Source organism: Papaver somniferum, chromosome 4 (genome assembly GCF_003573695.1).
Source record: "Papaver somniferum cultivar HN1 chromosome 4, ASM357369v1, whole genome shotgun sequence".
Lineage (NCBI taxonomy): Eukaryota > Viridiplantae > Streptophyta > Magnoliopsida > Ranunculales > Papaveraceae > Papaver > Papaver somniferum.
This window is the reverse complement of record NC_039361.1, coordinates 152,345,554-152,417,642: the sequence shown is the minus strand read 5'-3', so window position 1 is coordinate 152,417,642 and position 72,089 is coordinate 152,345,554. Positions and strand designations below refer to the sequence as shown.

The 72,089-nt window shown below is 36.3% G+C and overlaps 3 protein-coding genes and 2 long non-coding RNA genes across 6 annotated transcripts; 2 read left to right on the top strand and 3 right to left on the bottom strand.

Moving 5' to 3' along the window:
• Positions 1 to 18,240: 18,240 nt before the first annotated feature.
• On the top strand, positions 18,241 to 19,670 carry LOC113274368. 2 transcript variants are annotated; one of them, XR_003322972.1, is made up of 3 exons: positions 18,241 to 18,628; positions 18,756 to 18,850; positions 19,588 to 19,670. It is a non-coding gene; the product is annotated as an uncharacterized LOC113274368 (long non-coding RNA). The 2 variants fall into 2 exon arrangements; XR_003322973.1 differs by having other exon boundaries at positions 19,596 to 19,668.
• Positions 19,671 to 20,274: 604 nt separating this feature from the next.
• On the top strand, positions 20,275 to 20,835 carry LOC113274367. The gene is made up of 2 exons (XR_003322971.1): positions 20,275 to 20,458; positions 20,556 to 20,835. It is a non-coding gene; the product is annotated as an uncharacterized LOC113274367 (long non-coding RNA).
• A 24,084-nt stretch (positions 20,836 to 44,919) lies between these two features.
• Positions 44,920 to 46,554, bottom strand: LOC113273304 (adoMet-dependent rRNA methyltransferase spb1-like). Its single transcript, XM_026523047.1, has 6 exons — positions 46,255 to 46,554; positions 45,986 to 46,036; positions 45,744 to 45,893; positions 45,642 to 45,646; positions 45,135 to 45,291; positions 44,920 to 45,024 (listed from the first exon to the last, which is right to left on the bottom strand). Exons 1-6 carry the CDS (start codon positions 46,552 to 46,554, stop codon positions 44,920 to 44,922), a joined length of 768 nt encoding a protein of 255 aa, XP_026378832.1.
• Positions 46,555 to 51,813: 5,259 nt separating this feature from the next.
• Positions 51,814 to 55,294, bottom strand: LOC113271602 (probable sphingolipid transporter spinster homolog 2). The gene has a single exon (XM_026521497.1). It carries the CDS (start codon positions 53,808 to 53,810, stop codon positions 52,176 to 52,178), a length of 1,635 nt encoding a protein of 544 aa, XP_026377282.1. The 5' UTR covers positions 53,811 to 55,294; the 3' UTR covers positions 51,814 to 52,175.
• Positions 55,295 to 55,430: 136 nt separating this feature from the next.
• On the bottom strand, positions 55,431 to 62,719 carry LOC113273303 (aspartic proteinase CDR1-like). Its single transcript, XM_026523046.1, has 6 exons — positions 62,420 to 62,719; positions 62,151 to 62,201; positions 61,780 to 61,811; positions 61,301 to 61,457; positions 61,128 to 61,189; positions 55,431 to 56,548 (listed from the first exon to the last, which is right to left on the bottom strand). The coding sequence occupies exons 1-6, from the start codon at positions 62,717 to 62,719 to the stop codon at positions 55,711 to 55,713; spliced, it is 1,440 nt and encodes a 479-aa protein (XP_026378831.1). The 3' UTR covers positions 55,431 to 55,710.
• Between the last annotated feature and the right edge of the window lie 9,370 nt (positions 62,720 to 72,089).

Here is a 72,089-nt window from a genome sequence, read left to right as displayed (position 1 = left end):
ATACTAAAACTGATGAAGGTATCTTCCTTGGCTATGCCTATGATAGTCGTGGTTTTCGAGTGTTTAATCTCAGAACCCAAGTTATGATGGAATCCACTAATGTTATTATCGATGATATTTTTAATTCTCATCATAATAATCATCCTTTTAAATTGCCACCAACTGAGACAATTGATAAATTCAAAGAAATTCCATAATCATCTAAAGTCATTCCAACTGTTACTGATCCTGACATTTCTAGTGACGAAAAGAAGAGCACTGATCAGGCTACTCCTGCTGTACAAGAACGTGTCCCTCCTCAACACCTCTGGGTTCAAAGGAATCATGATCCCAAAAGTATTATTGTAGGTATAGATTCTACTGCCAAGACAAGAGGACAACTTCAAAATATTTGCAATTTTTGTTGTTATCTTTCACAAGTAAAACCGAGAAATATTGATGAAGCTCTTAGCGATCCCTTTTGGGTGAATGCAACGCATGAAAATTTAAATAAATTTCAAAGACAAGACGTATGGGAACTAGTACTTATCCCTCCAATATTAATATCGTTGGCAGTAAATGGATATTCAAGAATAAATCTGATGAATTTGGCACAATTGTCAGAAATAAAGCCAGACTTGTCTCTCAAGGATATTCACAGATTGAAGGTATCAACTTTGACGAAACCTTTGCTCCTGTGGCACGCCTTGAGTCCATTCAGTTGATATTAGCTCATGCTTGTTTTCTTAAGGTTAAGATGTTTCAAATGGACATAAATCTGCGTTCCTAAACGGAAATTTAAAGGAAGAAGTCTATGTTGCTCAACCTAAGGGTTTTGAAAACCTTGATTTCCCAGATCATGTTCTTAAGCTTGAAAAGGCATTATATGGGTTAAAACAAGCACCTAGAGCCTGGTTCGAAAAAATTACTACTTCTCTTCTTAGAAAGGTTTTTCGAGAGGTGAAGCTGATAAAACCTTATTTACCAAATGAAGTGGGAAAGATGTTGCCATTGCTCAAGTCTATGTAGATGATATCATCTATGGTTCAACTTCTGAGAAACTTGTAAAAGATTTTCAAGTCTCGCTTGGGAAAGAATTTGAAATGAGCAATGTTGGTAAATTAAAGTTCTTCTTAGGATTACAAATTCAGCAACATAAGGATGGAATTTACTTATCTCAAGAAAAATATGCAAAGGATCTTGTCTCAAGGTTCGGTATGGATAAGTCAACTCCAAAGCTGACACCTATGCCCACTACTGGTAAACTACACAGAGATGAGAAATGAGTAAATGTGGATAAAAATGTATCGATCTATTATTGGTAGCCTTTTATATCTTACAGCTACTATACCTGATATTTCTTGTAGTGTTGGTTGTTGTGCTAGATTTCAGGCTAATCCAAAGGAATCTTATCTTGCAGCTGCAAAAAGGATCATACGACATGTGAATCACACGGTCGGGTACGGTTTGATACTGACACTGACCTTTCTTCTTATTCATATGTTGATTGTGCAGGATGTATAGAAGACAGAAAAAGTACATCAGGTGGTTTCTACTACGTAGGACTGAATCTTGTGGCCTGGCATAACAAGAAACAAAATTTGCAATCCATGTCCACATGTGAAGCATAATATATTGATGTCGGCTCATGTTGTACTAAACTTCTTTGGATGAAACAAATGTTGGTTGATTATGGAATTGATACTGGAATAATTAAGATCTTTTGTGATAACTCTAGCGCGATTCGAATCACTGAGAATCCCGTTGAGCACTCAAGAACAAAGCACATTGATATAAGGTACCATTTTATTCGAGATCTCTATGAAAATGGTATCATAAATATGGAATTTGTGCCTTCCGAACAACAATTGTATTATATTCTTACCAAACCATTAGACACTGCTACATTTGAACACTTGCATCATTCCATTGGTGTTGTTTTGGTTCATTAGTTGTTCCTAAAACTCTTGCCCCCGTGCTTATCTCGATCTTTTGGGCAATTGAGTTTGGAACTCCAGTAAGTGTTTACTTCAATTCTGCGTTTGTTTCAGTAGGTTGATTTTCTGTCAGGTTTCTTAGTGTAATAGTCCAAAGAAATCCTTCTTTGCTTGTGAAAGTAAGGTTTCTCTTGTTGTTCTTTCGGGAATGACATTTTATGGGGGAGAGTTCTTAATTGTGCTTAATTGTCAAATCTTTGTGGGGAGTGCGGCTGTGGAATATTATAGGGGTTATCTTGTATATTTATAAACTCCTTGACGAAAGCATTTAGCTTCGGATATATGATTGCATCTAAAAAGTTGATATCTGCTTGCTTTTGGTCATGAAATTACTCTATGGAAATTCATTAGGATCCTACTAGTTTTCGTACCTTTGCCAATTTTATTGACAAAAAGGGGGAGAATTAATGCGTAGTTCACACTACAAATACATATGGTTTTCAGATCATTATGTAAGGAGGAGTGATTTCAATGTGAGATGGAGTATTGACTAAGGGGGAGTGATACATATCACCATAATATTGTTGTAAAAGTTGAAAAAGCGGGGGTATAACAACCACACCCAATATTTCGATTAACAATCTGTATGGACTAAATCCAATATACTTTCTAGAGAATCAACTAGATAGTCAGACTCAATCTAGATAAAAGTACATCAAAGAGTTAATATCTCAATCTCTCGATTTGATCTATACTCAAGAAAATAAAAATCCGCGAGTCTTTATCAAATACTATAGATAACTTGGATGGTACCAAAGACCAATATCCAAGTATCAACCAATTTAAATCAACAACCAAAGGTCGGATACTTTAATTGATTGAAATAACGCACAATCTGTGATATTTCAATTATAAAGATAAACAATATAATGCAAAAATATAAATAACACAGACACCAGAATTTTGTTAACGAGGAAACCTCAAATGCAAAAAAACCACGGAACCTAGTCCAGATTGAACACACACTGTATTAAGCCGCTACAGACTCTAGCCTACTTCAAACTAACTTCGGTATGGACTGTAGTTGAACCCTAATCAATCTCACACTGATCCAAGGTACAGTGGCGCTCCTTACATCTCTGATCCCAACAGGATACTACGAACTTGATTCCCTTAGCTGATCTCATCCACAACTAAGAGTTGTTACGACCCAAAGTCGAAGACTTGATAAAAAAATCATTTTCACACATAAAATTCTATAGATTGAATAAATATGTCTTCCACAGAAATACCCAAGAGTTTTTGTTTCGTCTTTTGATAAATCAAGGTGAACAAGAACCAATTGATAACCCAGACTTATATTCCCGAAGAACAGCCTAGTATTATCAATCATTTCACAATAATCTTAATCGACGCGGCGAAAGAAGATATTGTGGAATCACAAACGATGAGACGAAGATGTTTGTGACTACTTCTATATCTTGCCTATCGGAGATATCAATCTCAAGCCAATATTTACGATTGTACTCGTACGATAGAAACAACAAGATCAGATCACACAACTACGAGAAAGTAGTATCGGTCTGTCTTCACAATCCCAATGAAGTCTTTAAGTCGTTAACCTAGTTTGAGAAAAGAAAACCAAAGTTTAAAGGAGAATCGACTTTAGCTTACAACTAGTATCACACGTAAGGTGTGCGGATTAGTTTTCCCAGTTGCTAGAGTTCTCCCTTATATAGTCTTTTAAATCAGGGTTTGCAATCAATGTTAGCTTAGTAATAAAGTATTCAATATTCATCGTTAGATGTAAACCTGATTAGATTCAAGCTAATATCTTTCAACCGTTGGATCGAAAACTTAGCTTGTTACACACAAATAAAATGCACGTTTCTAGGTTTGTGTAACCGTACCAAAAATGAACATTTATTGGTTCAACAATAGTTAACCAAATGGTTAGCCATATGAGCACTTTCATATCAACCATCTTCTTCTTCACCATAACTAGTTCAAATGACTCAAATGAACTAGTTAGAGAGTTGTTCAATTGCAAGGAAATCTTATGTACTACACAAGACATAATTGAATCCAAAACGATTTGATTCACTTGAATCGGTTCATGAACTTTATATCCATGGTTTGCAAATATCATTCCTTAGTTTATATAAACATTAGTTTGCAAACAATCGTTTTTAGATATAACCAACTCAAGTTCGCGGACTGGGTTCGCGGACTTAAGTTCCCGGAAGGAGTTATCAAACTCCAGAAGATTTTCTCGGGTCGAGAACTTCCGCCAGTTTGCTGGACAGGGTTTGCGGACTGAGTTCACGGCTCTTGTTCCGGTTCTCTTGATCAACAAAGTTCGTGAAATTCGGTTCAAGGAATAAGGACTTATACATATATGTGTTTCCACAACAATGCTTATATCCATCAATGGTTATATAATCTAAACTCTCATTTCAATCATTGAAACATTCTTAGAGAACGTTATATAGTTGTTATTCACAAACTATTTTTCGTCAAAGCAATTTTCAATGTGATTGAAACATAACATGACTTTCGTCACTAGGTAAAGATGAATTTTGGAAAAAGCGAAAGCTTACCAACACATATTTCGAGAAATAGATAGGCGAGATGAACTCGGCTCGAAATACCAAATGTGTATAATCAAAGTCTATATAGCAAATGACTTTCGACTCAAGATAGGAGATATATTAGATAGACTTTTGGGTGATAGATAAGTTCAAGTCTCCACATACCGTTTTGTCGATGAAGTTCCACCATTTCCTTGAGTAGTTCTTCGTCTTGTATGATGATCGCCATGGAGTTCTTGAGCTCAAATACACTTTCTATCCTAGTACGAGACTTAGATATAGTAGACTAGAAAGCAAGACTTATAGTTTTGATTAGTAACATTGACAAACATGCTTGAGATAGCAACGCATGCGAGTTCGACCGGGGAATGCTCTAACAATGTCCCCCTTTGTCAATTTTAGTGACAAAACTATCAATACATATGGAATACAAAAAAGATAAATAAAATTTTGAAGCTCCTATTCCACATGTCAAATCTTCAACATTACTCGAAATCTTCGCAACTTACAAATAGTCCAATAATCCTAAAGGTTGTAAGTTCATCATCATCGTTGTAGAAAATTCGTAGCTATAATAATGAGAAAAAAAAATCTCGATCATTGTTATAGAGTGTCATAGTATCATGTCTCCCGTTCGTTGAAAGCATGAAACCTCATACCGCAAAATCTCTGACTGATAATGTTGTCTCTTAGAGTATATGTAGATGTGTGGTATCTCAGCTGAGGCAACGGCACATCTCACGAATACTGAGGAATTTCAGTAATTATTTCTATATAGAATCGAAAGATTGGACGGCTCCTAGACAGCATGCCTTCTAGTATAAAGCAAAAATGTCTTCAGGATACAACAAAGTGTTCCCTGACTATATAAAGGAAATATGACGTTTCAACAAGCTCATGTTTCTCAATTCTCAGATAATTAATGCTCCTAGACAGCATGCCTGCTAGTATAGAGCCATCAGTTAATTATCTATAATCGTTAACTGAATATTCAACAATATTCTACGATTCTTCATAATATTTCATCACTTCAATTTGTGGTTCTTCCCAGCAGAACTACATGGGTTAGTGATAAATATTTAGTGTACGGGCATCTGAGCAGCTCTCGAGTAAACCCCTACCAAAATGGTGCAAGTGTACTCAGCAATAATGCACAAATGAGCACCTGAATGCGCAAACGAACATTCCAACAACACGAAGGAACGATGAACTTATGCAGAATAGAAATAATAATAATAATAAAAAATATTAGCAAAGGCACTAGGGGACCGAGTTCATTGGCCGGCCAGTCATGCCGTTACCAGTTCCACGCCCAAATTTATATTTTATCATATTTTATTATTTTTCTCTGATCTCATGAAAATCCCTTCATTTGAACAAATCTCCTTCGTCTCAAGGAAATTCCCAGTCTCATGGTGTTTACTCGTATCAAAGAAATAATAAAATTTAGGAAAGGTGTAGCGGGATAGGGCTCACTAGTCGGCCGGCCATGCTCTAGTCGTGGCCGATCCCACACCTCATGACTCCTTATTATTTTATTATTTCCCTCATCCCATGAAAATTCCCTGATTTCATGATATTTCCTTAAACTCATGAAATTATATAAATTAGGGAGAAGAACGCAAGGGACACGGCCTCACGGGCCGGCTGGCCATGCCCTAGCCGTGGTAGTCCCCACACGCCCTTGTCTTATTATTTTAATATTATTTGTTTCCTCATCTTATGGAAACTCCTTCACTTCAAGGAAATTCCCTAGTTTCAGCAAACTCCTTGGATTCATGAAATTTCGCACAAGTTCATGAAAAATAATATAAAATTAGGGAATCCCGTAGGATCGGGCCATAGCCGGCCGGTCATGCCCTAGCCGGTTCCACACGCCCTTTATTTTATTATTATTAAGTTTATGTTTTCCCTCATCTCATGGAAATTCCTTGATTTCAACAAATTCCTTGGTTTCAACAAACTTCTTGATATGATATTTCCCTAAAATCATCAAAATATTGTAAATTAGGAAAAAGTGCCTTGGGACCGGCTCCTTGGCCGGCCGGCCATGCCATGGCCTAGCCGGTCCCACTTCATGATTCCTTCATTATTTTATAATTTTATTTCTTCATCCCATGAAGTTTCACGGTTTCAGCAAAATCCCTGATTTCTTCATATTTTCTCAAAATGTTGCTCAAACGCACAACGGAAAATATCGAAACTCTCAGGACTGAGACAAGGGCATGTGTCCTAGACCGACCAAGTCCGTCCCCGAGGCTTGCAAATAGCCGGTCCCACATGTTTTCATAATTTTGACCTAATTTGCTCAATTGCTCATACTGGGTCCAAACTCTTCGCAAACAACTTGGAGTTTGCTGACCATCAGCTGGTCCCATGAACACCAAGGGACTGTCTCATGACTCCTTGGTCAGTCCCTCATCTCTCCATAATCAGGTTCTATTACCTGACGCTCGCACGAGCACTATCTGAAAAATCATTAAACCAGTATTTAATCATCCTTTCACCAACTGGTCTTCAAGAGACTTTGGCATTTTGTTCACTGGAGCATCTGGGCGCTACATGGTCGGTCCATCATCCCATGTAGCCGGTCCCTTCTCCATTTCATGAATGATTTTCAGTAAATCATCAATTTATCATCAATTCAGCAGTTGATCAAAATTAGGGTTTCGAATCCAGAGCTCTGCAAAAACATAATTCTGAGCAGATTCAAATACTAATAAATTTATGTTGATCCCGTGGTCAACATATTAATAATTATGCACAGCTCAGACACCAGCATTTTAAATTAGCATTTCCCTCAAATGAGCAACATTTTCTCAGACGAGCAATATTTGCTCAAACCATGAATATTGGTTCAACTATCAATATTCAATAATTCATCAAATGAGCAACATTTTCTCAGACGAGCAATATTTGTTCAAACCATGAATATTGGTTAAAATATCAATATTCAATGATTAACATTTGCTCAGACGAGCAATATTTGCTCACACCAAAGAATATTAGTTCGACCATTAATTTTCAAAAATTCATCAGAGAAGCATTTCCTCAGACTAGCAATATTTTCTCAGTCCATGAATAGTGGTTCGACTATCAATATTCAATAAGTCATCATATGAAGAATACTTGCTCAGTCCATGAATACTGACTATTAATGTTCAACAATTTATCAAACGAGCAACATTTGCTCACCTTAATAATCAACATAATATCTTCGTCTCAACAGACATGTTCAATTCATGAGTCTCATAACATTTGCAAATTATGTTCAACTCAGCAATACAAGGACTCATCGTCCCATAAAGTCAGCAACTGACTAACTAAATACACGTCTGCCTTGCAGACTCCACATTCAAGAGACATCAGTCGTGTCACATGGGGGGATATTAACTAGGGTTTTGGTCTGGCGGTCTACAACACGTGTGTTCATACACAGGATGAGAATGTGAGAAAGTCGTGCAATCAGTTGGAGGATTTAGCAAAGTAGTGGGTGGAAAGTTAACCAAGTCTCTGCACGATGAGCAACTGGGTTCAACACGATTTTCCACTTCCCCACTCTTTGACTTCAGCAACTGCCATACTTCATGAGATCATGGTGTTTTCAATTCAACAATATAAAAAAGTCTCTGGATCCTGATTGAAAATGACAAGAATTTCTCGACAAGTTCACACAGACAATCTTTCGTCTACACGAACTCATCGTCTGAGCAATCACTCTCAACTGAGTAAAATTCAATCATTCAGAACTTTCTTATGCAGAATACACAACACACCTACAATCTCGATCACCATTGATCTCACACATTTCTCATCTTCCCTCCTACAGATCAACCCATCCTCTGTTGAGACCGAATTAACTCTGGAACAGACATTGTCTTGGTTTAGGACGGAGTCCTACAGATTGATCTCTCGAACTTAAAGCACTCCCTTCTTGCAGTGCATCTGTGTGAGTTTGAGCATTTGCTCGGTTTAAGGAGTATCCTCCGCACGGTCATCTACTCAATTTCGTAAAAACCAGCAAATCGTTTTTCCCCATCTACAGATTGGAGACCACATTGGGAGGTTAATCTCTCGGTTGAAATCTCAAGATTTTATAATATGGTTGATCTTAGGTCACACACAATTGATCCTAACGGTGCTAGCACTAGCAACAATAACAATGAGAATATCCCGGAAACCATTACGGCCGCTAACACTGACGGTGGTAATGTTATTCCTACTCACGCTAACATGGAAGGTCATCCCATGTCCGGCCGATACCCTGAGGAAGTCAGGGGGTATCCACCACCTACCATGGCTGATCTCATCAAAGTGAAAGAGACTCTTGCAAATAATAAAACTGACATGGATGAAACATAGACGGAGATATTAAAGTATCTCAAGATCTCACTGACAAGATTTCAGAGAAGACTCAAGGAAAAGGGAAAAATAAGGAAACATCCTCAGATGTCGATCCTGAAGTAGTTCCAATTCATACAGTGGACGACAGCAAAGTCCGCAAGGCTGCAGACGATACATCATTGAAGAAATCGTCAAAATTTATTACTCGGGAAGATTTGGAACGCCTCCTAGAGAACCATGCAAAATATAAGACATCTCTTATCCGTCGTCACCAACCTCCATACCCTGCTGCTACGCAAAGGATTCCTCTTCCAAAAGGTTATATCTCTCTAACCTTCACCTTGTATGACGGAACTGGCAATTCTCGGGAACATTTTTCTCGATTCCTGGAAGCCTTGGGCGAACATGAACATAACCATATGGTTTGCTTCAAATAATTTTCAAAATCCTTGAAAGGCAGGGCATACACCTGGTAAAACAACATCGCATAAGAACTATCAACAATTGGGGAGACATGATTAACGCCTTCTACAGAAAGTACTTCTTTGTGTCAGAGCAAGTTACTCTCTCTGATCTTGGAAGGATTTTTCAGAAGAAAAAATAACATCCCAATGACTACGTGAAGAGATCAGAGTCTAGGCCCTGGACTGCCATGATCCAAACGTCACGGAACAACAATTAGTAGACTTGTGTATCAACGGCATGATCCCGGTCTATAGAGATTTATTGGAAAATCTGGTTTTACACACTTTCTTATAGATTCATGAAGCGGATAAGAGATTGGAAACTAATGCACCTTCTTTACTGGAAATAACAAAAACTACAAAGGCTGAGGAACCACGGGATGTTCGAGGTAGCACACGTCTGATCAATAAGCAGTACAATCTCCAACCTTCCAAAAACGGTGTCTCAGAAGGGAGAAAACAAAAAGCCGAACCACCGCGCAAGCATACCTCTGCTCCTTAAAAGGCACAAAGGAAGGATAAGAAAGATGCACAAGTCCCTGACCAGCGCACAGGGGCTCCCAATCAAGACGCGCCTGACTTTTTCCTTTCCATTGAAGAAGTGATCGATCTCCTGGATGCTTGGATCCAAGATGGTGCAATCAAGTTGCCATATGTCAAGAAAGAACCAAATGAAGAAGACATGGAAAGTTCTCACTACTGTCGCTTTCACAGGTTCGTCAATCATCCCACCAGTGACTGCAGAGTCTTGAAACGCATATTCAGGGAAAATGTTGAATCAAGAGAGCTCAACTTGGGGACTGAAGGAGTGCACAAAGACCCTCTACCAATCAGGATTTTCTCCATCTCTGAACAACCAGTGAAAGAAGCAGTCCAGTCATTCATCGAACATGTCTGTGAATTTCTTTATCTGTCTAAAGTACAAAGGGGAGACATGTTCAGGTCTTTGAACCATATAGTGTCTGGGAAACGACTGCTGATTCCAGAAGTATCCCCTGAACCTCCATCCACTGACAAAGAAGTGTATAACCGGGGACTGCTCACCACAGTGTACATCAAGGGAAATGAATTCAAAAGAGCATTTTTTGATGTTGGTACTGCCATCAACATCTTTCCTTTGAAAACTCTCAGAGATGCTGGCATCACTCGGCAAGAAGCTACTCATGCTCCCATGTCAATCAGGGATCACGAAGGGGCATTCAAAGATGCATACGTCCACATCACCCTTAAGATCAGGGAAAAATCAGTTTGCACTGAGGTCAAATTTTACATAATCCGGGAAGATCCATGATACGACATGATTCTTGGAAGACCTTGGATTCATGCTGGAAAAGTGACTCTGATGCCTTCATTGAAGAAAGCTTTAACTCAGAAGAAATAGAAGATATTCCGTCATTCGAACACCTGGAAGAAGTTAAAGCTATGGTGGAAATAGCACATAAACCTGGAGAAAGTGCACACTCTTTCATCAAAAGGTTTCGTACTCATGCAAGTCTAATTCCTCTTTATGCGCCTATACTACCAATGTTTAATTATGTTGCTATGGTTCGATGACTTCTTCCCATTAACAACTTAGCAATCACAAAAAGCTACGAGTGGATATCTTCACCTCAACAATATTACACCAAATGGTTGAGCACAGAGCCCCTTCAAATTGATAATTCTATCGAAAGGTTCATCGCTGAAGATATGGTAAGCATGACAGACAGTTCTCTGGATACTCCCCTTTGCATGACTGTCCATATGTACCACATCCTTGAAGTCACGCCGCACCAAGAATTACGAATCAGCAGAAGATATTCAAGGCGCAGACAACCAAGTCTAACAAATTTTGTGAAGGAGACCTGGTTCTCAAAGAAACTCAGCGCAACCTTCACTCTGCAAGAAACTCCAATTGGGAAGATCCATTTGTAGCTGCTAAGTCCATAACTGGATGATACTACAGATTGGTCAACATGGATGGCAGGACCCTTCCAGTAATCCACGAGAATTGGCTGAAGGCATTTGACGCCTGAAATTATTGGGTATTTGAAGTACTGGGCATTGAGCAACATTCATGACGACTGGGATTTGGCATTTAGGATTTTCTTCATTGTATTTCAATTTCTCCAAAACGTTTGCAATACTTGGATTCAGTATTTGAATTCAGCAATTATCAAAATTCAGTTCATTTTACTTAAAGAAAATCTCTATCAAATCCAAAAGAAAATCCTCACTCATCTACCAATCCAAAACCAATCAATGCCAGAACCAAAATAAAACCTCACATCTCTCAAAAGTTCAGAAGTTCAAGAGGTTATGAAAAGAATTCAAAGGAAGTCAGCAAAGAAAGACTTTTGCTCCCCGCATCCTTCAAGATTTGCAAAGCCGCCTTCTCCAGGTTCAGCGTCTCAGTCAGCTTAGCAATCTTCTCCTCCTTTTCCATCGCAGCACTGTTGGGAAAGGGTATGTTATTCTCAGATGAGTCCTTAATAGGATTTATTTTCTTACGAAGCCACTTCAATTTGAAGCCAAGTCTTTCAGAATTCTCCAAGTTGAACTCTTAATCAAAGAGTACATCTGGAGTCACAGTATTTTTGTCCCTAGAGCATATATCACTTACGACACGCAAGATAACACTTACTTGCATTGTTAAAGCATAAACGCGTCTGGGATCCCTGTGAACAATGATGTGACCAAACTTCTTCCATATTTTCTCATACAAGCCTGCATATCCAATGTGAACACTGAATCCACCAACTAGCTCATGATATGGGAGTGATGCATCAAATGGAGGATCAAAAGCAACCCCTGCATTTGGATATTCATGCACCACTATGCGGTTCTCAATTACTGGAGAAACTTCTACGGTCATGGCAACGGTTTCTTCTATTACTGGAGTGGAAACAATTGAAGTTTCCATGACTTCAGTGACAACTCTCTCATGGCCTTGAAGTGCAGGGATGGTTGTCTCTTCATCAAGGATGCTTGAATTATCCTTATTGGTTTCAGCATCCTCAACTTCGGTATTCGACACCTAATACGAAGATTACATGAGGTTAGAGAAGTCTAAACATGGAAGCCAAATGGGATCATAAACTACAGCATAAAAGAAGCATAACATCATCAAAATTCATCATTATGCATTCAAGGCGCGGAAAAATAGTGTAAAAGTCATAAAATACGTTTTAAGGTAAGCTCGTCTGAAGAGATTTTACTCTGACCAGTACAAGATGACTAACTGGGAGTAATGTACAAGGAATCTGAGGATGGGATATATACCATTCTCTTCGTATGTTTGTACTCTACAACATATCAAAACTTCATAACAATCTGATGAACTAGCAAGGAGATGTGCTCAAAACATTGGACAACATGCAGTCTGAAAAAGTTCTGAAAGTCTCCTGGAAGTTTACTGTTTCGCTGATTTAGACCTCTAAACTTGCTCAAAACTTAAAAATATTCTCAAGTAAAGCTTGGAAATTTTCTGGGCTTGAAGATGCATATGCTGAGTTTAAAAATCTGACTCCATATGAAGATTTTATGGTGTTTTCGCCGAAAGACTGAGTTCTGAATTTTTCGGTGACGTATTTCGGCAAAGCTTTTCATATAAGCACATGGGTTCTCGTTCATTCATTCATAATTCAAAAATTATATACTTTTATGTATAAAATTCGAAGGAAATACTTATTTGGGAGGTCTCTGAAACGTTCAAGGAATCGAAATTGCCCGTTTTGGCATCAAAAGGCTCATTACTTTCATTCAGATACGAACCTTGAGAATTTTCTTTATCTCTATTCTCTGAGGATGAACGGGCATCATCACTTCCCACTTCCACGATGACATTCTCCTAGACAATTTTCAATAATTAGTATTTTATCTACAAAGCATCATAATTTGTTATGCGAAAAAATACTTACTTCGGCCTCTTCTTCAACACTCGAGTCAGAAACCGTCTGCCCAGCAGCAGAAAATTGAAGACCGGCAATGTTGGATGGAGCAAAGTTCTGCAATGGAATAAAAAATATTGGTTTCACGATCCTAATTACAAGGAAGAAGAAGTCATAACAAAAGAGTATTGATAGCTCACCAAAGAAACCAGTAAGCGCTTCCTTCCACATGTGTGCGGTCCAAATGGGTCCTAAGTTGCTCAACCGATGGATTTCTCCTTCGAAAAGTCGAAACACACTGATCCATACCAATTTGCCGAGCTGCCCTGTCTATTTTATATTCCTCCACTAAAAGCTCTCCATATATTGCTGGTATCAAGTGGCCAAGAGTGCAACTCAACATAAAAGATATCTCGCCATCACTCAGGCCTGCACCAGATGCTAAAATCCTACTTTCTCCAATACTTAAGGTTGCTCGCTGGGAAATACAAGAAGGAAATGACACCCATGGGCGAAAATTGAATTCAGATTTATTTTTTAAAACATCAATGAGACGTGTCTTAAACCGAGGCTGCTTTGTAGACCAGCGCATAATCCTGGCATTATCTTTCTCATAGAAGACATGACGAATATCGGCACACGGTTATGGCAGGATAGTACGCGGGATAGGAGCGTAATTCTTGAAATGTTCCCACAACAAAGCTTGGAGAAACGTCGTATTGTCATAACACTCGATCTTCATGAAGCCATTCGATACACTGGAGTCTATAATCAGGAAATCCAAATTAGAATACAAAGAACCCAAGAAAAGACTACCTATCGGGAGATGATCACCTTGAGACATATTGATAGCAAAGGGAATCACAAATGGCTTCAACAAAGTTCCACTTTCCTCGAACACATCTCTGGATAGACATTAGCATAAGAAAGCAGCAATAGACAACGTATCATCAACAATACAATCAATAACTTCATCTCTTGGCTACAAACTCTTTAACCAGTAAGCATAACAATATTTGCCAGACACTTTGTTGATTCGCTCCATTTCTGTTGTCAAGATGTTAGAAATTGCTGTCTTTTCAGCTGAAAGACCTTCAGGAAGATTACCTGTGATTTGGAGATGCAACAAAGCCGCCACATCCTCTATGGTAACAGTACACTCTCCCATCTGCATATGAAGGTATGGGTTGAAATGCACCAACGATAAATAAGAGCCACTATGCCTCGCGCATCATGACAGATAAACAAGTATCCGTATGCTTGAATGGACCTTGTTATTTGTACCTGGTTCAACATAGCTCTGACATTAGGAAAACCCAGCATATGCCTCGCCCATCCAGAAAATTTCTTTAGAGGTCGCCGAGAAAGCTTAAACTCTATGATTGATGCAAGAAAAATTTCTCGTTCAAGGAAAAGTCGAATTATTGTCTTGGGAGTCACCAATTTCTTTTGAGTAACATTCCTGGGATTTATTAGAAGATGATATGCTGGGGACTTAAGACGTTTTTACGTCTCCTCCTGAACCTCAAAAAATGCATCATCCACGTTTGGAACGTTCTTGATCCCAGGAGTTTCTTCTTCATCAATGGAAGTCTCATCCATAAATGTATCATCCCTAGATGCGTCATCATATATGTGTAGATCATCCCTGGAGGCACCATTTTCTTTAGGAACAGACATCCTTGTGAGTGGTTGTAACATGCACACGATTTTTACTTCAGTCTATCATTCAGACAAGATGCAAACATCAACGGAATGAAGTAATTGGGAAAGTGCTCATGCAAACATCTACAAAATGGTAAACCTTAACTCTTACCTTTTTACAATTCCACTAACAGTAGTGATTGTGATACGAGAGCTAGCACTTCAAAACCTTGCTCGTTTCTTCGTATCTACAGAAAACGAAAAAAACTTTGAAACCCGATTTTTCATAAAATCATGAACATAATTTTCATAGTATAAACATCCACAATTGAACTATGGAACTTACACCAAGACAATGTGTCATAAAATAAATTGTCTAAGTTTAAAGGTTACTCAAAACCCATGTTTTAATTTTACGAAGCAATTATTAACGTGAATACTTCACGTAAAATTTTCAAAAAAAAATATTATTTACTCACGTAAATAAATACATGGTATTATATGTGTCACGGTTTCACAAAAATGTAATCCGTGAGCAGGTCACGATTTTATAAAAAATCACTTTCCTTCGTACGAGCATCTTTCCTCGGCCGGACGTTAGTTGCTCCGGTCGGACGGCGATTAACAGTTCCAGAAAAATTCTCTTGCTCCTCTGAACTCAGGCGCGAATATGATGAAGGGAGGAAGTGGTGGTGGTCGTGGGAAAGAAAACTAAAAAAAAAAGATTAATTCCCTTTTATATCAATTTTATTTCCAAAACCTAATTCCACAAGGATTTCCTTATTTGGGCCCGTCCCGTGAATCCTAAACCGACCAAGGTTCCACCATCAAATCAGCGGTTTTACACAAATTTATGCTCGTTGGATGACGCTCTATTATCCCACTGGATTTTCATTCAAGCCATGGTTTGCTCATTCAGTCAAAAATCCGGTAACGTCTTATCTTACGACTAAGTTCAATTTCTTATTTTTTCTGTAACTGGAAAACCACCATTCAATGCTGATTGAGGAACATGACTGTCCCTCACTAAGCATGGGACTTAATGTAGATGGTGGATTTTCAACAAGGGTTAAAATCGTAAAATCGTATTCTCAATGCTCCTAATCCAGCAATCAGCTGAGTATTGAGGCTCATGTCTCTCGTTGAAAGCATGAAAGCTCATGCCGCAAAATCTCTGACTGAATGCTGTCTCTCAGAGTATATGTAGATCTGTGGTCTCTCAGCTGAGGCAACGGCACATGTCATGAATACTGAGCAATTTCAGTAATTATTTCTATATAGAAACGAAAGATTGGACGGCTCCTAGACAACATGCCTGCTAGTATAGAGGAACAACGTCTTCAGGATACAACAAAGTGTTACCTGACTATATAAAGGAAATATGATGTTTCAACAAGCTCATGTTTCTCAATTCTCACATAATTAATGCTCCTAGACAGCATGCCTGCTAGTATAAAGCCATCAGTTAATTATATATAATCGTTAACTGAATATTCAACAATATTCTACGATTCTTCGTAATATTTCATCACTTTAATTTATGGTTCTTCCCAGCAGAATTCCATGGGTTAGTGATAAATATTCAATGTACGGGTATCTGAGGAGCTCTCGAGTAAATCCCTACCAAAATGGTGCAAGTGTACTCAACAATAATGCACAAACGAGCACCTGAATGCGCAAACGAGCATTCCAACAACACGAAGGAACGATGATCCTATGCAGAATAGGAATAAAAATAAAAATAAAAAAATATTAGCAAAGGCGCTAGGGGACTGGGCTCACTGGCCGGCCAGTCATGCCATGACCAGTACCACGCCCAAATTTATATTTTATCATATTTTATTACTTTTCTCTGATCTCATGAAAATCACTTTATTTGAACAAATCTCCTTCGTCTCAAGGAAACTCTCAGTCTCATGGTGTTCCTCGTATCAAAGAAATAATAAAATTTAGGAAAGGTGTCGCGGGATCGGGCCCACTAGCTGGCCGGCCATGCTGTAACCGTGGCCGGTCCCACACCTTATGACTCCTTATTATTTTATTATTTCCCTCATCCCATGACAATTCCCTGATTTCATTATATTTCCTTAAACTCATAAACTATATAAATTAGGGAGAAAAACGCACGGACACAGGCTCACGGGCCGGACGGCCATGCCCTAGCTGTGGCTGGCCCCACACGCCCTTGTCTAATTATTTTAATAGTAATGTTTCCTCATCTTATGGAAACTCCTTCATTTCAAGGAAATTCCCTAGTTTCAGCAAACTCCTTGGATTCATGAAATTTGGCTCAATTCATGAAAAATAATATAAAATTATGGAAACCCGTGGGACCGGGCCATAGCCGGCCGGTCATGCCCTAGCCGGTCCCACACGCCCCTTATTTGTTATTATTATTACTCCCTCCGTTCCATTTTAGATGATGTTTTAGGGTTATTTTATTGTTCCACAATACTTGAAGGTTTTCATATTTTTCCATAAAACTACCAACTACACCCTTACATTTTTCCTTGGAACTATAAATTTATTTTTAAATACACTAATAGAAATTAATGCTTGAAGACTTTTCTTAAGGGCATAGATGGAAAATCTTCATATCTCTCTCCATTTGTTAATCTGCGTGAAAACTCCAAAAACATCGTCTAAAATGGAACGGAGGGAGTATTATTTTTATGTTTCCCTCATCTCATGGAAACTCCTTGATTTCAACAAATTCCTTGGTTTCAACAAACTTCTTGATTTTATGATATTTCCCCAAAATCATCAAAATATTATAAATTAGAAAAAAAAGTGCCTTAGGACCGGATCCTTGGCCGGGCGGCCATGCCTTGGCCTATCCGGTCCCACACTTCATGATTCCTTCATTATTTTATAATTTTATTCCTTCATCTCATGAAGTTTCACGGTTTCAGCAAAATCCCTGATTTCTTCATATTTTCTGAAAATGTTGCTCAAACGCACACCGGAAAATATCGAAACTCTCAGGACTGAGACACGGATAATATGGTGACACGGGCATGTCTCCTTGACCGACCAAGTCCGGCCCTGAGGCTTGCAAATATCCGATCCCACATGTTTTAAAATTTTTGACCTAATTTGCTCAATTCCTCATACTAGGTCCAAACTCTTCGCAAACAGCTTGGAGTTTTCTCACACGACCATCATCGGGTCCCATGACCACCAAGGGACGGTCTCATGAATCCTTGGTTGGTTCCTCATCTCTCCATAATCAGGTTCTACTACCTGACGCTACACGAGCACTATCTGAAAAATGATTAAACCAGCATTTAGTCATCCTTGCACCAACTGGTCTTCAAGAGACTTTGGCATTTTATTCACTGGAGCATCTGGGCGCTACATGGTCGGTTCATCATCCCATGTAGAGCTGCACAAGACCCGGTCCAGACCCGGTGACCCGCTCCAAACCCATAATTCCCGGACCTGTACCGACCCAGACCCGGAGTAGCCAGTACAGGTACCGGTTCTGAATGTTGATACCCGGAACAGACCGGTACAGGTATTGGTTCTGGCCTATTCCCGATCTGTACCGGACCGAAATACCCGGTAAATTAGAGCCATTGATATTTTTTAGGATATTACATCCTAGCCATCCCTTGTAGGTTTAGTCTCATCTTCAAACATAGGGTATATCATTTTATTTTTTTTCGTTTTTCCCGATCTGAACTCCTCCTTCACTGAAGAGTCTGAAGAAGAGAACAAGAACAAGTGAACAACATGCACCATAGATCGTGAAATTTCTTTGTTCATACGTATCAATTTTCACCCCCCACAGATTCAAGGTTAGTCCTGGACTCCTGGCTTGAATCTCAATTTTTTTTCTCTTTTTTTTTCTCAATTTAGAAATTTGCTTTCCTTGTTTTTCTTCTGAATCTTCTTGGGTTCTTGTTTACTGATTCTTCTACAAAGTAAACAAAGATTCTTAATAAGCTTAACGAATAAGGTGACGCACTGACGCAGTGACGCTGATGCTGTTGTTTGAGTTCTGAAAGAAGTAGAAAAGGGTAAGATTATTTAGGTTTCTGAATTGATTGATTTCTTTCCTTGAAGTTGATTTGTGCTGATAGATTAAAGATGAGTCTTCTGTAAATTTTTAGTTAGAGTTTTGCATGAGGTTTAATTTTTGAGTTTGTAGAAAGTTAGGGTTTTCCCCTGTTTTTCCCAAAAACCCAAAAATTAGGGTTCGTATGAATAAGGGTGACTGTTTTGGAATCCACAGATGAAGAAGATGAATTGGTTAGGATTGAATTTGGGTTGATAGTTTAAGGTTCTGCATAGGAGAATTAGAAACTAGGGTTTTAGGTTGTATTTAAGAATTAATTGGATTGTTTTGGGAGGAAGATGAATTGGGTGTTGCTGTTGGTGTTCTTATGTAGAAATAGATCTAGTATTGGTAAATACAATTGATAAAGTTGTTCTGTTGATATGGATTTGGGTGGTGAATGATTTGGATTCAGTTGAAGGGGTTTGTATGAATTAGTCTTTGTAATTAGGTTTGGATAGAACTTAGGTTTGGATTGAACATATTAGCAAATATTACCATTCAAAATCAAAATATAGAATCATGAGAAATCAGTGTGTAGAACCTAATGTTTGTTTGGCGTTTGATCACTGACAGTAGACTTAATGTTGTAATGTTTCTCATATAGTTTCTTGTAAGATGCTTTGATTGAAAACCTTTCTCGTTTCTCTATCTTGTTGTCTTGTTAATTACCTGCACTGAATCACTGATATGTTGCAGCCTTGTAGGCCTTTGAGGTGCTAAATGGGGAAGCGCAAAGCACCAGATGATTCCAATGATGCTGATGGCATTGCTCCTGTTAGTGTAAGACCATAATAAACTTTTTTTTTTTTTTTTTCTTTCACTTTTGTCGAGAACATCAACTGGTGGCATTAATTTGTAGATGAGTTGGTGAAATCATGTCGTATTTTTTTTGATGTAAACAGTAATGTGATGTATTAAAATACCAAAAACACATGTGCATGGGTGTACTGTACAATATCCATATTCTTTTAGGGTCCACTTTGCTACATTATTATCATTGCAGAAATGTCAAAGATTATTCTTTTTGGGTCCACTGTGCTATGCGTGAATGCAGTATCATACGGCACAATGAAACATTGAGCATTAGAATTTCTCACACAAGAGAACTAAGGGTCATAATGCTTCCTAATCCCAGTGTTTCTTAACTGAATTGCTTACAATTATTGTTGACCAATGTCTGCTCCCTGAGTCATTGCAGAAATGTTTATTATTGCTTAATATTTATGACCAATGCCTATTTTATTACTGCTTATTTTTAATGTTTTATTATTGTTTAATATTTGTTAGATGACATTGAATCATTGACAGTTTAATGTTTAATGCACTTAGAACACCTGACCAATGTCTGCTATTACTGTTTAATGTTTGTTAGATGACTACTCCGTGTCTTCAGTGGCCTCTGAATCAGCTTTTAGCACCGGGAAGCGCGTGCTGACTCCATGGAGAGCTTCTATGTCTACAAGGACAGTCGAAGCATTGCTCTGTACACAAAGCTTTCTTCAAAAGCCCATTGCTCTTGATCTTCTATGTGACTATATACCTGATGATGCTGTTGAAGATGAGGCAGGTAATATATTAGGTTTTCTTCTATTTAATAGAACTTACTTTTCAAGTTTTCTTGTATTGCTTGCTTACTTGTTTTACTTTTTTGTTCCATGTTGCAGCCATATGGGATTCTCTGCTAAAAGAAGCTTGATGTAAACTCCGTGTCAGTGACTCAGTGCAGCCAGTGCCAATTGTTCGAGAAGTCCCCCATCCTTTGCAAGGATTTCTTTTCATTTCTTGTCGCAGACTTATGGAAATGTTGTTTTTAGTACTATGTTTTAATGTTGAACTTTGAACTTAAAGTGTGATACACTTATTATTCTGTGATGTTTTAAACCTTTGTTATTTTGAACTTTGTAATGTTGAACTTAGTCTTAGACTCTTAGTCTTAGGTTGTTACTTTACTGTGTGTGTTAAAATTCAGGTAAAAAACCGGTACCGGAGTGGAATCGGACCGGTCTTACCGGGACAGGTACAAGTCCAGGTCCAGGTACAGGTACAGGTCCTCAAATTGAAGAACCGGTCAACTCCGTGTACAGGTACCGGTTCCCACAAAAACCCGGTCCGAACCGGCCCATGTGCAGCTCTAATCCCATGTATCCGGTCACTTCTCCATTTCATGAATGATTTTAAGTAAATCATCAATTTATCATCAATTCAGCAGTTGATCAAAATTAGGATTTCGACTCCAGAGCTCTGCAAAAACATAATTCTGAGAAGATTCAAATACTAATAATTTTATGTTGATCCCGTGGTCAACATATTAATAATTATGCATGGCTCAGACGCCAACATTTTAAATTAGCATTTCCATCAAATGAGCAACATTTTCTCAGACGAGCAATATTTTCTCAAACCATGAATATTGGTTCAACTATAAATATTCAATAATTCATCAAATGAGCAACTTTTGCTCAGACGAGCAATAATTGCTCAAACCATGAATATTGGTTCAACTATCAATATTCAATGATTAACATTTGATCAGACGAGCTCACACCAAAGAATATCAGTTCGACCATTAATATTCAACAATTCATCAGAGCAATATTTGCTCAGACTAGCAATATTTTCTCAGTCCATGAATATTGGCTCAACTATCAATATTCAATAAGTCATAATATGAACTATACTTGCTCAGTCCATGAATACTAACTATTAATGTTCAGAAGTTTATGAAACGAGCAACATTTGCTCGTACGGGCAATATTTGCTCACCTTGACAATCAACATAATATCTTCGTCTCAACATACATGTTCAATTCATGAGTCTCACAACATTTGAAAATTATGTTCAACTCAGCAATACAAGGACTCATCGTCCCATAAAGTCAGCAACTGACTAACTAAATACACGTATGCCTTGCAGACTCCACATTCACGAGACATCAATCATGTCACATGGGGGGGATAGTAACTAGGATTTTGGTCTGGCGGTCTACGACACGTGTTTTCATACACACGATGAGAATGTGAGCAAGTCGTGCAATCAGTTGGAGGAGTTAGCAAAGTAGTGGGTGGAAGGCTAACCAAGTCTCCGCACGATGAGCAACTGGGTTCAACACGGTTTTCCACTTCCCCACTCTTTGACTTCAACAACTGTCACACTTCATGGGATCATGGTGTTTTCAAATCAGCAATATAAAAAAGTCTCCGGATCCTGATTGAAAAGGACAAGAATTTCTAGACAAGTTCACACAGACAATCTTTCGTCTACACGAACTCATCGTCTACACGAACTCATCGTCTGAGCAATCACTCTCAACTGAGTAAAATTCAATCATTCAAAACTTTCTTACGTAGAATACACAACACACCTACAATCTAGATCACCATTGATCTCACACATTTCTCAGCTTCCCTCTTACAGACCAACCCATCCTATTTTGTGACCGAATTGACTATGGAACGACCATTGTCTTGGTTTAGGCCGGAGTCCTATAGATTGATCTCTCGAAATTAAAGCACTCCCTTCTTGCAGTGCATCTGTGTGAGGTTGAGCATTTTCTCGGTTCAAGGAGTCTCCTCCGCACGATCATCTTCTCAATTCCGTAAAAACCAGCAAATCGTTTTTCCCCATCTACAACAGTATCAAAGTTCAATTGTATCACAACTTTGACAACAATACTATGGTGATTTATATCACTCCCCCTTAGTCAATACTCAATCTCACATGGAAACTACTCCCCCTTAAATAATGATCCGAAAACCATATGTATTTTTAGTGTGAACTACATGTTATTTCTCCCCCTTTTTGTCAACAAAATTGGCAAAGGTACAAGAACGGGATCCTAATGAAATTTCTGAAAGAGGCATTTCATGACTAAAAGAAAGCATATATCAACTTGTTCTTTATATGCAATCATAAAGCCGAAGCTAAATGCATTCATCAGGGATTTTATAGATACAAGATAACCCCTATAATATTCTACAGCCACACTCCCCACAAAGATATGGCAATTAAGCGCAAGTTCAAAAGAACTCTCCCCCATAAAAAGTTATTCCCGAAATAACAACAAGAACGACCTTAATTTCAAAAGAAAAGAAGGATTTATTTGGACACAACAAATCACATACGAATATGGATATGAATCCAAAAATACTCAATTAAATTAATCAAAAGAGAACCTATGATTAATTTAATCGAAAATGCTCACCATAAGTGAACTTATGGAGACTCAAAAAAATACTCAGTCAGATTAATCACACGAGAACCCATAATTAATCTAATTGGAATACACAACTAAATTAACCACAAAAAGTAATCAATTTAATTGATCGTGCTCGACATAAGAGAATCTATGGAGCAATAACTAAGTTAATCGTAAAGTAATCAACTCAGTCAATAGTGCTCAACATAAGAAAACTTGCGGAGCCTCACAGTAATACATAAAATATTATGGATCAGGGAAGAACAATATTGCGGAATATACAAGGATTCATTCTATTTTTCATTACTATTTGCATAACGACATACAATAGACATAATCCTTGTAAACAAAAGATTTTGACCTATCTTCCCTCAATAATTGACATAATATGCTTAACTTTTTTATTTGTCAAAAGTCCATTCATTCTTTTATCAATACATAAATATCGACTTACGAAAGACTTTACTTTTGACAAGGTATGGGACAATCATAGTTCACGGACGCAAACACACATATCCCATAACAAATTGCAATATATCAAACCATAAAGATTAATACTGCAAAAATCATCTTCCAAACTTTTTTTTTAGAATTTAAACAAATAAAACTAAAAACATGAAGATGAAAACGTTGGACATAGCTATGTGTAATCAAAATAATAGTTATTCCAAACTCTAGTTATTCTTCTAAACAAAACAAAAAAATAACTAGATAATAAGACCTTTGAAGAATTCTTTATCGTCCCCGAACTCCTTGTCGTCAACAGCCATTGGGACATAAGGTTCATTAAGATAGGAGTTGATATCAATAAACCTTCTTGACTGATGTCGAACCAGGGCCTTCTGAACCTCATGAGTCTTATACACAAAAGCCTTAATTTGATGTATCTCCTTTTGCATCTCCTTCATCACTTCAAGAACGTCTGAAAACTTCTGCACATTTGAAGGAACGGCTCTTGGATTCCTCACATGCCTTCTTTTTCTTTTCAAGGTAGGAGATAACGGAGATTTCTCTTTTTCCTTCATGATTAATGGGTTAACAATCATATTAACATCTTTTCCGTCAGAAGACGTCATGCTTGGAGTATCCATAGATGTATGGGTTTGTAAGAGGAAACACAATTTAAACTCAACAAGTAGTCTTGAGATAAAAAGAGGTTTTAGGGAAGGAAAAAGGAATGTAGGGTTACACAAACCTTTAACAGGTTTGTGCACGCACAACTCTGAACCCTAGTGAGAGTAAAATTGTAGAGAATAACCTTCCTTTATTGATAGACACAAAACTAAGAAAAGAATAAAAACAAAATTTTCTTAAAGCCTGAGAGGTACACAATCTTATCTCTTCTGGTCAGGCACATGAGACAAGATTTACAAATCAACACAATCAAGTTGTGTTGCGGTGAAAAATAATTTGTCCACTATGTTCCTCTTGAGAGGAATCCTCAGACTTCTGTCCATCAAAACGATTTGACCATACTTTCTTCTCTAATGATCTTGTTTTGTCTTTGGAAACTAACTTCTTAGACAAAGATAAAATCTTATATATCTCAGCAGTCTTCTGAGAAAGTTTAGCTTATTTGCTAATCCATTTGCTCTTCGTTGAAGTTTGTTGACGTGCCTCAATTGGTGTTTGTACTTGTAACACCTTGATAGCTCATGACCCTTTTGAGAATAAAATGAACACGTCAATCTTGGATGATATTCAAGCATCGGAGATATGGACGCATCTAGACACATAGTGGATCCTGAAACATTACAAACAGAGTTTCCAAATAATGGGTCAATTTTTTCTTCCAGATTGGTTGAGTTTTCTTCTAAAAGAATACCGAGATTGATGTATGTATTTCTACAATTATCAAAATCAATATTTTCACCAAGAAGTGCAATGCTTGATTTATCGTCTTTACTAGAATTATAGGTATCAGACATTTCATTAAGAGTTGCAGCAAGATTTTTGTTCCCTGTGTATTTCTTCCGAATTGGATACTCGTTTGCAAAATGGCCAAATCCCTTACACTTAAAGGACTGAGGCATATCCTCGTCATCAGTTTCATTTGTTTCCCTATTTTTAAGAGGAATATGATTATGAGGTTTAACTGATGCTTTAGGATTATCTCTGGAGAACCATTTACTTCTCTTCAACAGAAGATCCCTAAACTGTCTTGTGATCATCGAGACTGACTTGTCAAGATCTTCATCTGATGAATCAGTCTTAGAGTGATCGTCTTAATATATATACACTTTTTTTACTTTTATCAAGTAATTTAGTGTCCTTTAATTCTTTGAACACAACATCCTTAGATTTGGATGAAAGCTCGTGATCAAAGATCTTAAGATTCCCAACCAGCGTATTTCTGGAGAGATTATCGAGGTTATTTTCCTCAACGATGGCATGCTTCTTAGAATCGTATCTAGATGGCAGCGATCTGAGATTTTTCATCACAATGTCCTTTTCAGGAATAGTCTTACCCAATGCAAAAGATGCATTAACAATTTCAGACACTCTGTGATTAAACTCATCAAAATATCTTCATCTTCCATATGAAGGTTTTCCTAATCGGAATTAAGGCTTTGAATCCTGGCTTCTTTTTCACTTGTATTACCTTCGAATACGGTTTCTAAGATATATCACGCATCTTTAAATCTAGTGCAATTTGACACATGGTGTTGAAGATTCAGGGTAATGGCATGTATCATGGCATTCAAACCGTCGGAGTTTTGCTTTGCAGCAAGTATCTCAGCAGCATTGTATTCGCCAGTTTTTTTTGGAACGTTAATGTTACCTACTGCAACAACGGGAGCATCATAGCCATTAAAAACATATACCCATGATTGAAAATCACGCGCTTTAAGAAAAGCTCGCATAGCAATTTTCCACCATAAAGAGCCATCGAAGACTGATGATACGTTAATAGAGATAGTACCTCTGTCCATAGAGCTAGATCGCTACAAACACACTTGTAAGGTCTTGAACGTATTTGTCTGCTCTGATACCAATTGAAAAAGCGGGGGTATAAAAACCACACCCAATATTTCGATTAGCAATATGTATGGACTAACTTCAATATACTTTCTAGAGAATCAACTAGACAGTCAGACTCAATCTAGATAAAAGTACATCAAAGAGTTAATATCTCAATCTATCGGTTTGATCTATACTCAAGAAAATAGAAATCTGCGAGTCTTTATCAAATAATAGAGAGATAACTTGGATGGTACAAAAGACCAATATCCAAGTGTCAATCAATTTAAATCAACAACCAAAGGTCGGATATTCTAATTGATTGAACTAACACACAACCTGTGATATTTCAATTATAAAGATAAACAATATAATGCGAAAATAAAAATCACACAGACACAAGAATTTTGTTAACGAGGAAACCGCAAATGCATAAAAACCCCGGGACCTGGACCAGATTGAACACACACTGTATTAAGCCGCTACAGACTCTAACCTACTTCAAACTAACTTCGGTCTAGACTGTAGTTGAACCCCAATCAATATCACACTGATCCTAGGTACAATTGAGCTCCTTACGTCTCTGATCCTAGCAGGATACTACGTACTTGATTCCCTTAGCTGATCTCATCCACAACTAAGAGTTGCTATGACCCAAAGTCGAAGACTTGATAAAAAAAATTATCTCACACAGAAAAGTCTATAGATTGAATAAATCTGTCTCCCACAGAAATACCCAAGAGTTTTTGTTCCGTCCTTTTATAAATCAAGGTGAACATGAACCAATTGATAACCCGGACTTATATTCACGAAGAACAGCCTAGTATTATCAATCACTTCACAATAATCTTAATCGACGCGGCGAAAGAAGATATTGTGGAATCATAAACGATGAGACGAAGATGTTTGTGACTACTTTTATATCTTACCTATCGCAGATATCAATCTCAAGCCAATCTTTGCGATTGTACTCGTACGATAGAAACAACAAGATCAGATCACACAACTACGAGAAAGTAGTATCGGCCTGGCTTCACAATCCCAATGAAGTCTTTAAGTCGTTAACCTGATTTGAGAAAAGAAAACCAAAGGTTAAAGGAGAATCGACTCTAGCTTACAACTAGTATTATAGGTAAGGTGTGGGGATTAGTTTTCCCAGTTGCTAGAGTTCTCCCTTATATAGTCTTTCAAATCAGGGTTTGCAATCAATGTTAGCTTAGTAATAAAGCATTCAATATTCACCGTTAAATGAAAACCTGATTAGATTCAATCTAATATCTTTCAACCGTTGAATCGAAAACTTAGCTTGTTACATCAAATGAAATGCATGTTTCTAGGTTTGTGTAACCATACCCAAACATGTACATTTGTTGGTTTAACAATAGTTAACCAAATGTTTAGCCATATGAGCACTTTCATATCAACCATCTTCTTCTTCATCATAACTAGTTCAAATGACTCAAATGAACTATTTAGAGAGTTGTTCAATTCCAAGGAAATCTTATGTACTACACAAGACACAATTAAATCAAAAACGATTTAATTCACTCGAATCGGTTCATAAAATTTATAGGCATTGTTTGCAAATAACATTCCTTAGTTTATATAAACATGAGTTCACAAACAATCGTTTTTAGATATAACCAACTCAAGTTCGCGGACTGGGTTTGCGGACTTCAGTTCCTGGAAGGAGTTCTCAAACTCTAGCAGATTTTCTCGGGTCGAGAACTTCCGCCAGTTCGCGTACTGAGTTCAAAACTCTTGTTCCGGTTCTCTTGATAATTAAAGTTCGAAAACTTCGGTTCAAGGAATAAAGACTTATCTTTACTAGTGACGAAATTCGTATTAAGTTTCAATTACTTGAAAATTGCTTTGACGAAAATTGGTTTGTGAATAACAACTATATAACGTCCTCTAAAGTATGTTTTAATGATTGAAATGAGACTTTCGAATATATAACCATGGTTGGATATAAACATTGTGTGGTAACTCATACATGTGTAATTCCTTATTCCTTGAACCAAAGTATGCGTACTTTGCTGCTCAGGAAACCCGGAACTCAAGTCCACGTACCAGTACACGCACTATTGGAAGTTCACGTCCCGTGTGAAAATGTGAGGGTACAACAACCATACCCAATATTTCAATTAGCAATTTGTATGGACTAACTCCAATATACTTTCTAGAGAATCAACTAGACAGTCAGACTCAATCTAGATAAAAGTAAATCAAAGAGTTAATATCTCGATCTCTCGATTTGATCTATGCTCAAGCAAATAGAAATCTGCGAGTATTTATCAAATACTAGAGAGATAACTTGGATGGTACCAAAGACTAATATTCAAGTGTCAATCATTTTAAATCAACAACCAAAGGTTGGATATTCTAATTGATTGATCCTAATGCACAACCCGTGATATTTCAATTATATAACAAAACATAATGCGGAATAGAAATTGCACAGACACCAGAAATTTTGTTAACGAGGAAACCGCAAATGCAGAAAAACCCCGGGACCTAGTCCATATTGAACACCACATTGTATTAAGCCGCTACAGATATTATCCTACTACAAACTAACTTTGGTCTGGACTGTAGTTGAACCCTAATCAATCTTACACTCATTCAAGGTACAGTTCCGCTGCTTACGTCTCTGATCCCAGCAGGATACTACGCACTTAATTCCCTTAGCTGATATCACCCACAACCAAGAGTTTCTATGACCCAAAGTCGAAGACTTGATAGACAAATCTGTCTCACGCAGAAAAGTATATAGGATTGAATAAATCTGTCTTCCACAGAAATACCCAAGAGTTTTTGTTTCGTATTTTGATAAATCAAGGTGAACAGGAACTAATTGATAAACCAGACTTATATTCCCGAAGAACAGCCTAGTATTATCAATCACCTCACAATAATCTAAATCGTATGGTAGCGAAACTAGTGATTGTGTAATCACAAACGATGAGACGAAGATGTTTGTGATTTATTTTTATCTTGCCCTATCGGAGATATAATCTCAAGTCAATTATTTAACTGAAATCGTATGATAGAAAATGGCAAGATCGGATCGCTCAACTATAAGAGAAGTAGTTTTGTCTGGCTTCACAATCCCAATGAAGTCTTTCAGTCGTTAACCTACAGGGTCTCGAGAAGAAACCTAAGGTTAAAGGAGAATCGACTCTAGCAAACCAACTAATATTACACAGAAGGTGTGGGGATTATTTTTTTCAGATGCAAGATGTATCATTTATATAGTTTTCAAATCAGGGTATGCAATGTAAGTTACCTTGGTAACAAAGCATTCAATATTCACCGTTAGATGATAAACCTGATTCAACCAAGCTATTATCTCTCAACCGTTATACCGAAACTTAGTTTGTCACACACAAATGAAATGTATTCATTTAGGTTTGAGTAACCGTACCTAAACGTGTACACTTAGTTGGTTCACAAATAGTTAACCAATGGTTAGCCATATGAGCTCTTTCATGTTAACCGCATTCATCTTTCTCATAACTAGTTCAAATGACTCATAAGAACTAGTTGAAGAGTTGTTCAATTGCTTAAGTCTTTATTCATATACACAATTGTATCATCCTCACATCATATAATGGAAGCTCTCTTAATGATTAATTTATTCATTTAGTAAGAATATCTAAGATGGAAGGTTCGGAGTTTGGGTCTCTTGCGGTGGTCTTGTAGCCTTTCAAGCTGCTAAGCCTATTATAAGTTCTGTCAGGACCTTTCTCATAACTAGTTCAAACGAAATCGGTTTGATCCACTTGAATCAATCCATGAACAATATACCCACGGTTTGCAAGATTGCATTCCTTATAATTTATTGTTTTAAGTTCATGAACTACCGATTTGAGATATCACCATCTTGAGTACGCGTACGGGTATCCGTACCTTAGCTACCGAATTTGAGTTTACAAACTCAGCAGAAATTTTCGGCTCGAAAACTTCTGTGGGTACGCGTACCTAAGGTGACTGGTTTAACAGTTTGCAAACTACAAACTCAGCAGAAATTTTCGGTTGGAAAAATTCCGCCAGTACGCATACCCAACCTGTCTCCTTCACTAATACCATATGCACACATATGCACGCACTTGGTTTCCGGTACATGGATTTATGCACTAATGTGCGAACACACTATATATGTATATCCATAGATGGTAATCTCGACTCTACATTTCTATCATTGAAACATTCTTATATAATGTTATAACAATCGTTATTCACGACTATCGTCATCAAAGCTATTTTCAAGATTGAAACGTCATCATGACTTTCTTCACGGGTAAAGATGAAAATGGTTAAAACAAGCGCTTACAAACACATATTTCGAGAAAAAGATAAGCGAGTAAACTTGGCTCGAAATAGAAAATGTGTATGTATGAAAACTATCATACGACTTTGTATCAAGAGTAGGAGATATAATAGACTTTTGAGTGATAGATAAGTTCAAGTCTCCACATACCTTTTAGTTGGATAAAGTTCCAATTGTTCCTCGAGTAGTTCTTTGTCGTCGTAACATAATCGCCATGGATTCTGGATCTCAACTATACTTAACTATCCTAGACCGAGACTTAGTCATAAATAAACTAGAAATCAAGACATATAGTTTTGATCACTAATATTAAAAAACATGCTTGAGATAGCAACGCATGCGATTTCGACCGATCAATGCTCTAACAATCTCCCCCTTTGTCAATTTTAGTGACAAAACTATCAATACATATGGATTACAAAATAAATAAAACTTTATAGCTTCTCGTCCACATGCTTGATCTCCTTGGTGCTTCAATATTACTCGAAAACTTCGTCTTTTCCAAGTGCTCCCATGATTCCATAGATGTTCAATTCAGCATCATAGTTGTTGAAGTTTCGTAGCCATAACAATGAGAAAACAAAAGCTTTCGATCATTATTATACAGTATCATAGTATTATTACACAACATCAAAGTTCTCATATCACAACTTCGACAACAATACTATGGTTATATGTATCACTCCCCCTTAGTCAATACTTCATCTCAACACAAAAACCACTCCCCCTTGCATAATGATCCGAAAACCATATGTATTTGTAGTGTGAACTACATATTAATTCTCCCCCTTTTTGTCAATAAAATTAGCAAAAGTACGAAAACGAGATCCTAATGAAATTCTAATGGAGACACTTCAAGACCAAAGAAAAGAACATATCAACTTTTGTTTAGATGCAATCATAAAGCCGAAGCTAAATGCATTCATCACGGAGTTTATAAAGATACAAGATAACTCCTCAAATATTCCACAGCCGCACTCCCCAAAAAGATATGGAATTTAAGCGGAAGTTCAAAAGAACTCTCCCCCATTTGATTTCATTCCCGAAAGAACAACAAGAGCGACCTTACTTTTACAAGAAAATAAGGATTTTTTTGTACACCAAAAACCAAAAAATGATTTTGTATCCAAAAATCTCAATTAAACTACCCACAAGAGAACCCATGATTAATTTAATCGGAATACATAACCAAAGTAAAGACAAACGAATCTATGATTAGTTTAGTTGGAAATGCTCACACATGAAGACTTATGGAGACACACAATATATACATAAAATATGGATCAGGGAATATCAATACTGCGGAATATACAAGAATTCATTCTATTTTCCATCATTATTTGCACAATGACATATAATAGACATAATCCTTGTAAACAAATTTTTTTAACCTATCTTCCATCAACGAATTGGCATAATAGGCTTAACTTTTGTTCGTCAAAAATTCATTCTTTCTTTTATCAATACATGCATATCGACATATGAACGAGATAACTTTTGACATCGTATCTAAGAATAACATTTTATGGATGCAAACACACATATCCCATAACATATTGCAATATATAAAACCATAAAGATTAGTACTGCAACAATCATCTTCCAAACAATTTTTTAGAATTTAAACAAATAAACCTAAAAACATGAAGATGAAACCGTTGGACATAGCTATGTGTACTCACAATAATGGCTATTCCAAACCCTAGTTATTCTTTTAAACAAAACAAGAAAAAAATATTATAAGAAGATTTACTAGATAAATAGAAGAAAACATCTAATAGAACCCAATCACAAGCTAATTATCAAAGTTCACGTTCGCCAGCTTCACGGGATTCGAGGCCTTCGAGCTTCTGATTCATAATATCAACTGCGTCTTCGGAGATGATATCCTCGTTGAGAAGTTCTTTAGCATGTGACTTTACGAGACCAAGGTCAGTAGTAACCTTTTTCAACTCAATTCTAACCACATCAAGATCCTTCATTGTATCAACAACTTGCAGTTTTGCTTCCTCAAAGTACTTAAGAAAGTCATCAACCACTTCAGCAGAGACCATATCCTCATTCTCAACATCTTGGTGTGAGTAGGCATAATAACATGAGGCATTAGGTGCACCATCTTCTACAAGAGTTCTTTTCTTCCTCTCTTTTGATTTGAAACCAAAACCTTTCTCAAGAAATCCCTTTGCAAAATCACCGTAGCGATATGAAGAAGATAACATTCTTGATAACCTAGAGAACAACCTAGAGTATGCGTACGTGATTTACGTAACTCAATAGGTAGGGTACTTAAAGGTTTCTTAGGGAAGGAAGGGTTTTCTTAATTGTCTCGTGCCAGTTACACGGGTAAACATGTACGAGATCAATCTTGACACAGAAGAAGGACAAAAGTCGTACGCACACAACCTTATTTGAAGACTTTTACAAATTGGAGAAATCAAAATGACTCCAAAAATCTATGTCTCATAGAGAATCAGTTTTAGAGTACATGAGTAGCACCTTGTTTAACCAAAAATTTGACACATCTAATACAAATACTTGTACAAGCATTTTTCAAAAGATACTCATGCTAAAGACGATAAGAAAATAGCTTGGGAATCCAAGAATATTATTGACACAAGTATACCTGGGCATATCTCTCAACCAGGATTTTTGTGTGAGAGATTTCAGCCTTGTGATTAATTGGCACAAGTATGAGCTTTTAGCTCATCAAATGAATATTGTTTTTGGTTAAACCCCTTTCTTATGTACTTTGGAAGAAGACTCTTATGATGTGAAAAATTATCATAAAATTTACTATCATTATAATATGACACATAATAAGGATTTTTACCTGAAGAGTGTTGTCTAGATGGAGTACACAGTTTGTTGATGATTTCCTTATATCCCCCAATAATCAATCTTAGGTTGTCATCCATATGCTCATATATGCATTCTTCACTTGATATATGATTCACATCAAGATTAATATTATCTCCATTTATGATAGGAGAGATAACATGAGTTCTTCTTGGACGATATTTGTTAACAGGTCTATTATGCTTTTGTACATTTGAGGAACTCATTGAACTGACCTTCCTGGTAGGGAACACAGGATGTGTACTAAAACCAATTGGTTTACACATCCGGATGTCAGTTACACCTTTAAGAATTATATAAGGTGTATTGAATTTGAACCAGCGATTTATTTCTCAACTTGGATTTCCCTTTTTGCACTATATTCCCTTTTGAATCACAAAAAAGGCACACTTTATGATCACAGGAGTGATTAGAGATTTCAGACTTAACATTATTGTTTGGAGATTTGTTTCTTACAACTTTTGTGTGAATCCCCTGCACATTAGTTTGAGTGGGAAGAGAATCTGAAATTACTTCTGAAACTGGATCTCTTTCAGTTTGAACAGAAGTAGATGGTATAACAGACTTTTCTGAACATCCTTGAATGGAGAGTTTACTCAAGAGGTGTTCAACATCTAAAGAATCCTTTTTAAGTTTTGCCTCAAGTAGGATACGAGATTATCGAACTTCAGGATTTTCCTTACAAGAATCCTTTTCACTGGAGCCACAGTCTTTTCATAACACCAAGAAGAACATTGACATGTTTTTTTAACTGTTTGAATCTATCAACTTGAATTCTAACAAGGTTTAGAATTAGTTTACCCTCTCTAGTTGTTTCCTCTTGAATAACAGAGTCAGATTCATTAGAAAAATACATGCCAATGTTAGTATGCTACGTTTGAACACTAGGTTCGTCTATAACAAAGATTGAGGGATCTTTCTCTTTGGTAGACTTATTAGAAACAAAATATTTATTTCCAGTGACGCGTTTATCAGAGATTTTACTGTCCATATAGTCAGATCGCCAAAAACACAGACTTTTGAGGTCTTTTAACGTGTTTTCCTACTCTGATACCAATTGAAAATGCGGGGGTACAACAGCCAAACCAGATATTTCTATTAGCCCTCTGTATGGAATAACTCCAATATACTTTCTAGAGAATCAACTAGACAGTCAGACTCAATCTAGATAAAAGTATATCAAAGAGTTAATATCTCGATCTCTCGATTTGATCTATACTCAAGCAAATAGAAATCTGCGAGTCTTTATCAAATACTAGAGAGATAACTTGGATGGTACCAAAGACCAATATCCAAGTGTCAATCATTTTAAATCAACAAACAAAGGTTGGATATTCTAATTGATTGATCCTAACGCACAACCTGTGATATTTCAATTATATAACAAAATATAATGCAGAATAGAAATAACACAGACACCAGAAATTTTGTTAACGAGGAAACCGCAAATGCAGAAAAACCCGGGACCTAGTCCAGATTGAACACCACAATGTATTAATCCGCTACAGACACTAGCCTACTACAAACTAACTTCGGCCTGGACTGTAGTTGAACCCTAATCAATCTCACAATGGTTCAAGGTATAGTTGTGCTCCTTACGTCTCTGATCCAAGCATGATACTATGCACTTGATTCCCTTAGCTGGTCTCACCCACAACCAAGAGTTGCTACGACCCAAAGTCGAAGACTTGATAGATAAATCTGTCTCACACAGAAAATCTATAGGATTGAATAAACTTGTCTCCCACAGAAATACCCAACAGTTTTTGTTCCGTCTTTTGATAAATCAATGTGAAGAAGAACTAATTGATAAATCGGACTTATATTCCCAAATAACAACCTAGTATTATCAATCACCTCACAATAATCTAAATCGTATGGTAGCGAAACTAGATATTGTGGAATCACAAACGATGAGACGAAGATGTTTGTGATTTCTTTTTATCTTGCCCTATTGAAGATATAATCTCAAGTCAATTATTCAATTGGACTAGAAAATGGCAAGATCAGATCGCTCAACTACAAGAGAAGTAGTTTCGTCTGGTTTCACAATCGCAATGAAATCTTTCAGTCGTTAACCTATAGGGTCTCGAGAAGAAACCTAAGGTTAAAGAAGAATCGACTCTAGCAAACCAACTAATATCGCACAAGAGGTGTGGGGATTAGTTTTTTCAGAGGCTAGATGTCTCCTTTATATAGTTTTCAAATCAGGGTTTGCAATCTAAGTTACCTTGGTAACAAAGCATTCAATATTCACCGTTAGATGATAAACATGATACAACCAAGCTAATATCTTTCAACCGTTAGATCGAAACTTAGCTTGTCACACACAAATGAAATGTATTCATTTAGGTTTGAGTAGCCGTACCAAAACGTGTACACTTAGTTGGTTCACAAATAGTTAACCAATGGTTATCCATATGAGCTCTTTCATATTAACTGTATTCATCTTTCTCATAACTGGTTCAAATGACTCATAAGAAATAGTTGAAGAGTTGTTCAATTGCTTAGGTCTTTATTCATAGACACAATTGAAACAAAATCGGTTTGATCCACTTGAATCAATCCATGAACAACATACCCACGGTTTGCAAAGATTGCATTCCTTATAATTTATTGTTTTAAGTTCATGAATTTTAGATATCACCAGCTTGAGTACGCGTACGGGTATGCGTACCTTAGCTACCAGATTTGAGTTTACAAACTCAGCAGAAATTTTCGGTTCGAAAACTTCCGTGGGTACGCGTACCTAAGGTGAATGGTTTAACAGTTTGCAAACTACAAACTCAGCAGAAATTTTTGGTTGGAAAAATTCCGCCAATACGCGTACGGGTACGCATACCCAACCTGTCTCCTTCACTAATACCGCATGCACACATATGCACGCACTTGGTTTCCGGTACATGGATTTATACATTAATGTGCGAACACACTATATATGCTTATATCAATAGACGGTAATCTCAACTCTACATTTCAATCATTGAAACATTATTCTATAATCTTCTAACAATTGTTATTCACGACTATCGTCATCAAAGATGTTTTCAAGATTGAAACGTCATCATGACTTTTATCCCGGGTAAAGATGGAAATGGTTAAAGAAAAATCTTAGCAACATATATCTCGAGAAAAAGATAAGCGAGTAAACTCGGCTCGAAATAACAAATGTGTATGTATGAAAACTATCATACGACTTTGTCTCAAGATTAGGAGATAGAATAGACTTTTGAGTGATAGATAATTTCAAGTCTCCACATACCTTTTAGTCAGATGAAGTTCCACTTGTTCCTCGAGTAGTTCTTCGTCTTCATAAGATAATCGCCATGGAGTCTGGAGCTCAACTATACTTAACTATCCTATACCGAGACTTAGTCATAAGTAAATTAGAAATCAAGACATATAGTTTTGATCACTAATATTGACAAACATGCTTAAGATAGCAACGCATGCGAGTTCGACCGAGCAATGCTCTAACACCGTGAATTTCTGCCGAAGTTTGTGAACTGAAAACAAACTTATTCCGGGTACTTAAGTCCGTGTACCGGTATGCGTACTTAAGTTGGTTATTTTCTAAAAATGATTATTCGTGAACTTAAACCTATATAAACTAAGGAATGCATATTCGCAAACCGTGGCTATAAAGTTCATGAATCAACTCGAGTGAATCAAATCGTTTCTGCTTCGATTGTGTCTTGTATATTCCTATAAGATCTAAGCAATTCAACAACTCTATAACTAGTTCATTTGATTCATTTGAACTAGTTTTGGTAAAGAAGAATACGATTGATATGAAAGTGCTCACATGGCTAACCATTTGGTTAACTATTATTGAACCAACTAAGTGTACATGTTTGGGTGCGGTTACACAAACCTAAATAAACGTGCATATCATTTATGTGTAACAAGCTAAGTTTCGATCTAACGTTTGAAACATATTAGCTTGAATCTAATCAGGTTTTCATCTAACAATGAATATTGAATGCTTTGTTACCAAGGTAACTTATATTGCAAACCCTGATTTGAAAGGCTATATAAAGGAGAACTCTAGAAAATGGTAAACCTAATCCCAACACCTCATGTATGATACTAGTTGTATAAGCTAGATTAGATTCTCCTTAAACCTTAAATTTCTACTGAGACCCTGTAGGTTAACGACTTGAAGACTTCGTTGGGATTGTGAAGCCAGACCCAACTATTTTCTTTATAGTTGTGTGATCTGATCTTGTTGTTTCTATCGTATTAAGTACAATCATAAGATTTACTTGAGATTAATTTCTCCGATAGGCAAGATTAAAAGAAGTCACAAACATCTTTGTATCGTCGTTTTTGATTCCGTAATATCTTCTTTCACTAGTCGATTAAGATTATTGTGAGGTGGTTGATAATTCTAGGTTGTTCTTCGGGAATATAAGTCCGGGTTATCAATTGGTTCATGTTCACCTTGATTTATCAAAAGACGGAACAAAAACTTGTAGGTATTTCTGTGGGAGACAGATTTATCTATTACCATAGACTTTTCTGTGTAATACAAATTTATTTATTGAAGTCTTTGACTTTGGGTCGTAACAACTCTTAGTTGTGGGTGAAATCAGCTAAGGTAATCAAGTGCGTAGTATTCTGTTGGGATCAGAGACGTAAGGAGCGCAATTGTACCTTGGATCAGTGTGAAATTGATTGGGATTCAACTACAGTACAGACCGAAGTTAGTTTACAGTAGGCTAGTGTATGTAGCGGCTTAATACAGTATGTGTTCAATCTGGAATAAGGTCCCGGTTTTTTTTTTCATTTGCGGTTTCCTTGTTAACAAAACTTTTGGTGTCTGTGTTATTTATTTTCCGCATTATATTTTGTTATATAATTGAAATATCACAGGTTGTGCGTTGAATCGATCAATTAGGAAATCCAAACTTTGGTTGTTGATTGAAATTGATTGATCCTTGAACATTGGTCTTTGGTACCATTCAAGTGATTTCTCTTATATTCAATTAGACTCGCAGATTTCTATTTTCTTGAGTAAGTATTGAATCGAGAAAGTGAGATATAACTCTTTAATATATTTTTATTAAGATTGAGTCTGACTGTCTAGTTGATTCTCTTAAAAGTATATTGGAGTTAGTCCATACAGATTGCTAAGCAAAATATTCGGTGTGGTTGTTAGACCCCCGCTTTTTCAATGGGATATGTTGTTTACGTCAGTGAACCTTGACTGTCCCATATTTTTTCAAAATTTAAGTCTATCATATGTCTTTATGCAAATATTGATGAAAGATAAAATGAGCTTTTGACACCAAAGATTAAGTCTATTATATGTCATTGTGCAAATAGTGATAAAAGATAGAATGAATTTGTGTATATTCCGCAGTATTTGTCCTTCCTTTATCCACATCTTATGAATATACTGTGTTGCTCCGTAACCTTACGTATGTGAGCATGACCAATTGAATTGATCATTTACTTCATGTTTCATGTGATTTTTTAATGTCCAAAGAAATCTTTTTCTTCTTGTAAAAGTAAGGTCGCTCTTGTTCTTCTTTCGGGAATGAAATTTTATGTGGAAGAGTTCTTATTTGAACTTGTGCTTAATTGCTAAATCTTTGTGGGGAGTGCGACTGTGGAATATTATAGGATTTTTCTTGTATCTTTATAAACTCCTTAATGAATACACTAAGTTTCGACTATGTGAAATCATCGAAATCAAGTTGATATGTTCACTTTTCGTCATGAGGTATCTCTATGAAATTTTCATTAGGATCCCACTAGTGTTCGTACCTTTGCCAATGTATATTGACAAAAAGGGGGAGAATTAGTGTGCAGTTCACACTACAAACACATATGGTTTATGGATCATTATGTTAGGGGGAAGTGGTTTTCATTGTAAGATGAAGTATTGACTAAGGGAGAGTGATACATATCACCATAGTATTGTTATCAAAGTTGTGATACAATTGAACTTTGATGTTGTGTAATAATACTATGACACTGTATAACAATGATTGAGAGCAATTGTTTTCTCATTCTTATGGATACGGATCTTCAACAACTATGATGCTGAGTTGAACACGTTCAGAATCACTGGAGTACTTGGAAGTGACGAAGATTTAGAGTAATGTTGAAGAACCAAGGAGATCAAGCATTTGGATGAGAAGCTACAAGGTTTTTTATTTTGTAATCCATATGTATTGATAGTTTTGTCATTAAAATTGATAAAGGGGGGGATTGTTAGAGCACTGCTCGGTCAAACTCGCAAGCGTTGCTATCTCAAGCTTGTTTGTCAATGTTAGTGATCAAAATTATAAGTCTTGATTTCTAGTCTACTTATATGTCTCGGACTAGGATAAATTATGTAGTTGAGCATTCAACTTCACGGTGTTCATCAATTGAAGACGGCGAACTATTAAGGAGAGCTTGTATAACTTCATCAACAAAATTTATGCGGAGACTAAAACTCATCTATCACTTGGAAAATCTATTTCTACTTTATCTTCTATATTGAGTCAAAAATCGTATAGCTATATAGTATTCGATTGTACACATTTGATATTTCGAGTTGAGCTTAACTCGCTTACATATTTCTCAGAATATGTGTTGGTAAGCTTTCGCTTCAACCAAGTTTATGTTATATTCTTGACGAAAGTCAAAACATGATCATGTGAAAAACTCCGTGTAACATCTTATATGATTTGTGTGATACGATAATTTGATGTAGGCTTGGAATGTTTCGTAATGATTATTTCAGGTAAAGTACGGGAGCCTTGGTATGAGTACGCGTATGCGTACTGGCGAACTCAGTTGAAGTCCTGGAACTATAATGTACGTACCCATACGCGTGAGGATCTCAATTTTTGTTTTGGATGTGTGGTAGTATGCGTACTCGTATGTGTACTGTGAGACACAGTCCAAGTCCGGCTACTTAAAAAAGCGTACCCATTTGCATACTTTAGTAGGTTAAAGTTCTAGAATCGGTTGTGACATGAACGAATAAATTTACATAATAAGGAATGCAATCACTTACAAATCATGGCTATAATATTCATGAATTGATTCGAGTTCAACCGGTTTTTCTTCAATTGTGTTCTTGTATAAATATATAAGAATATAACAATTGAACAAACTCTATAAATAGTTTCATTTGAGTCATCTGAACTAGTTGTGGTTAAGATGAATAAGGTTGATATGAAAGTATTCATGTGGCTAACTTCGGTTAACTATTGTTGAGCCAACCTAGTGTACACGTTTAGGTACGGTTACTCAAACCTAAATGAAGGTACATTTCATTTGTGTTTAACAAGCTAAGACCATCTAACGGTGTAGAGATATTGCTTTGGTTTCAAGCAAACTTAGCTTGACTCTTAGATCAGGTTTCATCTAACGGTGAATATTGATTGCTTTGTTTCAAAGCTATCAAACCCTGATTTGAAGACTATATAGGGATAACTCTAGCAACTGGGAAACCTAATCCCCACACCTCATGTGTGATACTTGTTACGACTAGATTCGATTCTCCTTTAACCTTAGGTTTTCTTCAAAACTCTGTAGGTTAACAACTTAGAGACTTCATTGGGATTGTGAAGCCAGATCCAACTATTTTCTCTGTTGTTGTATGTTCTGATCTTACTTCTTATCGTGATTGATTATTATCTTTTCTAAGATTTGCTTGAGATTTATCTCCGATAGGTAAGATTAAAAGAAGTCACAAACATCTTCGTCTTATCGTTTGTGATTCCACAATATCTTGTTTCGCTTCCATACGATTAAGGTTATTGTGAGGTGATTGATAATACTTTGCTGTTCTTCTGGAATATAAGTCTGGTTTATCAATTAGTTCTTGTGCACCTTGATTTATAATAAGACGAAACAAAACTCATAGGTATTTATGTGGGAGACAGATTTATCTATTTCAATAGACTTTTCTGTGTGAGACAAATTAGTTTATCAAGCCTTCGACTTTGGATCATAGCAACTCTTAGTTGTCGGTGAGATCAGCTAAGGGAATCAAGTGCATAGAATCCTGTTGGGGTTCAGAGACGTAAGGAGCGCAATTGTTCCTTGATCAGTGTGAGATTGGTTAGGGCTCAACTACATTCCAGTCCGAAGATCATTGGTAGTAGTATAGTTTCTGTAGCGTTTTAATACAATATGGTGTTCAAAGATGGGCTAGGCCGGGGTTTTTCTGCATTTGCTCGTTAACAAAATTTCTGGTGTTTGTGTTATTTCTATTCCGCATTATATTAGTTTATATAATAGAAATATCACAGGTTGTGTGTAGTTCAATCAATTAGATAATCTAACATTTGGTTGTTGATATAAATTGATTGACACTTGAACATTGGTCTTTGGTACCGTTCAAGTTGTTTCACATAATAATCAGGCTCACGGATTCTATATGTTTGATTTGCTGAATATTACATTGTGAAACAGAGATATAACTCCTTGATATACTTTTTTATAGATTGAGTCTGACTGTCTAGTTGATTCTCTTGAAAGTATATTGGAGTTTGTCCATATAGATTGCCTAAACGAAATATTGGGTGGTGTTGTTAGACCCCCGTTTTTGCAGACTTAAAGGTAAAATAGATTAAAAATTTTGTATTTACGAAAATATCATTATCATAAAATAAAGATAAATATTTAAAAACTTCACATCTTCCGAAACGTATGTCGAATTTTATGAACTTTATATATTTGGAAATCTCTTTGAATTATCTAAGATACGAGCATAAATAACAATACTAAAATTTTTATGCTTTTCGAAATTTTTGTATGTTTTTCTATAAAGGTTAGACATAGTTTAATACTTACTCATTTATACCTTCAAAAAAATTGTAAAAAATCTATAAAGAAAATTAATTGATTCAAAAGTAGACAAACAACAAGCGATTTCGGGTAAGAAAATATAACATGTGGTGCCTACTAGTTGTTTAGATGTTACTAGAACACCGCTGCCACGGTGGAGAGGGCCGACCGGGAAAAAAAAACGCTGATTGCATAACGCGTTATACATCCTTTTTTTTGTTGGAATGTTATTTTTGGGGTATATACATCGTTTTAGTGATTGTATAGTGGATGCGTGAACTAAAATACGACTGTATAAAACGTTATGCATCCTTTGTGGTGGCTTTATAGTTCAGTATGCATCTCCTTTTTCTTTTGTCGGAACGATATTTTTAGGCACATACTACCTCCATTTCAAAAAAAGAAATATTTTCACGCTTTCATTTTTGCATAAAAATATGCCAAATTGAAAAAAAAATGAAAGTATAATTATTCCTGAGACGGAGCGAAAGTATCATTTTTCCTGACACGACGCGAAAATATCGTTTTTCCTGACATACGATCTGGGGTTAGCCTAGTTGGCTTTGAGTCTCAAATAGGAGGTCGGCAATTCGAGTCTCCACTCAAACATTGGAGATTTCGTGTAATTACTACTAACTTTATTATGGGGAATGGGCCGGGCTTGCTTAGGGGGAGTAGACTCGGTGGCTACGCTGTCAGGGGACAGGACGGACCTATGGCTTAAAAAAAAGTTATCGTCAAGTAAGGAAAAATAGGATATATAAGAAATTATGTAAAAAACTTCGCTAAAAAAAACTCACTAAAAGGGATAGGCATTTTCGGTTTTTCGGTTCAAAAACTGCTACCATAATCAATCTTCTTATCAATTGCAAATTTGTGTTGGTCTAAATAGTGGTCATAATCGATCTTTTTATCAAATTGACTCCCACACTTCGGGATCTTCGACCCAATTAATATGTTAAGTTCTTGAAATAGTCAGATTATATGTGATAAGAGCAACTGCAATGGTACGAGCATAACCAAAGAGTAAAAACCAAAAAAATAAATAAAAGAATGGGTTTAGTTCATGGTGCGACGTTATGGTGTAGGAGAAAATATGGTGAGCACATGTATAAAAGTTGGTCTGATACTGGACGTAGGTATAAAATGCGTTCAGGATGGACACAACTTTAACTAACGCCTGATGTAGGGCGCATTTTAAAATTGCGTTTGTTGTGGAGCGGAATATATACAACCGTCTGACCATCAGAGACAATTAAAAACAACGCCCGACGGGCCATAAGAAGAAACTACGCCGTATGGGACGTAATTTATAAAACGGCCTTCTTGCGTCAGTCACACATAGAAAAACTTCAAAGTTTGCGGTTTAGTTTAATGCACACCAAGATGGATGAAACTTGTCTATTGTGATAATAGCCTAATCGGTTTGCACAACTTAATCCTTCAGCATACAACGTTAAGTCATTATTTATTTCAGGTGAAAATACAGAACATATTAAGAAATAAACGACGTTATATACAGGTGGCGCCACATGCACACATATTGTGTAGCTGCCAAACACGTACAGTCCAGCATCATGACGATGATGATGATTTTTGTTTTCAAACCGGCAATATGACATTCTCTGGATTATCCGAATTATCTTCTTGATTTTTTCTTCCATTATATCTGAAAAACCAACACCAGGCGTAATCGGAAGTTGCGCCCTTTAATTAGGCAATCTTTAAAATCACGTCTGGTGAGACGGGAATATAAACTGCGCCCGGACCAGGCACAATTTTAAATGTTCGTCTGAAACTAGACGCAAAATAAAGTATCGTCCCACCAAACTTAGGTTAAAATCACGCTTCAAAATGGCGCAACTTATACTTGTGCTTCACTCCCAAACGATGATTATAACTCCGCCCCACTACAAATGCAGGTAATATTTGTGTCTTACGGCGGTCGTAGTTTTAAACCACGTTCGACCAAAACCAAACTAAAGACCAAATATGGTTTGATTTTTGGTTTTAGTCTAGTTTTTGATCTTGACTTTGTTCGATAGTGGTTGATTTCTGGACCAAATTTTTGGTTTTGGTCGTCGACGGTGGATTTTTGGTTTTGGTTTTGGTCGTCGACTGTGGTTGCTCTAAGCGTTCTTAGCTGCTTCAGAAGACTCATGGTTATCACAACTTTGGGACAAGTACTACTATTAGTCAGATTATGATCGGGGAATCCAGTCAGGTTTTGAGTTATGATAAAGTTGATGCTTTCAAACTGATGAGGGTAATGATATCATGGTTGCTACTTCATATCCCAGAGGGAGTAAACGTATGCGAGGGATTAAAATGCTAAATAGTATAATTTAAACACTCCAAACAATTACCACCAGGTCAATTACCAAACTGGACAACTAAATGGATTAAAATGCCAAGTATAAATTAAGTACTTCGATTATTAAACTACTGATAAAGGTCACTGTCTTATAGGCTTAGTTTACTTTTATACAGAACCCAATATATAAGATGATTGAAATTTTTCAAAGAAAAGAGTTATAAGCAACAATGACTTGAGTGGTCATTATGCAACAAATATTTCTTCCTTCGAAGGTCTTTATGCAATATAAATATATCTCCCCCGATTTGTCTTAGCACAACAAATATTACTTTGCATGTTTCTTCTTGCACTCTATAGAAGAATATATGTCAGCTTCTCCATTTCGTTGGGAATCTCATTATCATCACTGCCCTTATTTCATCAGTAGCTTAAGGAGTAGCCTTCTGAGCATGGGATATGGATTCTCTCACACGCAACCTCCACCTATAAACATGGAAATAAACCACTAACTTAAATTGGGACATAAAGTTGAAAAACTAATCACGAGAGTGCCAACCACACCCTTTTTCTTAACATCTATATTTGGAGGCAAAATAAAGTTCAGTATTATGCTTCATCAAATGCTTAAAATGTTGCTTGTCCATAACCCGAAGATCCTTGCATATCATCTTGACCTGAAAAGACAAAGGAAATAGAATGAGTTGAAACGGCAGCAAAAACACCACTTAAGCAAGAAAAAAATACATATTTCTTTAGGAAAATTAACATAAAAGATAATAACTACCCTTCTGGTAGTTAAATTATGGCCCCTTAAAGATAAACAAGCATCGTCGTTGAAGGATAAGGAATCGGCTATTCCAAAAACTTCAAGTGGAGTCTCATACCACACAAAATCTGAAGCCAAAACAACTCTCTTCGGAATTGACTCTTCTTTCTTGAAGCTGTAGTATAAACGAACAAAAATTTCATTAAAAAAGTTTGAGCTCATAAATATATAGATACTATCTAAACAAAAATGCTATAAGGTACAACCGCAAGGAGGTTTCAATGCATTACTCTTAAATTATGATATCTATTAGTTGTTGATTTTATCTTTCAAATTCCTACTTCCGTAGATTCAAAAAGCTGCAGGAATGAAGAATGATAGTGGATGACCATGAGAAGTGGTTTATTCATATAATTAATTGAAACACTTGATGGAAGTAGGCTTTCTACATGGCTGTATATGCAAATAACCCATAAGAAACAGGATCATGGTACATAACTTGTGCTGGCTCTGCGAGAAGAATACCTCACCTAAAAAGACATAACTAAGAGAAATAGAAGCCTGAATTTCATCAATTAAAAGAACACGCATAGAACTGGAACAACAAGACTCTTATAATTGTCCTACCTCAGGATTAATATTTTCTTTAATACTGAACAAATTCCTAGCAACGAGCAGACTGGGATTAATCTTTTCTGGGGCTTTATAACTTTTAGACACGATGTAGGTTTCTGGAAATGTGAAAGTTGGTTTCCTTACGACAACTCTGTCAAATAACTGTAAGCATACACCCCGGGGGAATCAGATATCTGTATCACGAAAAAAGGGGAAAAAGTATAATACTAAGGAGAAGGAAAGACAAGCCTTACCTGCTCAAGACAGTAAAGCATGGGATTGTAATCTTGTGCGCCATTGAACATCTATCATTATTCAGGACATATAGACAAATTAATCAATACTCATCACATACATACACAATTCAACAAGAAACACATGCATAATACGGTGAATATGTTGCTACTTCAGGAATATTTAATGATAATCTTCCTAATGACATCCATAATCTTGTAAACTGCAAGATGTTGTAATTGTAACCTGTTCACTCTTGGGGAAAAAAACAACAAGAAACTCATCATACCTTAGTGACAAAAGCTCCTTTGGGTGATAAGAATTCAGTAGCGAGTTTAATAGATTCAGTAAGCTGAGACGCCTGATCCCAAGGAGTGGCACGAGTATCAGAAGATAATCCACCACCGTGCATTACAAGATCAAAACCTGTAAAACCATTTTCAGTCATATATTTTCGTATAGTATCTCTGCATTCAGAAGTAGCGATATCTTCTTGAATAAAAATTGCGTCTGGAACAGGTCTAATCGGATGAAGACCAACACCAACAACTAAACCCCCTTGTTGGATTTTTAAAACAGCAAGACGCATCCAACCACCAGTGTCAGGACATAGATCTAACACAGGTTTAGATGTTTTTATGTTTTCCTTAGCTATACTGCACTCAATCTTAGTTTTTGTGTTTTATTTTTGATCTTTTTCTATTTTTTTTCCTAGGAGTATATGTGTAGGTTAAAAGCTAACTAGTGTAACCCGCGCTACATATCGGCTATGTATCGGGTTTGGTAGGAATTGCCGATTGTTGTGGCGGGGCTTTCCTTACAATCCGTGGTATATTGTGTTATTCGTCCACATAAAGAGGGTGCTTTTGTCTTTCTAGGTTTCTCATTCCCCCTGTGCCCAAACCCTCTTGACCGAAGTTGACCCAAACCCTATTTTTATCGTCATCGTGTAAAAGTTAAAACTTCTCAGCGCGTTTGGATACACATCCAGAAGTAAATTTTTGACTTCTTGAAGTCAAAAAGCAAGAAGTCAGTATGGGCGTAGGATTTCAAAACAACTTCTAAAAGCAAAAAAGTCGACTTCTTGTGAAGCAAAATATCTGGACTTCTGACTTGTACTTCTCGAGAAGCAGAAGTCAAAAGCAAAATTGTATCAAAACACGCCAGCACTCAGAAGCTACTTTTCGACTTCTGGAAGTCGAAAAGTCAGAAGTTAGTTTGGCAATAATTTTTCAGAACGACCACTAGAAGCAGAAAAGTTAGTTTTTGTTTCGCTTCTGACTTATGATTTTGACTTCTACTTCTTGAAGAGCAGAATCCATAAGCAAATATGTATCCAAACGCGCTAAAATTCAGAATGATTGTAACTGAAAATTGTACGAGCCCTAAATCGGCATGAATTGTCGTGGCGTAGACACAAAATAACCTTTCAAATTAGAGTCGTCGATTAATTTATACCATGAAAATTTTAATGAGTCGTTACTATTTATGAATTTGAACCGTATTTTCTATGGTCAATGATGCGCGTCGTTTACACAATAAATTAATTAACTTATTTCCGCACAATTAACTGGTAATATAATTCCAAGGAGATCGTTCCTACAAGGAGCAATGCGTTTTTAGTTGTTAAATAGTAATCGAAAGGGGTTTTTTAGATTTTAAATTAAACTATAATTAATAAAGAAAATAATAAGACTTTGTTGCAAACAATGAGAAGAAAGATGACTAGGGAATATTTCTTCGTCACTGAACCGAAACTTAATTAAATACAAGTTTATCTATTGTTGAACTTATACTGTTACCAACCGTAGAATAGCAATAAGCTCTGTTATCCAACGGATTCCTATTGTCACTAGATACGAAAGCACTCGACTACCAGTTTTTATCCAACTAACCCACCAAGAATAAGCTCTCAGGGTGTAAATTAATTGAATACTTTACACTGTGTGAATCAGGTTGATTCTAGTATCAGATGTATATGCTCCACCCGCTTACTAGTGTTATCTTTATACACAATTGCTTAACAGAATCCCTGTGTCAGCTCTTGCGAGTTACTATTTGTGCAAAGAGTTGATGTAACAATTACTAGTATCACACACCCTAAATTATCATAACAAATATTGATTGGTTAATTTAATTGATCACTTTAGATAACCCCTCAATATTCTTAAACAAAAAAAATAATAAAGAAAATCAACAATAAAATGAAACTTGAAATAAACTTGGTTTAAAAAATCAAAGATTCATTATTCAGGATTTTGAAAAAATCTAGCTACTCATAGCTAAAGAGTACTAAGAAACAAATAAATAAGAAATAAAACAATTGAAGCTAAAAATAAAAGCTCACATGAAAAATCAGGAGAATAAACTTTATTTCTCTTTGTGTTTTTGTCTTTTAGCTACAAAGAAAAATAATGAAAAAAGAAATGGTAACTTTCTTTCGCTCTAAACTGAAGTCTTTTGATTCAATTGCCCAATCTTTTGAAGTTAGACTTAAAAATTGGGTAAGTGTTTCTTTAAACCAGGCTGGTAGGTCCACTATCATTAAATATTTCATTGACTCTCTGCCAACTTATCAAATAGGGTGTTTTAAAATCTCTTCCACTAATTCATAAAGAAATTGGATTCACTACAGAGGAATTTATGGTAGGCTCATAGGGATAATAAGGGTATTGCTTGGTCTAATATGTAAAAATCTAAGGGTTTAGGCGGACTCGGATTTAGAAATATAGAATTGTTTAACCAAGCTCTTATTTGTAAGTTGGCTTGGAAGCTCAGTACCGAAAGAGATAAGATGTAGGTTCAAATTATGGAGGCTAAATATTTCAGAGATGTTAGTTTCCTAAATCAAGATAATATTAGTGACACAAGTTCCTGGATCTGGAAGGGTATACATAAATGCAGAGATATTATCAAAAATAATAGTTTTTGGCGTGTTAGATGTGACACCAAGATCCAAATTTTGTTAGATTACTGGGTTGTTGGGCTGGACTTCCCTCATATTCCTTTTGCAGTTTTGGCTATCACTCATTCTCTTATTGTAGTTTCTGATCTTTCTATAGCTGGTACAAAAACTTGGAATGAGGTATTGATCATTAATGTTTTTCCTGTTGAAACTGCTTCTAAAATTCTTTATATGCATGTCCCTCAGATGGGTTTTGATACACTCATATGGACTCCATATAAAAAAAAGGAGTTTTCTCTGTTAAGAGTGCCTAATAACATCCTTAGTAGTAGAACTAATGCAATTGTTGGAAATCATCTAATTCCAAGCTCTGTTTGGAAAGTCTTGTGGAGAACTAAGCCCCCACATAAGGTTAAACTGTTTGTTTGGAAATGTTTGAAAGACATTGTTCCCACTAGAAGTAGGATCTCTAGATATAACAATGAAATTGATCTTCATTGTGAATTTTGTAATTCCCCCTTTGAAACTTCTAATCCTCTCTTCATGGGATGTCGATATGCTTAATCATTATGGATAGGTATTAATGTGAATATCCATAATTTTATGGCTAGACATGATAATATATTGAACTGGATTCTAAGTTGGTTCGATACTGCTTCTCAGCAGCAGGTAGGTGAAAATGGTGACATTGTGAAAAAGATTTATCATCTGATGATAATTATCTGGTTTATATGGAAAGATAGATGTAGCCTTGTTTTTCAAAATATTAAGCTTAATAGGAATCTATCTATTGAAGGAATACTCAACCTGAGTTGAACACGTTCAGAATCACTGGAGTACTTGGAAGTGACGAAGATTTCGAGTAATGTTGAAGAACCAAGGAGATCAAGCATTTGGATGAGAAGCTACAAGGTTTTTTATTTTGTAATCCATATGTATTGATAGTTTTGTCATTAAAATTGATAAAGGGGGGGATTGTTAGAGCATTGCTCGGTCAAACTCGCAAGCGTTGCTATCTCAAGCTTGTTTGTCAATGTTAGTGATCAAAATTATAAGTCTTGATTTCTAGTCTACTTATATGTCTCGGACTGGGATAAATTATGTAGTTGAGCATTCAACTTCACGGTGTTCATCAATTGAAGACGGCGAACTATTAAGGAGAGCTTGTATAACTTCATCAACAAAAGTTATGCGGAGATTAAAACTCATCTATCACTTGGAAAATCTATTTCTACTTTATCTTCTATATTGAGTCAAAAATCGTATAACTATATAGTATTCGATTGTACACATTTGATATTTCGAGTTGAGCTTAACTCGCTTACATATTTCTCAGAATATGTGTTGGTAAGCTTTTGCTTCATCCAAGTTTATGTTATATTCTTGACGAAAGTCAAAACATGATCATGTGAAAAACTCCGAGTAACATCTTATATGATTTGTGTGATACGATAATTTGATGTAGGCTTGGAATGTTTCGTAATGATTATTTCAGGTAAAGTACGGGAGCCTTGGTATGAGTAAGCGTATGCGTACTGGTGAACTCAGTTGAAGTCCTGGAACTATAATGTACGTACCCATACGCGTGAGGATCTCAATTTTTGTTTTGGATGTGTGGTAGTATGCGTACTCGTATGTGTACTGTGAGACACAGTCCAAGTCCGGCTACTTAAATAAGCGTACCCATTTGCATACTTTAGTAGGTTAAAGTTCTAGAATCGGTTGTGACATGAACGAATAAATTTACATAATAAGGAATGCAATCACTTACAAATCGTGGCTATAATATTCATGAATTGATTCGAGTTCAACCGGTTTTTCTTCAATTGTGTTCTTGTATAAATATATGATAATATAACAATTGAACAAACTCTATAAATAGTTTCATTTGAGTCATCTGAACTAGTTGTGGTTAAGATGAATAAGGTTGATATGAAAGTGTTCATGTGGCTAACTTCGGTTAACTATTGTTGAGCCAACCTAGTGTACACGTTTAGGTACGGTTACTCAAACCTAAATGAAGGTACATTTCATTTGTGTTTAACAAGGTAAGACCATCTAACGGTGTAGAGATGTTGCTTTGGTTTCAAGCAATACTGAATCAGATTCAGATTCCGAGTTAGCGAAAAAATAGGTTGTCGCCTCACCTTGTTCAACTTAGTCGAGGCCCTCCCCCATGCGGCCATGCTGCAAATTTTGTATGTAGAAAAATTTGTTGTAAAGGATAAATTAGACTTCCACAACTCTAAGCAAATCCAGAGGGACATATTTACAGGTAAGGATGTCTCTCTACCATATCATTTGAGTCCAAATCTTTTTTCCTATGTTCTAGTATTCTCCTTCGAAGTTGTATCAAATGAGTTTCGGAGATAAAAGATCTCCCAGTTACTACTCCGACAAGATAACCAGTTCTTCATAGTAGTATTTGGGAGAAGATCTAACACTTAGTCTTATCAGCGTATACATTGATTATGGAGGTGATGGTGCCATCCGAGTACAACAACGAAAAAGGGGATACTTCCGACAAAATTATTAGAATAATTCGGAAAATTGTATAATGACCAAGAAAAAATAATCCGTAAATAATAATATGTTACTATTATATGTGGCATGATTAAATCACAAAGCTCTAAATCCTGACCTCAAAGATGAAAGAGATTATTATTTCAGGAACAACATAACGAGATATATATCTAGGTAGCTTAGTTATAATGAAATATTTATTTAGCGTTGCTTGGTGCAATCAGTTGGCTTGAAAGAAACCTTCTTCTCCTTCAGAGCATATTCAACAAGGAAATTGATCGGAGCTACGTTTCCATAAAGGTTGTAAGGTCTCTCGGAGGTAAAGAAACATAAACAAATAACACTCCGGCCAACAGAAACAAAATAATTCCCCAAGTTAAGTTTGATATCCGCATCCGTAAAATGAACAGTAACCTCCGGAAATGTCATAGAATCGTCGAACGGGTAACTTTTTAGATAAAAATTAACCACCACTTTCTGGTACATATCAACACAAGCTTCAGTAAGAGCTTCTTCATCAAGATCGATCGCCTCAGATAATACTTCCAGTAATTTGCAAGCCAAATATGTTTCTGTCACTTCTTTCCACCCCTCTGGCTTGTCGGGTCATCTCGAGTAGTCCCTGTTCCTAATTGAGTACGTAAAAGTGAGTTACAATTTCACGTCAATCTTGAACAGCATGTCCCTGTAATTCATTTTCATTAACTGAAAGGCTTCTTCCGAACATTGATGGTGCACATTTAGCTGGAAATGGTTCTCTGGCGACTGTCTTTCTTGAAAGATCAGATCTCAGAATGCTCGTCAAATTTTTCAACTGTGTTTTCGGCAGCCACTGGCTCCGTGTTTGTACTAGCATTGTCTTCCTCATTATATCTGTCAACACTGTCTAGAAAGATTCCAATCAACCATATAGCTGCTGCTACACCAAAGATAGACGTGAGAATAAGAGCAGTCGTCCTCCAATTGTGGATTTGATCTTGGATACGTCCAACAAGTGGTGAAGAAGGAACGTCACCAAAGATATGGATAGCTACTGTAGAGATCGCCAGAGAGATTGGTCTTAAACTAGGCTTGACGCTATGAAGACAAATAAAGGTCACTGGTGCTTGTGCAGCAAAGAGAAACAACTGGCCCAATACGAAAAATGCTAAGAAACCATACATGCTTTTGAAACAAAAGGCACCAAAACAGCATGCGCCTCCAAGAGCTGTTGTTGCAGTAAGAAGCTTAAACCCGTTCTTGATTGAGCAATTTATGCGATCAAAGAGATAAGCGCCAGCCAGCGTTCCACATGTTCCACAGAAAACCGTAATCACCCCAAAAAACATATCAGGATTAGTCATATGATAAATATCGGCACCAGCCTTCGGCCCCCAATACGAATAAGCCCCTATTACGAAGGTATATGCTACGTAGCCCAGAACGCTAACGACATACACCTTTTCAAACAATAGGACTTTTATGTCTTTCCAAATCATGTCCTTGCAAAATCTTGAAATCCGTTTGATTGTGTGCTTTGACAGATATGTTTTCCTTGAGATCTTGTTATTGGACAACCCTCCTCCAGATGAGACGTAGACAACATCTTTCCCCTGCTCGGAAACTTCTGTAATTTTAACCTCGTGCAGTTCAATTTGCACAGATGTTGTTAACGTTGCTTCGCCAGATTCGAAACCTTTTAACTGCAAAGGCTCCATGAAAAAGCATAAAAAGATGAACGGGAGCATTAGAATTGCTTCTCCAAAGAAAGCACAACGCCAGTTAAGATGACTAGCGACAAATCCACCATAAACATACCCGAATGCAATTCCAACTGGTATACACATGTAAAAGAGCCCAAGACAGAACGTTTTCCTTGCGACAGGAGCATTGTCATCGATAAAAGGAGCCGCCAGACTCATGAACGAAGCCTCGCCAACACCAACTAACATCCGACAAACAATAATATTCCAAAAATTAGATGTAACGCCACAGCAAGCTGTAGCAATGGTCCAAATCAATAATCCAACTCCAATTAACCTAAAGGGTTTGTTGTAATTCTTTGCTAAGGATGCAAATATTGGTGAGGCTACGAGAAGTCCAACCATGAACGCAGTAGACAATGCACCATCCTGGAAATTTGTCAGGTTGAAAGCTCCTTGAATTCCCTTACCAGCAATACACTCACCACTTGCGTTGCATACCTTAGGCGTTCCGTTAACACCAGTACTTGCAATAACTCCCCGATCAACATAATTCAACAAATTCATCAAACAAAAAATCAAAAGCAACACTTTTGGTGAGCACCAAGTAGTTTTTTTCTTCGGATATGCACATTCTTTACCTGAATTGGTGGTACCTAATGCGGATTCTGTATTTTCGGATACAACCATTACAGAAATACTTTCAGATTCTTCTGAGACAGAAGGTTCTGCCATCTATCGAATAAAAATTAACAAAACCTATAACGCTGCGGCTTTTTATAGGCATCAACATATGGGAGAGTCTCGAGGGGAATAGGAAACCGACTTGGAATTTAACTTATCTAAGTATGGAAAGAAAAACTCCCAACCAAAATATGGAAAGTGAAAGTGACCAACATATGGTGCAAATTTCAGTGTTTTCTTCCGTAGAGTCTGCAGAAAAGTGACCAACCAAAAGAAAAGACCATAAAATATTGCTCTTTGACTACCAACAAGGCTAGTTCAGCTGTTTATGGAGCAGGCTCTCATACTCGAGGTAAGATGTTAGAATTTCTGTGATTCCGCGATAAACTATAAGCTTGGTGTGAGTGTTTTAGAGTTTTCCTGTGTGAGATTTGTAAGTTGTCATTGTGTGGGTGTTATTAATTGCATTATGTGGCTGATTGTTACGCGTTGCAATATGTCTTTTTTTCTTCTTTTTGTTTTCAATGGAACTTGTTATAATTGTCCTTTGTTGTGATTTAATGTATGCTGTTTGACACCTGATGTTTTTCACTAGATGACATGGATTTTGTACCAGTTCAAGTGTGCCATGTGCTGTGTTGGACATGGATCCCATGAGCCCATGATACATTTTAACTGGTACGAAAGCCTTGACACATTAGGTCAGGTGTCTAACGGTAAGACATGCCAATAATGTATGCTTTTTAGAGCTTCAAAGTTTAGAGTACGTACTTAGCCAGAAGGTTTGACAATTGAAATCCTCCTACGGATGGTGCGCCAATACAGATTTTCAACACATATTCTCACTGGGTGTTTGATCAGATAAAATGTCTAACTACATGTCTGTTCATGGTATTGGTAAGATGGTAGTTAAGTCTCATATAATTGGGTTATCTGTTGTACCAATTCTAGTACTGGACAATCATTTCATGACTTTCATCAGTTCTTGCAAACCCTTCAAGTTCCACATCAAATACTGACTCTAGCTAAAAATGGGTGGGCACCATTTAATGAAGGAGAACATGGAGTGGAACACACGGGTTATGTGATAACTGATGTTGGACAGTCGACAACCATCGGGACACTCAGAAGAATGATTATTGATCGAGTCAGGTACTGAATCAGATTCAGATTCCGAGTTAGTGAAAAAAAACAGGTTGTAGCCTCACCTTGTTCAACTTAGTCGAGGCCCTCCCCCATGCTGCCATGCTGCAAATTTTGTACGTTGAAAAATTTGTTGTAAAGGATAAATTAGACTTCCACAACTCTAAGCAAATCCAGAGGGACATATTTACAGGTAAGGATGTCTCTCTCCCATATCATTTGAGTCCAAATCTTCCAATGTTCTGTTTATTCTCCTTCGAAGTTGTATCAAATGAGTTTCGGAGAAAAAAGATCTCCCAGTTACTATTTGGAAGAAGATCTAACACTTACTAGTATATACATTGATTATGGAATTTTTTATTTTTTTTTGAAGCATAATGATTATGGAGGTGATGAAGCCATCCGAGTACAACAATAAAAAAGGAGATACTTCCGACAAAATTATTAGAATTTTGTGTTGCAAAGACGAAAACAACATAATTTGGAGAATTGTATAATGACCAAGAAAAAGGAATCCGTAAATAGTAATCTGTTACTATTATGTGGCACGGAATAAATCACCAAGACGTGTATACATGATTATCAGACACAAAGAGCAATTATTAATACTCACACATTGATAATCTACGAAGCTCATACAGATATACTTAAAGCACTCATGCAGAGGCGAAATTATTGGAAGTACAGAAGCTCCAAATTCTGACCTCAAAGATGAGAGCATTATCTTCTCCTAAAGGAGATTTTTATTTCAGGAACAACATAACGAGATATATATATCTAGGTAGCTTAGTTATAACTAAACATTTAATTAGCCCTGCTTGGTGCAATCAGTTGGCTTGAAAGAAACCTTATTCTCCGTCAGAGCATATTCAACAAGGAAATTGATCTGAGCTACGTTTCCATAAAGGTAAGGTGGTGTCTTGGAAGGAAAGAAAGATAAACAAATAAAACCCCCGCCAACAGGAACAAAATAATTCCCCGCGTCAAGTTTGATATCCGCATCCGTAAAATGAACAGTAACCTCTGGAAATGTCATAGAATCGTCGAATGGGTAACATAAATTGAACCCATTAGGACCAACAGTGGGTTCAACTTGAATCGCTTTCTTAATTTCTGATTCAATGTCTGAATACATTTCTTCTGGAAGAAATGTGAATGTGGTTCCAGAATCGATTATAATGTAGTTGTCTTCTTGGAAGGCTTCAGTGTCCTTTGTTGAGGATGTATCACTTATGAATGGAACCTTGTTTTCATTAACACTAATTGCTTCAAGTGCTAGATAATAGAATGTTTTTTGGAACGGATCTGATATTAGTGGAGTGGAGAGAACATCTTTTCCGGTCATTTCAGCATTACTGCCAAAAATGAACTTACTTGAGACATCATGAGAAGGAACTAAACAGTAAGAGAATTTTGAATCAATTTTTGAACCCAACTGCGAAATCAAAGAAAGTTCACCGCCACCAAGACCAACTAAACCAGACCCTTTTTCGTTAAAGTGTCCTGTTGCAGTGTTATGACCACAACCAAATGCAATATTCGGAAGTTGAATTGAGCGACCACTTGTTGAATCAAATGTTAGAGTTTCAAATGCAAGATTTCCAGTACTGTAAGAACCATCTCCATAACGGACAAAATGCAGTTTCCTCGTTAACAAAATTTCTGATGTTTGTGTTATTTCTTTTCCGTATTATATTTGTTATATAATTGAAATAATACAGGTTGTGCGTTTGTGATCATCAATTGGAAATACGACCTTTGGTTGTTGATTGATATTGATTGATCCTTGGACATTGGTCTTTGGTACCGTCCAAGTATTCCTTGTGTTTGATTAGGACTCGCTGATTTCTAGATCAGGTTTCATCTAACGGTGAATATTGATTGCTTTGTTTCAAAGCTATCAAACCCTGATTTGAAGACTATATAAGGGATAACTCTAGCAACTGGGAAACCTAATCCCCACACCTCATGTGTGATACTAGTTACGACTAGATTCGATTCTCCTTTAACCTTAGGTTTTCTTCAAAACCCTGTAGGTTAACAACTTAGAGACTTCATTGGGATTGTGAAGCCAGATCCAACTATTTTCTCTGTAGTTGTATGTTCTGATCTTACTTCTTATCGTGATTGATTATTATCTTTTCTAAGATTTGCTTGAGATTTATCTCCGATAGGTAAGATTAAAAGAAGTCACAAACATCTTCGTCTTATCGTTTGTGATTCCACAATATCTTGTTTCGCTTCCATACGATTAAGGTTATTGTGAGGTGATTGATAATACTTTGCTGTTCTTCTGGAATATAAGTCTGGTTTATCAATTAGTTCATGTGCACCTTGATTTATCATAAGACGAAACAAAACTCATAGGTATTTATGTGGGAGACAGATTAATCTATTTCAATAGACTTTTCTGTCTGAGACAAATTAGTTTATCAAGCCTTCGACTTTGGATCATAGCAACTCTTAGTTGTCGGTGAGATCAGCTAAGGGAATCAAGTGCATAGAATCCTGTTGGGGTTCAGAGACGTAAGGAGCGCAATTGTTCCTTGATCAGTGTGAGATTGGTTAGGGCTCAACTACATTACAGTCCGAAGATCATTGGTAGTAGGATAGTTTCTGTAGCGTCTTAATACAATATGGTGTTCAAAGCTGGGCTAGGCCGGGGTTTTTCTGCATTTGCTCGTTAACAAAATTTCTGGTGTTTGTGTTATTTCTATTCCGCATTATATTAGTTTATATAATAGAAATATCACAGGTTGTGCGTAGTTCAATCAATTAGATAATCCAACATTTGGTTGTTGATATAAATTGATTGACACTTGAACATTGGTCTTTGGTACCGTTCAAGTTGTTTCACATAATAATCAGGCTCACGGATTCTATATGTTTGATTTTCTGAATATTACATTGTGAAACAGAGATATAACTCCTTGATATACTTTTTTATAGATTGAGTCTGACTGTCTAGTTGATTCTCTTGAAAGTATATTGGAGTTTGTCCATATAGATTGCCTAAACGAAATATTGGGTGGTGTTGTTAGACCCCCGTTTTTTCAGACTTAAAGGTAAAATAGATTAAAAAATTTGTATTTACGAAAATATCATTATCATAAAATAAAGATAAATATTTAAAAACTTCACATCTTCCGAAACGTATGTCGAATTTTATGAACTTTGTATATTTGGAAATCTCTTTGAATTATCTAAGATACGAGCATAAATAACAATACTAAAATTTTTATGCTTTTCGAAATTTTTGTATGCTTTTCTATAAAGGTTAGACATACTTTAATACTTACTCATTTATACCTTCAAAAAAATTGTAAAAAATCTATAAAGAAAATTAATTGATTCAAAAGTAGACAAACAACAAGCGATTTCGGGTAAGAAAATATAACATGTGGTGCCTACTAGTTGTTTAGATGTTACTAGAACACCGCTGCCACGGTGGAGAGGGCCGACCGGGAAAAAAAAAAACGCTGATTGCATAACGCGTTATACATCCTTTTTTTTGTTGGAATGTTATTTTTGGGGTATATACATCGTTTTACTGATTGTATAGTGGATGCGTGAACTAAAATACGACTGTATAAAATGTTATGCATCCTTTGTGGTGGCTTTATAGTTCAGTATGCATCTCCTTTTTCTTTTTTCGGAACGATATTTTCAGGCACATACTACCTCCATTTCAAAAAAAGAAATATTTTCACGCTTTCATTTTTGCATAAAAATATGCCAAATTGAAAAGAAAAATGAAAGTATCATTATTTCTGAGACGGAGCGAAAGTATCATTTTTCCTGACACGACGCGAAAATATCGTTTTTCCTGACATACGATCTGGGGTTAGCCTAGTTGGCTCTGAGTCTCAAATAGGAGGTCGGCAATTCGAGTCTCCGCTCAAACATTGGAGATTTCGTGTAATTACTACTAACTTTATTATGGGGAATGGGCCGGGCTTGCTTAGGGGGAGTAGACTCAGTGGCTACGCTGCCAGGGGACAGGACGGACCTATGGCTTAAAAAAAAGTTATCGTCAAGTAAGGAAAAATAGGATATATAAGAAATTATGTAAAAAAACTTCGCTAAAAAAAACTCACTAAAAGGGATAGGCATTTTCGGTTTTTCGGTTCAAAAACTGCTACCATAATCAATCTTCTTATCAATTGCAAATTTGTGTTGGTCTAAATAGTGGTCATAATCGATCTTTTTATCATTGACTCCCACACTTCGGGATCTTCGGCCCAATTAATATGTTAAGTTCTTGAAATAGTCAGATTATATGTGATAAGAGCAACTGCAATGGTACGAGCATAACCAAAGAGTAAAAACCAAAAAAAAAATTAAAAGAATGGGTTTAGTTCATGGTGTGACGTTATGGTGTAGGAGCAAATATGGTGAGCACATGTATAAAAGTTGGTCTGATACGGGACGTAGGTATAAAATGCGTTCAGGATGGACACAACTTTAACTAACGCCTGATGTAGGGCGCATTTTAAAATTGCGTTTGTTGTGGAGCAGAATATATACAACCGTCTGACCATCAGAGACAATTAAAAACAACGCCCGACGGGCCATAATAATAAACTACGCCGTATGGGACGTAATTTATAAAACGGCCTTCTTGCGTCAGTCACACATAGGAAAACTTCACAGTTTGCGGTTTAGTTTAATGCACACCAAGATGGATGAAACTTGTCTATTGTGATAATAGCCTAATCGGTTTGCACTACTTAATCCTTCAGCATACAACGTTAAGTCATTATTTATTTCAGGTGAAAATACACAACATATTAAGAAATAAACGACGTTATATACAGGTGGCGCCACATGCACACATCTTGTGTAGCTGCCAAACACGTACAGTCCAGCATCATGACGATGATGATGATTTTTTTTTTCAAACCGACAAAATGACATTCTCTGGATTATCCGAATTATCTTCTTGATTTTTTCTTCCATTATATCTGAAAAACCAACACCAAGCGTAATCGGAAGTTGCGCCCTTTAATTAGGCAATCTTTAAAATCACGTCTGGTGAGACGGGAATATAAACTGCGCCCGGACCAGGCGCAATTTTAAATGTTCGTCTGAAACTAGACGCAAATTAAAGTATCGTCCCACCAAACTTAGGTTAAAATCACGCTTCAAAATGGCGCAACTTATACTTGTGCTTCACTCCCAAACGATGATTATAACTCCGCCCCACTATAAATGCAGGTAATATTTGTGTCTTACGGCTGGCGTAGTTTTAAACCACGTTCGACCAAAACCAAACTAAAGACCAAATATGGTTTGATTTTTTGTTTTAGTCTAGTTTTTGATCTTTACTTTGTTCGATAGTGGTTGATTTCTGGACCAAATTTTTGGTTTTGGTCGTCGACGGTGGATTTTTGGTTTTGGTTTTGGTCGTCGACTGTGGTTGCTCTAGGCGTTCTTAGATGCTTCAGAAGACTCATGGTTATCACAACTTTGGGACAAGTACTACTATTAGTCAGATTATGATCGGGGAATCCAGTCAGGTTTTGAGTTACGATAAAGTTGATGCTTTCAAACTGATGAGGGTAATGATATCATGGTTGCTACTTCATATCCCAGAGGGAGTAAACGTATGCGAGGGATTAAAATGCTAAATAGTATAATTTAAACACTCCAAACAATTACCACCAGGTAAATTACCAAACTGGACAACTAAATGGATTAAAATGCCAAGTATAAATTAAGTACTTCGATTATTAAACTACTTATAAAGGTCACTGCCTTATAGGCTTAGTTTACTTTTATACAGAACCCAATATATAAGATGATTGAAATTGTTCAAAGAAAAGAGTTATAAGCAACAATGACTTGAGTGGTTATTATGCAACAAATATTTCTTCCTTCGAAGGTCTTTATGCAATATAAATATATCTCCCCCGATTTGTCTTAGCACAACAAATATTACTTTGCATGTTTCTTCTTGCACTCTATAGAAGAATATATGTCAGCTTCTCCATTTCGTTGGGCATCTCATTATCATCACTGCCCTTAATTTCATCAGTAGCTTAAGGAGTAGCCTTCTGAGCATGGGATATGGATTCTCTCACACGCAACCTCCACCTATAAACATGGAAATAAACCACTAACTTAAATTGGGACATAAAGTTGAAAAACTAATCACGAGAGTGCCAACAACACCCTTTTTCTTAACATCTATATTTGGAGGCAAAAGAAAGTTCAGTATTATACTTCATCAAATGCTTAAAATGTTGCTTGTCCATAACCCGAAGATCCTTGCATATCATCTTGACCTGAAAAGACAAAGGAAAGAGAATGAGTTGAAACGGCAGCAAAAACACCACTTAAGCAAGAAAAAAAATACATATTTCTTTAGGAAAATTAACATAAAAGATAATAACTACCCTTCTGGTAGTTAAATTATGGCCCCTTAAAGATAAACAAGCATCGTCGTTGAAGGATAAGGAATCGGCTATTCCAAAAACTTCAAGCGGAGTCTCAGACCACACAAAATCTGAAGCCAAAACAACTCTCTTCGGAATTGACTCTTCTTTCTTGAAGCTGTAGTATAAACGAACAAAAATTTCATTAAAAAAGTTTGAGCTCATAAATATATAGATACTAGCTAAACAAAAATGTTATAAGGTACAACCGCAAGGAGGTTTCAATGCATTACTCTTAAATTATGATATCTATTAGTTGTTGATTTTATCTTTCAAATTCCTACTTCCCTAGATTCAAAAAGCTGCAGGAATGAGAATGATAGTGGATGACCATGAGAAATGGTTTATTCATATAATTCATTGAAACACTTGATGGAAGTAGGCTTTCTACATGGCTGTATATGCAAATAACCCATAAGAAGCAGGATCATGGTACATACCTTGTGCTGGCTCTGCGAGAAGAATACCTCACCTAAAAAGACATAACTAAGAGAAATAGAAGCCTGAATTTCATCAATTAAAAGAACACGCATAGAACTGGAACAACAAGACTCTTATAATTGTCCTACCTCAGGATTAATATTTTCTTTAATACTGAACAAATTCCTAGCAACGAGCATACTGGGATTAATCTTTTCTGGGGCTTTATAACTTTTAGCCACGATGTAGGTTTCTGGAAATGTGAAAGTTGGTTTCCTTACGACAACTCTGTCAAATAATTGTAAGCAGACACCCCGGGGGAATTAGATATCTGTATCACGAAAAAAGGGGGAAAAGTATAATACTAAGGAAAAGGAAAGACAAGCCTTACCTGCTCAAGACAGTAAAGCATGGGATTGTAATCTTGTGCGCCATTAAATATCTATCATTATTCAGGACATATAGACAAATTAATCAATACTCATCACATACATACACAATTCAACAAGAAACACATGCATAATACGGTGAATATGTTGCTACTTCAGGAATATTTAATGATAATCTTCCTAATGACATCCATAATCTTGTAAACTGCAAGATGTTGTAATTGTAACCTGTTCACTCTTGGGGAAAAAAACAACAAGAAACTCATCATACCTTAGTGACAAAAGCTCCTTTGGGTGATAAGAATTCAGTAGCGAGTTTAATAGATTCAGTAAGCTGAGACGCCTGATCCCAAGGAGTGGCACGAGTATCAGAAGATAATCCACCACCGTGCATTACAAGATCAAAACCTGTAAAACCATTTTCAGTCATATATTTTCGTATAGTATCTCTGCATTCAGGAGTAGCGATATCTTCTTGAATAAAAATTGCGTCTGGAACAGGTCTAATCGGATGAAGACCAACACCAACAACTAAACCCCCTTGTTGGATTTTTAAAACAGCAAGACGCATCCAACCACCAGTGTCAGGACACAGATCTAACACAGGTTTAGATGTTTTTATGTTTTCCTTAGCTATACTGCACTCAATCTTAGTTTTTGTGTTTTATTTTTGATCTTTTTCTATTTTTTTTCCTAGGAGTATATGTGTAGGTTAAAAGCTAACTAGTGTAACCCGCGCTACATATCGGCTATGTATCGGGTTTGGTAGGAATTGCCGATTGTTGTGGCGGGGCTTTGCCCCTCACTCATGGTCCAGATTCATTGGAACAAATTTAGATTGGACGTGCACTTGGTTATTAGAAATTCCCAAAATGTAAAATTTGTGAAATGTTAACTTTGACATATTGTTGTAAGCTTCTTAAAATATATCGAATCTTCAGCTTTCTTTGATAAACGGTGGGGGTCCAACTGATATGCATATTGCATTTTTGGAAAGGACAACCCATTATTTCACATATTTTTATGTTTTCTTGTTCTCTGATTCATTATAACTTCTTCTTTACTAACCGATGAAACAAAAACTTCTTCTTTACTAAATTTAATATTATACCACACTTTTTCTGGAGTTGTGATCATTCACTCCAAAATATTAGAAATAATTTCCACCACTCGTTACAGATTTAGGGATCACTGAATTAAACATACTTAAAATCCGTATATATCCCGAATGGTACCGCATGTTCTTATAGAGCGGAATGGAAGTATGATACTGTAATATCAAGAAGAAACATATTTAATTCAAAATGACTAAATATATTAATTGTGATTAAATTGATGAACAATAATTTCGATGTATTATCTTTAAAAAAAAGAAGATTATGATGCATAAATTTACCAAATTTTGGATGGTCGATGAAAACACTTATCTAGTTTAATCAAAAGAATAAAAATGAGAAAACTTGTCTTCAGTATCAGCTTTAGCTTAGTTTGGAATGACCCATGAGAAAAGTTGTGTCAAAAAGTAAAAGTAATATATGATTTATATATAGTCTCTTAAAGGAGAAATCTTATAAGGTTGATTTTTTGTCATGTTTTTGCACGTCTTATCAAACTTGTTTTTTGAACTTGATCTTCTTCATTTGTTTCATTTTCAATCACAATTTATCAAAATCTTCATGTTCTCGGACCTTGAACCTTTTTGCATCGTACGACTTGGTTAATCATTCCTCTCATTAAATTTATCCTTTATGGTTCACGTTTAGATCTTCGATTTGTGTCCATAGGGACTTTTTTAGTGTTTTTAAAATAGTTCTACTCTTAGAATCGCTTTAAATTGAGGAGAGTTTTCATCCAGATTTGTGATGAAAAAAAAATGGTCGTTTTCTTAAGCGAACTCTGTGTAGTAGGCGGAGGCGGATGTTTAGGTATGATGTTGACAATTCAAAGGAGTAGGCAGTTCTTATAAGTTATTAACTGACTGTTCAAATCGGAAAGTACTGCAAGCATTCCATAGAGAGAGTTCTTTGATTTGAAGACCAACACCAATAACTAAACCCCCTTGTTGGATTTTTAAGACAGTAAGATGCATCCAACCACCAGTGTCAGGACATAGATCTAACATATATCTAGATGTTTTTAATAAACCGAATTCAGAATCTAAATTATTCAATCTGGGTGCTGCTTTGGATGTTTCCTTTAGTTGATCATAGTCTGATTCTTCATCTCGTCCTACTCCTTCATATATTTTCTTTTTCTCTTCTTCTCTGTCCTGTCTAGGGTTTGTTTTGAAAGATATTTTTTTGAAAATTGAAGTTGAAATTTGCTTTCCTTACAATCCGTGGTATATCGTGTTATTCGTCCACATAAAGAGGGTGCTTTTGTCTTTCTAGGTTTCTCATTCCCCCTGTGCCCAAACCCTCTTGACCGAAGTTGACCCAAACCCTATTTTTATCGTCATCGTGTAAAAGTTAAAACTTCTCAGCGCGTTTGGATACACATCCAGAAGTAAATTTTTGACTTCTTGAAGTCAAAAAGCAAGAAGTCAGTATGGGCGTAGGATTTCAAAACGACTTCTAAAAGCAAAAAAGTCGACTTCTTGTGAAGCAAAATATCTGGACTTCTGACTTGTACTTCTCGAGAAGCATAAGTCAAAAGCAAAATTGTATCAAAACACGCCAGCACTCAGAAGCTACTTTTCGACTTCTGGAAGTCGAAAAGTCAGAAGTTAGTTTGGCAATAATTTTTCAGAACGACTACTAGAAGCAGAAAAGTTAGTTTTTGTTTCGCTTCTGACTTATGATTTTGACTTTTACTTCTGGAAGAGCAAAAGCCATAAGCAAATATGTATCCAAACGCGCTAAAATTCAGAATGATTGTAACTGAAAATTGTACGAGCCCTAAATCGGCATGAATTGTCGTGGCGTAGACACAAAATAACCTTCCAAATTAGAGTCGTTGATTAATTTATACCATGACAATTTTAATGAGTCGTTACTATTTATGAATTTGAACCTATTTTCTATGGTCAATGATGCGCGTCGTTTACACAATAAATTAATTAACTTCTTTCCGCACAATTAACTGGTAATATAATTCCAAGGAGATCGTTCCTACAAGGAGCAATGCGTTTTTAGTTGTTAAATAGTAATCGAAAGGGGTTTTTTAGATTTTAAATTAAACTATAATTAATAAAGAAAATAATAAGACTTTGTTGCAAACAATGATAAGAAAGATGACTAGGGAATCTTTCTTCGTCACTGAACCGAAACTTAATTAAATACAAGTTTATCTATTGTTGAACTTATACTGTTACCAACCCTAGAATAGCAATAAGCTCTGTTATCCACCGGATTCCTATTGTCACTAGATACGAAAGCACTCGACTACCAGTTTTTATCCAACTAACCCATCAAGAATAAGCTCTCAGGGTGTAAATTAATTGAATACTTTACACTGTGTGAATCAGGTTGATTCTAGCATCAGATGTTTATGCTCCACCCGCTTACTAGTGTTATCTTTATACACAATTGCTTAACAGAATCCCTGTGTCAGCTCTTGCGAGTTACTATTTGTGCAAAGAGTTGATGTAACAATTACTAGTATCACACACCCTAAATTATCATAACAAATATTGATTGGTTAATTTAATTGATCACTTCAAATAACCCCTCAATATTCTTAAACATAAAAAATAATAAAGAAAATCAACAATAAAATGAAACTTGAAATAAACTTGGTTTAAAAAATCAAAGATTCATTATTCAGGATTTTGAAAAAATCTAGCTACTCATAGCTAAAGAGTACTAAGAAACAAATAAATAAGAAATAAAAAAATTGAAGTTAAAAATAAAAGCTCACACGAAAAATCAGGAGAAAAAACTTTATTTCTCTTTGTGTTTTTGTCTTTTAGCTACAAAGAAAAATAATGAAAAAAGAAATGGTAACTTTCTTTCGCTCTAAACTGAAGTCTTTTGATTCAATTGCCCAATCTTTTGAAGTTAGACTTAAAAATTGGGTAAGTGTTTCTTTAAACCAGGCTGGTAGGTCCACTATCATTAAATCTTTCATTGACTCTCTGCCAACTTATCAAATAGGGTGTTTTAAAATCCCTTCCACTAATTCATAAAGAAATTGGATTCACTACAGAGGAATTTATGGTAGGCTCATAGGGATAATAAGGTATTGCTTGGTCTAATATGTAAAAATCTAAGGGTTTAGGCGGACTCGGATTTAGAAATATAGAATTGTTTAACCAAGCTCTTATTTGTAAGTTGGCTTGGAAGCTCAGTACCGAAAGAGATAAGATGTAGGTTCAAATTATGGAGGCTAAATATTTCAGAGATGTTAGTTTCCTAAATCAAGATAATATTAGTGACACAAGTTCCTGGATCTAGAAGGGTATACATAAATGCAGAGATATTATCAAAAATAATAGTTTTTGGCGTGTTAGATGTGACACCAAGATCCAAATTTTGTTAGATTACTGGGTTGTTGGGCTGGACTTCCCTCATATTCCTTTTGCAGTTTTGGCTATCACTCATTCTCTTATTGTAGTTTCTGATCTTTCTATAGCTGGTACAAAAACTTGGAATGAGGTATTGATCATTAATGTTTTTCCTGTTGAAACTGCTTCTAAAATTCTTTATATGCATGTCCCTCAGATGGGTTTTGATACACTCATATGGACTCCATATAAAAAAAAGGAGTTTTCTCTGTTAAGAGTGCCTATAACATCCTTAGTAGTAGAACTAATGCAATTGTTGGAAATCATCTAATTCCAAGCTCTGTTTGGAAAGTCTTGTGGAGAACTAAGCCCCCACATAAGTTTACATTGTTTGTTTGGAAATGGTTGAAAGACATTGTTCCCACTAGAAGTAGGATCTCTAGATATAACAATGAAATTGATCTTCATTGTGAATTTTGTAATTCCCCCTTTGAAACTTCTAATCCTCTCTTCATGGGATGTCGATATGCTTAATCATTATGGATAGGTATTAATGTGAATATCCATAATTTTATGGCTAGACATGATAATATATTGAACTGGATTCTGAGTTGGTTCGATACTGCTTCTCAGCAGAAGGTAGGTGAAAATGGTGACATTGTGAAAAAGATTTATCATCTGATGATAATTATCTGGTTTATATGGAAAGATAGATGTAGCCTTGTTTTTCAAAATATTAAGCTTAATAGGAATCTATCTATTGAAGGAATACTCAACCTGAGTAGTCAATGTTTATCTCTTAATAATTATAACGTGTCTTCTAGCCCCTCTGTTTTGCAGATACCATCTTGGAATCCCCCATCCAGAGATTGCTACAAGATTAACATAGATGCCTCTTTTGTCGAGGAAACTCTTAAAGATGGCATTGGTCTAATTATGAGATATTTTGCAGGAGATTGCAAAAGAGCAAAAGGAAAATGGTTTCATAGATGGTTGATTGAGGACCATGAAGTGGAACAACTGAAATGCCTTGCAATGAATGATGTGGTGTGCTAGGCTGCAAGCAAAGGATTAGCCTCGGTAGTATTTGAGTCAGATAATGAGGCTTTAGTTAAATCTATCAATGAACGAACATCATATGTTCGTTTGAGGAATTATGGACTAATTCTCGACATAATTTTTTTTTCGGAGAGTAATGTTGGTTGGTATTTTAGTGTTACTAGTTTGAAACCCGTGCTACGCACTGGGACTGTTGTAATTTTTCACACCGTTGGTTAATATCAACTGAGGTGGTGTTCGCCCCGCATCCGTCCTAATAAGAGTTCTAATACAATGGAAACTTAATTAATTAATACTCGATTATTTAATAAACTCTCTTAAATAATATTTTTAGCCGGTCTCAAGTTGGGGGACAACGTGCCAAATTAATAATTCGCTAAAATTATAAAATAATATATTTTTGATTATCTATGTGGGCTCCGTATGAAATATAAATTAATAATCATATATATATATATATTGAATACATTAATGATTTATGAAGATTTTTTGAAAAATTATTTATGAAGAAATTATTTAATGTGATTACCGTTTTAACGATCTCGTTTCATGAAGGGGGGTCTATTGCAGAACTTTCATCACTTTCTTACCCATTTTTATAGGTTCCCGTAACACTCTTAATTATATCTTCATCAGTCAATAGTTGCATAACTTCATTTTCTTCCGGATATTCAGGACATCTTGACATTCATTTAATTTGACCCAGCTTTTTGATCAAACTTGTTTTATTTGTTGATTGAAGTTTACAAAGAAGCAAAGCGAGAGATGGAAGGGTTCTTTGAAGAATTTAATATTCTACAGTAATTTAGAAAATAATTCTCTAATAATAAATTTCTCTATAAGTTAATATTTTATCAATTCATCGGTTAACTAATATCTCGCTTAATTAATAAATTTTTATGGTCCCAACAACATTAATTTATAGAGTTTCTATTATAGATTACTCTCCACCAAATTAAAAATTAACAACTAAAACTATGTAACTAAAAATTTCTACTAAATGGGCATTTAGTAGAAATAAATTTTTTTATATAAATTTAATTACACCAAATTTATATAAAAAAAATTTTATTTTTTGTCAATTTCTTATATAAAAAGTTTATTTATATGAAAAAATTTATTTTCCTAAAACTCTTAGAATTTCTCCTTGCATTTTTTGTCTCCTATTTATTTTATTTTGATTCTGAGTTTGACTTTGTTTGCAGCCCCTAAATGGGCGTATTTTGATCTTATCGACTCTGCTTACACAAGGAATCTAGATGATTTCAAGAGTAAGCTCGAATATAAAGTTTGATTTTTTATGATTTTTTCCCCTTTTTTTGATTATGTAAGATTTTTTTTCTGGTGATGTTCAGTGATAGCTTCAAGTTACGGTACCAGAGGGGATGGATTAACAACAACGATCAAACATCTGAATGATGGACTTGGAAGAGGATGTCTTGCTTTTGCTGCTGCCGGAGGAAGATTTAATGTTTGTGAATACTTGCTTGAAGAGTTGAAAGTAAATGTTAATGAGAAAGATGTTGCGTAAATATGTAACAACAATCGTAGTAATTGAGAAGAGAATACTTAGCTCAAACCGACGCTTGACTGATGTTCCTGGAGATGCACAGAAAAAGGTAGAGAATGTATATGATACGCTGTCCTAAAGGCAATATCGCCTGCTACTCCTCTGAGATGATATAGCAGCTGGCGAGTCACCTCCAGGATACAACTACTGATAGTACCCCTCAATGTAGCATACAAAGAGAGTACTCTTAGAACTTGGCACTGTTTAGCAAAAACTTAAAAACAGAGAAAACTTGTGTACTGAAAGCATAGGGAGAGTAGAAGAAGAGATGTTTCTCTGTTATGTTTCAAATGAGCTCAAGACTCCTCCCTTATATAGTGTTCAAGACGTTACAAATGAGAGGAAAAAGGAATGCAACAAAACCATGCGTACTGGTAATGTTTTTGTTAAAAACAGTGCAAGACAGGGGCAGTCATTAAACAGAGTGAAGATGGTTTTCTCTTTAGCTTTTGTCAGTCAAAAAACACTTTTACTTTAAGCAAAAAACACTTTGTTTTTGTCAGTTAGAAACAACTTTAACTTTAAGCAGAAAAACAGTTTTGCTTTTGCAGAAAACAGCTTCAGCTTTTGCTTTTGTCAGTAAGTCAAAAGCATGCGAGACACACAAAGAAGCCAAGCCAAACACGTATAGACAAGGAGTAATATTCTTCTACATGTGTGGAAAACACGTACCAAAAGTTTCAGCAAAAAGATAGGATCTAATGAACCCACACTCGAACCCGAACCCGAACCGAACCGACCCGCCCGCCCCACCGGACGGACGGCGGCGTGCGTGCTTAGGTGCGAAGCACCGCGCGTACGGGAAAGGCAACCTTGCCCTAGTCTAGGTATTCTCCCTCACACAAAAGTGTGTTGACCCAAGGGTCATGCCCTTTTAGCCAATTCTATGGTATTTAAGTCTAAATCTCTTTAGATTTTAGTCTATGTGGGACTATTGTTTTATCTATTCAAATGAAAAAACAACTAGTGGACAATAGGTCTAGGGATCATAACATAGTCCATGCAAAAAAAAAATTTTGGAAAAATAAAACCCGTTTTTTCTAACAATCCCCCACATGAATGATAAAACGTATCGACGAAATACGAGAAAACAGATACATCAATATTAGGCTAAGGTGTCCCAGAGATTGAACCTTAACTTAGTGAGAGGTTACCGGAACTGCTTGTTGTTACAGTGAACACAATGTCTTGAACCGCCAACAGTGAATGCAATTCATAAATAACAACCACACTTTGATGTCTCAAACAAAAAGCTGCCAAGCTCTTGCCGTTGTGCCCGTTTTGGCCGTGGGCTAAATCCCGGACTTAATGAATGTATTTAGAGAAAAAGCTCAAATTCTCATAGGAAGTGGCCCCATTTCCAACATCCACATAGGTGAGTCCATTAAGAGTGTCCTGCCACACCCCGTTTTAAGCAAAGCCATGGAACTCATTAAGATCTTGACAGATCATCCTAACTCATGCAGGAAACACTATCATACGGTTACACCATATGGAGGGACAAAGATAGTGCTCTCTCGACATCACCAAAAATTAGTTGTCTCATTGAACCTTGATTTTGGAGCTCCACTCACAAGGTTGAGTGTCCTTCATGGAGATTTATTGTATGAGCTTGAGTCCCATCCCCTTCGATGTGGATCTAACTACCTCTCTAGATAACCCTTTCGTCAAAGGATCTTCAATATTCTCTTTAAACCTCACAAAGTCTATAGAGATGATACCAGTAGAGAGTAGTTGTTTCACTGTCTTGTGTCTTCTTTGAAGATGTATGGACTTTCCGTTGTATACACTATTCTTTGCGCATCCAATAGCAGCTTGATTGTCACAGTGGATTGCGATCGATGACACAGGTTTGGGCCAGAGTGGAATTCCTCCCAGGAAACCTCGTATCCATTCAGCTTCCTCTCCAGATTTCTCTAAGGCTATAAACTCAGACTCCATGGTGGATCGAGCTATACATGTCTGTTTGGGAGACTTCCATGACACAGACGCACCTCCAAGTGTGAAGATGTACCCACTAGTGGATTTGCACTCATCTGAGTCTGATATCCAGTTAGCATCACAATATCCTTCTAGCACATCAGGATACTTCCCAAAACTTAAGAAATAGTTTGAAGTTCCTCTCAGGTACTGTAGAACTCTGTAGAGAGCATTCCAGTGATCCTGCCCAGGATTGCAAGTGTACCTGCTTAATCTACTCACAGTGTGATGAGTGCTAAAAAGTGCATATTTCTATATCTTTTTCTTGGCAATTAACTCATCTTTTATGCTTTAAATTTGGATATTATCCCATATTCTGTATTTTACTCTCCTCAGGAATAAATACTTAAAAATGTTTAATTTTGTATTTTTAGGCTCTAAATAAAGCTTGGATGAGTCGCGGAGCGAAAAGAGCAGAAAAGTGGTGGAAAGACGATAAGGACTCGCGCAAGAAAGCAGCAAAGAATGTGGTATGGAAGACTCAAGGATAAAATTGGGCTTAACAAGGAAGAATTTGTTCTTAAAGAAGAAGTGGGCTCAGAATTGTCTAAACCCAAACCTATTTCCCAAAGCCTAAAACTCCAAACCCAAACCCATTCAACTCGTAGCCGTCAGATTGGATCCATAGATGCATCCAATGGTCGCTTCATCGTTTTTCATCAGATTTCGATAGGTCTGACTCACATCATAGCACCTAAATCTAATCCAAGCCGTCAGATTTTATGTATCATAATCCAACGGTAGATACAAGACGATTCCCTCTTGGCCGTCCGATTAGATTCATCTCATACTATCCTACGGTTTTTACGCTCAAATCATCAAGATCCGCAACACCCGATCAACACCACAGCAACCAACATCTATACCCTAACCAAAACCGCAACCAAA

Bases quoted from the DNA above. Each gene is read 5' to 3' on its own strand.
- LOC113271602 (XM_026521497.1), bottom strand. From the start codon at position 53,810: ATGGCAGAACCTTCTGTCTCAGAAGAATCTGAAAGTATTTCTGTAATG.
- LOC113273303 (XM_026523046.1), bottom strand. From the start codon at position 62,719: ATGCGTCTTGCTGTTTTAAAAATCCAACAAGGGGGTTTAGTTGTTGGT. The intron at 62,202-62,419 runs GTATGATGAGTT...GAATAATGATAG, and splicing joins AAGGAGCTTTTGTCACTAAG to ATATTTAATGGCGCACAAGA. The intron at 61,812-62,150 runs GTAAGGCTTGTC...ATGTCTTTTTAG, and splicing joins TGCTTTACTGTCTTGAGCAG to GTGAGGTATTCTTCTCGCAG.
- LOC113273304 (XM_026523047.1), bottom strand. From the start codon at position 46,554: ATGCGTCTTGCTGTTTTAAAAATCCAACAAGGGGGTTTAGTTGTTGGT. The intron at 45,894-45,985 runs GTAAGGCTTGTC...GTATGCTTACAG, and splicing joins TGCTTTACTGTCTTGAGCAG to TTATTTGACAGAGTTGTCGT. The intron at 45,025-45,134 runs GTAGTTATTATC...TTGTCTTTTCAG, and splicing joins ATAATTTAACTACCAGAAGG to GTCAAGATGATATGCAAGGA.